Raw genomic sequence first — 71,421 nt, 5'->3', positions numbered from 1 at the left:
AAGCAATCCTGTACAGCCACAGTTGACCATAAGCCGTGTTCCCTGTAAGCTGAATTAGGTAGCTCACAGTTTTTTAGCCTCTGGCTCACACATTTTTATCTTAGCTCAGGAAGGATGGTCCCAGAGCACAATAATTTATGCAGCAGCCAAATTGCTCGCTCACAATTTTAATGCCAGTAGCTCAGGAAGCAGAATTTTTGCTCCCAGGACTCCACAGCTTAGAGGGAGTATTGACTGTAAGCCTCACTGAATTAAGAATAGGGTTGTCACCCCCAGGAGCCTAATGCTGCTTGATGGGAGCAAAATGAAGGAAAGACCATGTCACCCGACGCTCTAGGAATTTCCCAAGCATCTATGGCAAAACCCTCAAGATCGAGGAAATTCTTAAGAACTTCATACAATGCCCATTTCTGCAATGATCCCAGGCACTGCCACTCGGCTGGCCATCCAGACGCAGAAGCGCTTACTCCTGAGTAAACATGTACAGATTCTGACTGTACAAGTGTATGTGCTCGCGCGGCGCTTTCTCCTCTCTAGGCAAGTAGTTGAACATCAAAAATTAGTCTGGGAGACATTACAATAATGATCTCACCGCGAGTATCTCTGACGAGAGCTGTGTATGAACTGCAGAGGAAATCAGGGAGGGTGCGATGACTCCAAAATAGGGTTGCCAATCCCCAGTTGGGGGCAGGGGATCCCCCGGTTTGAAGGCCCTCCCCCCGCGTCAGGGTTATCAGAAAGTGGGGGGGGAGGGAGGGAAATGTCTGCTGTGCTGAGCACTCCATTATTCCCCATGGAGATTGATTCCCATAGGGTATAATGGAAAAATGATCTGTGAGCATCTGGGCCCCACAGGGGCTGTTTTTTGAGGTAGAGGTACCAAATTTTCAGCATAGAATCCAGTGCCTCGCCTCAAAATCCCCCCCCCCCCAATTTAAAAAAAGATTGGGCTGGGGGGTCCAATTCCATGAGCCTCCAAAGAAGGTACCACCTATCCTTCATTATTACCAATGGAGGGAAGGCATTTAAAAGATGTGCAGGCCCTTTAAATATGATGGCCAGAACTCCCTTTGAAGTTCAATTATGCTTGCCACACCCTTGCTCCCGGCTCCACCCGCAATGTCTCCTGGCTCCACCCCCAAAGTCTTCTGTCTCTGCCCCCAAAGTCCCCAGATATTTCTTGAATTGGACTTGGCAGCCCTAGTCTTGTGAGCAAAGATTCCACTTCGTGAGCTACTGGCATTAAAGCTGTGAGCAAGTGGTTTGGCTACTGCATTCGTTATTTTCCTCTGGGGCCATCCTTCCTGAGCTAAGACAAAAATGTGTGATCTGGAGACTAGAAAACTGTGAGCTAGCACACACTAATTCAGCTTGGAGGGAACACTGCCCGTAACTATCCTGAAACGCTGGTTTCCCCCCCACCCCCAACCTCCGTAGCATCCCCAGGCTGTTAACTCAAAAGTAAGGCCCATCCAGTTTCAAGAGAGGTTTAGTATGGCAGCCTCCACTAAGTACTGACTTCCCTGTTTAGGTTGTTCAAAGCAGCGCTTCCTTTGTCCAACTGCTGGCCCTTTAAGAATACATTTCCTGTACTAGAGCTCTCCTGGCCTAGTTTAGGGAGCAACTAATTAACTTTCAGGGAGAGGCCGGAAGCTCTTGAGATGGCCCTTATTGAAATTTGCCTTTAATTACCTGTTTCCTGAACTAATGGTTATCTGCATTGTTAAAAAATTGACCCTAATTTTCTATTAGCACAACTACTGGTTAGTGAGAAAGCAGAATTAAATGTTTTCAGAATGCACTCATACTTAAGAGAGAGCCGGTTGGGATAACCGGGTTTGATTCCCCACTCCTCCACTTGAAGCTGCTGGAATGGCCTTGGGTCAGCCATAGCTCTCACAGAGCTATCCTTGAAAGGGCAGCTTCTGGGAGAGCTCCCTCAGCCCCACCTACTTCACAGGCTGTCTGTTGTGGGGTGGGGGGAGGTAAAGGAGATTGTGACTGCTCTGAGACTCAGAGTATAGGGTGGGATATAAATCCAATATCTCCTTCTTAACAACAACAATGAAAGGAAAACAGGCAAAACTCTGTCATGGAGAAAAGAATCCCACAGAAGAACATGGTTTTTATTATTTGTTAATTTATTTCATTAATATCCTACCCAGGGCTTTTTTCTTTTTTTGAGCAGGAAAGCACAGGAACACCGTTCCAATTGGCTTGGTGTCAGGGGTGTGGCCTAATATGCAAATGTGATCATGCTGGGCTGCTTCTACCAAAAAAGTCCTGATCCTACCATTGCCATTTATGAAGAAGTGGTGTACTATGTAGTCTGTAGCTAGCATTGCCAACTCCAGGTTGGGAAATTCCTGGGAATTTTGAGGGAAACCTCTCAGGAGAAAGGGGTTTGGAGAGCGGAGAGTTGTCAGTGGGGTATAATCAGGGCTTTTTATGTAGCAGGAACTCCTTTGCATGTTAGGCCACACACCTCTGATGTAGCCAATCTTCCAAGAGCTATACAATCTACCTTCCAAAGTAACCATCCCCCCCCCCCACCGGAACTAATCTCTGTTGTCAAAATAAATGGTAACCCCAGGAGATCTGCAGGGCTCACCTGAGGGCTGGAAACCTTATGACCTTCTAAGATGGACTGAACCCAAGTGACCTTCTAAAGGCAGTGATTGTATAAACTCTCAAATTAACCTACCTCACAAGGTTGTGGTGAGAATAAAATGGAGGCGAGGAGAACAGTGTCTGACCCTGCCACTTGGCAAACTAGGTGATTGCCTAGGGCGCCGGCCTTCTGGAGGTACCAAATTGGGTGCCCCTCCATTAGGGCTGCCAAGTCAAGAAATATCTGGGGACTTTGGAGGTGGAGTCAGGAGACTTTGGGGTGGAGCCAAGAGACATTGGGCGTGGAGCCAGAAGCAAGGTTGGGACAAGCATCATTGACCAAAGGGAGTTCTGGCTATCACATTTAAAGGGACTGCACATCTTTTACATGCCTTCCCTCCATTGGATATAATGAATAGGAGCACCTTATTTGGGGGCTCATAGAATTGATCATTTTGAAACTTGGTGAGTCTTTTGAGGAGAGACATTGGATGCTATGCTGAAAATGTGGTGCCTCTACCTCAAATAACAGCTCCCCCAGATACCCACAGATCAATTCTACATTATTCCCTATGGGAATTGGTCTCCATAGGGAATAATGAGTGCCCAGCAGACATTTCCCTCCCCCCACTTTCAGATGACCCTGAGGCAGGGGGGGGGCCCTTCAAACCGGATGATCCCCTGCCCCCACCTGGGAATTGGCAACCCTACCCCCATGTGACTCAGTAACGTTATCAGTGCAGGGGGAGGGGGGGGGCTTGCCTAGGGTGCCAGACAGTCTAGGGCTGGCCCTGCATACAGGGGATTGGTGATTGGCAGAAAGAGGCAGGACCTTTGGCTGTCCATCACACTGGCCCAGAGTGGCCCAGAAAGCTTCCATGGCACAGTGGGGATTTGAAGCTGGGTTTCCCAGTTCCTAGTCCAGCACTCCAGCCCCAGCACCTCCCCACATGGGTAATTTGCAGGGCAGCTAGAAAATGCATAGCAAACAAGGGATTGCCAGTCGCATCACCAACCGCCTCATGGCTCTTCCCTCCCCTCCAGGGGCATCTACAGCCTTTGGCCAAGTCCTCTGTTACTGCTGGATCCAGAGCCGGAATGATCACCCTCACTGGCTATGATTTCACTCAGCTTCTCCATAATACCTGAATGAGTGAAGAGAGAAGAAGGAAGCATATTGGCCCTAGTGCTTTATGATGCTAGCGCTTTATGATCCAGAGACGTGAATAAAGGAGAAGGCAAAGCACAAGGATTGATCCAGAAGCTGCTGATGTCACAAGCGCCCCCAATGCTAATACAGGAGAAGGCAGAGGACAGGTCTGGATCAATGCTCCCGCTAAGCTGCAGAGTCTTGTGAGCAAAAAATATACGTACTTTGTGATCTACTGGCATTAAAGTTGGGTGGTACTGCATACATTGATGTGCTCTGGGTCATCCTTCCTGAGCTAAGACAAAAAATCTGTGAGCTGGAGGCTAAAAATCTGTGAGCTAGCTCACACTAACTCAGCTTAGAGGGAACACTGGTCTGGACCAGCGATTCCCAGCCCTTTTTGGCACAGTGACGCACAAGTCCAAGTTTAGTTGGTACAGTCACCTCTCCTATGCAAACGAAAACCTAAGTTGGCACCCATTCAATGAAGCATTCTCTTTTCAACAGCGACTAACCAGACGGTTTTGACTCGTGAAACCAACAAACATGGCTCAATGGGGCGCACTATAAACCTCAAGCGAGTGGCATTACAACATACACAGCCTTGAAGTTACATTCCAGTCTGACCACCCTCTCTTTGTCAGTTACTTTTGCTAAACTTCCCTAAGATTATAAGGAACTCCCTCTAGTAACCATCCGGATACATTTTACTTGATCAACGTGAATATGCAGTGAAGAAAAAAATACCAAGAAGATATTGAAGAAGAAGAAGATATTGGATTTATATCCCGCCCTCCACTCCGAAGAGTCTCAGAGCGGCTCACAATCTCCTTTACCTTCCTCCCCCACAACAGACACCCTGTGAGGTGGGTGGGGCTGGAGAGGGCTCTCACAGCAGCTGCCCTTTCAAGGACAACCTCTGCCAGAGCTATGGCTGACCCACGGCCATGCCAGCAGGTGCAAGTGGAGGAGTGGGGAATCAAACCTGGTTCTCCCAGATAAGAGTCTGCACACTTAACCACTACACCAAACCGGCTCTCCAATGTATGACATGGAAGATACTGTTTCCAGGGTCAGATCTTGGTTCCCAAGATACAAAGAGAACAATGAAAAGGGCAGGGATGGCCATTAGGGGGTACTGGCCCATGACCCTCTTTCAGAGGCTTTGCCATCCACTTTTGGGTCTCGACCCATAGGTTGGAAAACCCTGGTCTAGATTGTAGCGAATGAAGATATCCAAGGCTTTTTTGTAGCAGGAACTCATTTGCATATTAGGCCACTCCCCTGATGTAGCCCATCCTCCAAGAGCTTACAGAAGGCCCCATATTAAGAGCCCTGTAAGCTCTTGGAGGATTGGCTACATCAGGGGTGTGTGGCCTGATATGCAAAGGAGTTCCTGCTGCAAAAAAAAAAAAGCCCTGAAGTTACCAGTATGACCTAAATATATACGAATAAGGAAGGAGGGAGAATATTAGCCCAGAGGTTGCTGCAGCTGTGTCAATAGGGTTACCAAGTTTTCATGTGACCCGCTGCACTGTGTCTTTACCAACAGAAGCAAACAGCTACTGATTCAACTCACATCAAGGCCTATTCTTTGAAAGGACTATGATTGGCATTTCACATATGTGTGTTCTCACACAGCCCGACTGCACCCAACTCCTCCCATCCACTGGGAGGACACTTGTTTAAACAGTCACAAATCACAGGCATGTCCAGGGCCGGCCCAGCAAACTAGGTGATTGTCTAGGGTGCCGGCCTTCTGGGGGTGCCAAATTGGGTGCCCCCCCCCATGTGACTCAGTGATGTTATCCGTGCAGGGTGTGTGTGCCAGAAATTAGCCTTGCCTAGGGTGCCAGACAGTCTCGGGCCAGCCCTGTGCATGTCATAAATCAATGTTGCTGTTTTTAAATCCTACTGTTCAGGGTTCATCCTTAGTTATTTGAAAGGCAACTTTTCAGATGGGTTGCTGTGTTAGTCTGTAGGAGAACAAAACTTGAGTCCAGTAGCACTTTAGAGATTAAGAAAATTTCCCACTGTATGAGCGTTCATGAGTTAAAGCTAGGGTTGCCATCCTCCACGTGCAGCCCAGAGATGATCAGCTATTAACTGATCTCCAGATGGCAGAGACCGGTTCCCCTAGAGAAAATGGCTGCTTTGGAGAGTGGACTCTGTGGCACTGTGCCCTGCTGAAGTCCCTTCCCTTCCCAAACCTTACCCTCCACACCAGGGGTGGCCAAACTTGTTTAATGTAAGAGCCACATAGAATAAATGTCAGATGTTGGAGCCGCAAGACATGAACATCAGATGTTTGAGAGTTGCAGGGAAGGGAGGGAGCAAGGGGTGAAAAGAAAGTAACTTTAAATGCATTCTCTATGCCACTGGCTGACTTGGAGAAGTGATTTAAAGAGAGAAATGCCTTCTCCAAGCTGGCCCATGGGGTGGTGGAGGCTTCGAGAGCCACACAATGTGTGTGAAACAGCCACATGTGGCTCTCGAGCCACAGTTTGGCCACCCCTGTTCCACACACTCAACCCCCAAAATCTCCAGGTATTTTCCCAAGCAAAGCTGGCAACCCTAGTCAAAGCTCACTTTGTTGTGTCTCCAGGACTTTTTTCCCTGGGGGAACGTGGCTGAACAGAGTTCCAGACCCTCTTTGTGAAAACAAAATTCTCAAAAAATGTTTAAAAGTTCATGAGGGGCTCCTGTGTGTCTCTCTTCTCTATTTCACCCTTGAGAGCTCCAGCACCTCTATTTCCAGAAAAAAAAGGCCTTGTGTATCTCACAAAGTGAACTTTGACTCCTGAAAGTGTGTATTTTGTGAAATGTTGGTCTCTAAGGAGCTACTATAATCAATGAAGGCTAAGGATTGGTTTGAGTTGGCTGCATTTTTGCGCATGCATAGTTTGGAGTGTGTGTGTGTGGTATGTCTACTTGGCAAGTGTTCAAAGTCACTTGGCGCCCAACTGAGCAGACCTGGTGATCAGTTCATATCTGATCGTCAGAGTCACACACAGTAAGTTCAGTCGGCAAACACGTTCACCACAAACTCTTGCAGCACCCCTGCAGGTGACAATGACATCAATCACCCCGCCCTCCTCTGAAATGCTTCACTGGTTAATTATGGTCTATCACAGGCAGAGGCCTGTCGAAAAGGTGGCCAACCCCTGTGTACCAATGCACAAGAGACTGCAGAAGGAAAACACATTATTTATTTAAAACATTTATTCACTGCCCTTCTACCTTGCAGAACTTAAGGCAGCTTACAATGTGAACGTAAAACGTACATAAAAACACATAAAAGGCCATACATTAAAACCACAGTTTTAAAATTACTGATAGATGGGGTGGGGAAACACTGTCATCCTGGATAAAATGGTTTTTGGCTGCCTCCTAAGGATTTAGAGTGAGGTATCCAGGAGCACCTCCCTGGGGAAAGTGTTCCATCATTGTGGGGCTACCACCAAACAGGCCCTCTCTTCTGTATCCATCATATGAGCTTCCTTGGTCAATGGGACAGTCAAGAGGGCCTCTCTTGTGATTTTAATTTCCAGGCAGAAGCGTATGACAGAATTTTGGCTAAAATGCTAACCTGAATCTTAATCCTATTCAGTCAGTAGAACTTACTTCTGTGTAAGCATGCAGAAGATCAGGCTACAAAAATAATCATGGACAGCATACACCAGAGTGGCCATAATACCCTGATTTGGGGAAAAAGCAGGATAAAATGCAAATAAATGAGGATACCCTGGCTTACTACTCGTTTACAAACTGCGCTCTAGGGAAATGGTGTTCCTTTGATGTTGATTGGGGATTTCTCAATCAGTATCTGTGAAGAAGTTTTCCTGAATGACATCTTGCTTCCCATGATAGAATTTTCCATGCCAAGAACACCTTGCAAAGGAATTTTATGGGCCATTGTCAGTTGCCAGGTCCCTCCTGGCAACAGGTGGTAGGTAGGGGAAATTTACCAGGAGTGGGAGGGAGGCCCAGACAATGTCACTAGTGATGTCACTTCTGGGATGTAATGGAAGTGCCATCCTCACATTTATGATGTTGCAGTGGCGCTCTGGTATTTGGGCAAAAACTCCATGGTAAAGATGCTTCCCACCCTTGAGTTTGTGCCACAATAACTGAACATTGCTAAGACGTCACTAACGTGATTATGTCACTTCCTGTACACACCAGAAATGATGTCACCACATTGCCTGTGATGTAACCCAGGCATCCCATTTGCTTCTGGTAAGTCTCCTTGCTGGTCAGCTGATTGTTGGTGGGGTGTGTGCAGGGCATGGGGCCCAGGATGGGGGATCCCCCACTTCCAGTGGGGAGCTGGCAAACCTACTGTTAGTACACAAAGGGCAACAACGATGCCCAACAGAGCTTGCCAGCGCCCTGCAAGAAGCGTAGGTTGTACTTTGCAAGAGCTTCCAAGGGCCTAGGACTCAGTGATAGAGCATCTGGTTTGTGTGTGGAAAGTCTTAGGCTCAATCGCCAGCATCTGCAGTTTTGAAAATAAAACTGACCACAAGGTTGGGAAACACCGATGTTAAAGACCTTTGCCCATGACCCTGGAGAGCCACTGCCAGTCAGAGCAGACAAGACTACTCTTGATAGATAGACCAATAGCCACACTCTGTATTTGGAAACTTCCTGTGTTCCAGCCAGATGCTGGACAGAGAAGTGAGCAAGCAAAGGTCTCCTTCCTTGGGTTTTTTTTAAACAAGAGGCTAGATGGCCATCTGATAGCAATGAAGATCCTGTGAATTTAGGGGGAGGTATTTGTGAGTTTCTTGCGTTATGCAGGGGATTAGACTAGATGGCCCTGGAGGTCCCTTCCAACTCTATGGTTCTAAGGTTGCCTGGACAGAGGATGCAACAAACAATTGGGTAGAAGTGTCACCAATTCATCTTATAGAGGCAAAATGTGTTCAAGATCATGGAAGCTGGGTCTGTAAAACAGGATATTTAAGGACCCCATCACCTGTGCCTTCAGTCCTGAAGTTACTTCCTGAACATTCCACAGGGAACAGTTGCCTCGGGATGCAATCCTCACTGTTGTGTTTTTCTCTGTTGTGTTTGCCTCCTATGTTTGTCTCCCACACAAAGTTCACCCGAGAGACGGAAGTCTCTTCAAGTAGCCGTCATGTTTATCTAACCTGATAGCTGAATCTTGCATCACAGCCGAGAATAAAGTTGGCAGAGACTTGGCGCATTCTACTGGTTCCACATTAGAAGTCTGTAGTACATTTTGGTTTGTTATTTACTGCATACAGTTCACACAACCTGAGAGGCCATTTCAGATGTCATGGTAAGAGATTCTCACTACAAGCTTTGAATGCCTCTTATATCTAGCATCTGGGGCTCTACTGTATGTCCTCTTGCCACTGAGGTATGGTCAGCGGGTCTGCGTAACGGCCTTTCTCATAGTGGCACCAGGCTTCGTATCATCATCATCATCACCACCATTTTCAGCAATCATCCCTCTCAACACCACAGCTTTCAAAGACAGGCCCACAGATTACACACTTACTGTATATGGATGACTTGAAAATGTATGGAAAGTCATTATCAGATATTGATTCTTTACTACAAACAGTTTGAATATTCAGCAAAGAAATAGCAATGGCATTTGGCCTGGACAAGAGCACAGCATTAGCACTGAAGGGAGGAAAGCTTGTTGAATTGCAAGAAATCAAGTTGTCAAGCAACAACAACTTCAAAACACTACCAATATCTTGGCATTTTGGAAGGTGACAACATCAGTCATACCCCTGTTAAGAAAAAGGCAACCAAGCAGTATTACCACAGAGTTAAAAAGATTTTGTGAACAAAATTAAATTGAGGCAACACAGTAGGGGTATTTAATATGTTGGCAGTTCCAGGTCTAAGAGATCCAGCCGGCATTATCGATTGGAACCAAGCAGAATTAGAAGCAATGGATCGCAAAACTCGCAAGGGAATGATGCTGCATCACTCACTGCATCCTAGAGGTGATGTTGATCGTCTCTCCGTACCAAGAAAATGAGGCAGAAGAGATCTCTTGAAAGTTAAGCAACTAAAGAAGAAAAACCAGCACTGAATGACTACACCAAGAAAAGCAAAGTGAAGCTTCTAGTTGAAGCGCACAAGGCAGGCTTATTTAAGGTTGCAGAAACCAAAGACGTTTACAAAAAGGCTGAAATCAAAACTCACTTTGACAACTGGAAACAGAAGCATGGACAATATTGGACAATATTCGCATGGACAATATTTGAAAGACACAGAGAATAAAGTTGATAACAAAAACACCTGGCAGTGTGTATTGGCCCGGGTGACTCCAACTATGCTAGTTGCCCTGAGTCCCTTGGAAGAGGCATGAGCAGCTCTCAGGGGAACATTCTCACTCTCATGCTTGTTAGCAGTAGTTTTCAAAGCCTGGGTTGTTTCTCCCTCCTGTCCCTACCCCGGAAGCCAGGTGCAAAATAGCCGGCTCATCCAAGTGTTTGGGATAGCTCAATTCATCATTCTTTGGGCTTGCATCCAGCATTTATGGCAAGGGTGTCAAACATGCGGCCCAGGGACCGAATCAAGCCCCCAGAGGGCTCCTATCAGCCCCTCGAGCAACTGGCTGTTGTCTGCTTCCTTCTCCATCTCTCTTACTTCTTTCTGCATCACAGCTTGCTTTGCAAGGCTTGCTCAATCGCACAGGAACTACAGAGCAAAGCCTGTATTTCTCCATTAGCTGAGGCTCCTTCCTTGGGAAAGAAGTGGGGGAGGGAGAGCTTGCTTTGCCAGGCTCTTTCAATCGCACAGGACAGCTAATGAGCCAAGCCTCTCTCCGTTCCATTGGCTGAGGCTTCTCCCCTTCCTGGTCCCCTGGGGAAGAAAGGAAAGAGCCCAAGCTTCCTTTGCCCAGTTCCCTGGATCCCAATGGAGAGTTATAAAGAAAGCACATTTAAGACCAATGAGTGCTATTGTTTTAAGTTTTTTTTTTTTTAAAAATATTTAATTGTGTTTTTCTGTGCCCTTTATAAAATTTATATCTCCGCTGCCACATGGCCTAGCCCAACAAGGTCTCATTTATGTCAGCTCTGATCCTCATAAGAAATGAGTTCAACACCCCTGATTTAGGGAATGCCTAGTTCTAGTTATGCTCTCAAGGGTTTGGCTAAGTTCCATTGCATGTGTGTGCATTTCTTGAGGTCAGCTGATTGGCGCTCTGCCCTGCATCTGCATTGATAACTGCAACAGATTATTTAAGCTCTCCTTATAAGTAAACCCAATTGCTCAAACGGACTATAAAGACCGTCATGATAGAGTAGCAGCTATGTTGCACCAGAATCCAAACCAGCATTCTTCTTGAAACGTCTTTTCCTAACATTCTAATGACAATATTTTGGACCTGGGAAAAAGCATTGCTTCCCCTGGCCACTGAGTTCTTCATTTTTAAACATTCCGATAGTTCTATACAAAGTAAGTAGGTGTCATGGGTCACCTACTGGAGATGGCTTGTGACATCTGTCTATCTATCCATCTAGTTAGTACATTCTATTGCACCCTCCTCTCAAGGGTGTTGGTGACAAGGCGGATAATAATCAGCACAACTCCCCGGCGTAGGCCACCAGGGGCACCTGGTAGGGAGGACAAGATAAAAGCCAAACAGATAACACCTGAATAGAAAAGATATCCCACTGCCCACACATGTAGGAATTCATGGATAGCTAAACCTTGCAAGGTTGAAATATTGAATAAAGACTAAGATGTAGCCAGGATGCAACCTAAATCTTAGAGGTTTAGTGAGGCCATGCTGGAGATATAAAGCTGGCGAGAGGTGGAGTGGGGGGGGGGGCGGGATCCTGTCTGTTTAACAGGGGTTTAATAGGCAGAAATGTGCAGCTGAAGCTTCTTACAACCTTCAGTTAAGTAACATCTTCTTAAAAGTGGGGTGTGCATGCCATCAAGCCACAGTTGAGTTGGTAGTTGGCCATTGCCTGTCTCTGAATCACAACACTTTGGTCTCCTTCCCAAATACTGACCAAGGCCAGTCCTGGATAGCATCTGAGATCTGATGAGACTGTGCTAGCCTGGGCTATCCAGGTCACGGCGTCTTGTGATTACTGCAGAACAGACTGATACAAAAGAAACAGCTGGAGGGCCCCATTGAAAAGTTTTCAAACTGACCGAGTTGGAATTTGAACTAGTGTTGCAAATGGGCGTGGAGAAAATGTCGTGTCTCTTTTATAGGGGCTCGGTGGGATGTTATTCCCTCTGTGTCGCAAAAAGCTTTCCACATGTTAAGATGGGTCATTTTTTTTATCCAAGGCAGGCAGAATTCCCTGACAGAATTCCCTTGCCTTTAAAACAGGCGGGCGTGTGTTAAATGCCATCCGATGATGACGATGATGAAGCCAACGAATAGAAGAACTTTCACACTTTCAGTTCCTTCATCATCAGCCTCGTGTGCATGTGCAGTGCCGGATTAAACCCTGTGGAGGCCCTTAGGCAGTTGAAATCTTGGGCCCCTTGCAATATCTCAGAGTCTCAGCATCCACCCCACCATCCACAACCCCTGCTGCAGCCTGCAGGCCCCTCTTAAAAGCCCCTTTTACTAAGCTGTGTGGGAGAGGCAGAGAGAGGCAAACCTGGGACAACGCCAGCAGCAACCACACCAGGCAAGTCGGGTAAAGAGCAGCTCAGCTGCTGGCTGCATGTGCAGGCTGGGAGGGCTGCAAGCAGGGGGGAAAGACAGCCTGGGCCCCTAAAGTCATGGGGGCCCATAGGCCAGTGCCTACTTGGCCTAATTGTTAATCCGGCTCTGTGCATGTGTTAAGTACCATAAAGTCACTTCTCACTTATGGCGATCCTATGAATGAATGTCCTCTAAAATGGCCTATCGTTAACAGTCTTGCTTGAATCTTGCAAACTGAGGGGCGGGGCTTCCTTGATGGAGTCAATCCATCTCATGTCGAGTCTTCCTCTTTTCTTGCGACCAATACTCCCTCTAAGCTGTGAAGTCTTGTGAGCAAAAATTCAACTTTGTGAGCTACTGGCATTAAAGCTGTGAGCCACTGCCTAAATTAGTTGGGGGAGGGAAGGTGGCTCAGTGGTAGAGCAGAAGGTCCCAGGTTCAATCCCCAGCATCTCCAACTAAAAAGGGTCCAGGCAAGGAGGTGAGAAAAACCTGCGCTTGAGACCCTGGAGAGCCGCTGCCAGTCTGAGTAGACAATACTGACTTTGATGGACCAAGATTCTGATTCGGTATAAGGCAGCTTCATATGTTCTTATGTAGTTTGCTCTGGGGCCATTTTTCCTGAGCTAAGACAAAAATGTGTGAGCCAGAGGCTAAAAAACTGTGAGCTAGGGAACACTGCTTGCTACTTTCAACTTTTCCTAGAACGATTGTCTTTTCCAGTGAAGCTTCTCTTCTCATCATGTGAACAAAAAAAGGTCTCAGTTGGGTCATTTTAGCTTCTACGGAGAGTTAAGACTTGATTTGATTTTTTGGATTTATATCCCGCCTTCCACTTGTCTTTTTGGCAGTGATTTGTCTTTTTGGCAGTGTAAAATAAAAACAAACAAAAGGAAAAAAAAATCGGAACTACCGCCCATTAAAGTTTGCCTTCCACAATTAATTAACTAAGCCTTTAGTTGATCCATCTACTTATTAAGCCGATTAAAACTTGCAGCCCTCCTGGGAATCCAATCAGAAGGACCAGACAAATAAGCTAGTTGTTAGCAGGGGATTCTGTGTGACGTTTACTATGTCTGGAATTCCAGCCAGCTTTTTCACTCAACCTTGTCCAACTTGCCTCCTTATTACAGCCCCCATTCCACATAGCCTTTTCTCCATGTGTGTGCGTGGGTTCCTGTACCAGGGCTATTTTTGTAGGAAAAGCTCAGCAGGAGCTCATTTGCATACTAGGCCACAACCCCTGATGGCAAGCCAGCCAGAATTTCATTCCTGTGCATTCCTGCTAAAAAATAAAAGCCCTGATGGTGACCCTATGACCTCCAAAACATCCTTTTGTTAACAGCCTTGCTCAGGTCTTGCCAACTGAGGCAAGCCCATCTCATGTTGGGTCTTCCTTCCTCTTTTCCCGCTGCCTTCAACTTTTTCTAGCATGATTGTCTTTTCCAGTGATTCTTGTCTTGTAATGTGACCAAAATACTGTTGGGTTTTGGCAATTTCACTTCCTGCAGTCGTGAGTTAATTAATTGTTTATGTATGGTGGTACTTAGCTAGTCAGTGGTTGGACCTATCAGTTAGCTTGCATGTATCTCCTCCCAGAAGCTAGGTGTCAATATGCATATTAACCTCTAAGGGAAAGCCCTAATTGGGTAATCGATAGATTTGGGGATGGTCTGGGGGAAAGCATCAGGTTACAGTTTATGACCCTTTGTTTAAGTCCCCAGATCTCCATGCAGTTGCTGCTTAGACCTTAGAGAGTCAACCTGTAAGTCAGAGGAGTCAGATAGGATGTTAAAACCTTTTCTTGTTTTGTAGAACTCCAGTTTACCCTTTCCCTCACTAGACAAGTAAAGATTACTTTGTTAAAGCTAAATGTGGGTATGCCTGGCTATTTTTGCAGTCTACTCTGCTTTACCTAGCTTGCTGGGGGGAAAGTGTAGAAGACTGGGGAAGCAAACCACTCCGTAAAAAGTCTGCCATGAAAACATTGTGAAAGCAACGTCACCCCAGAGTCAGAAACGACTGGTGCTTGCACAGGGGACCTTTCCTTTCCTTTCCTGCTTTACTCTGCTAACGACATCCTGACAAATACAAGATCCTCAGTTTAATCAAATCCCAGTAGGCAGTCGTGTTGGTCTGAAGCAATAGAACAAAGCAGTAAACAAGTTCTCCTTTAAGACCAACTAAGTTTTATTCAAAATGTAAGCTTTCGTATGCTCTTAAGCAGACTTCAGTTTAATCATTTTAGCTTCTAGGGAGAGTTCAGGCTTGATTTGATCTCGAACCCAATGATTTGTCTTTTTGGCGGCCCAGGGTATCTGTAAAACTCTTCCAGCACCACATTTCACATGAATCAACCTTCTCCCTTTCAGTTTTCTTCATTGCCAACTTTCACACCCATACATACGAATGAGGAATACTTTGATATGAATACATCTTGATCTTGGTTGCCAGTGACACATCCTAACACTTGAGTATCTTTTCTAGCTCCTTCAAGGCTCAGTCTCCTGATTTCTTGGTTTAAGTCTCCCTTTTGCTTGGTGATGGAACCTAGGAATAGAAAGTCTTAATTTAAATTTTTTTATCATCAAACTTTTAAGTTGTAGAACAAAGTTGGAGTCCAGTAGCACCTCTAAGACCAACGAAGTTTTATTCAGAATGTCAGCTTTCATGTGAGAACTTCATATGAGAGCCAGTTTGGTGTAGTGCTTAAGTGTGCAGACTCTTATTTGGGAGAACCGAGTTTGATTCCCCACTCCTCCATATGCACCTGCTGGAATGGCCTTGGGCCAGCCATAGCTCTGGCAGAGGTTGTCCTTGAAAGGGCAGTTGCTGTGAGAGCCCTCTCAGTCCCATCTACCTCACGGGGTGTCTGTTGTGGGGGAGGAAGATAAAAGAGACTGTGAGCCACTCTGAGATTCGGAGTGGAGGATGGGATATAAATCCAATATCTTCTTCTTCAGACAATGAAATGGGGTACAGTGAGCAGAGTTACATATAGCTGGTGGGCAATGGTTAAGCATGCAAAATAGTGCCAAGTTAGAATCTATGGCAAAATTAGTACAAAACTGTACAAAAATAGCACAATTGTTAATTGTACTATTTTGCCATAGATTCTTATTTGGTACTATTTTGCATTGCCCACCAGCTATATGTAACTCTGCTCACTGTATTTCATTGTCTGATGAAGTTGTACTTTTAGCACATGAAAGCTTACACTGTGAATAAAACTTTGTTGGTCTTAAAGGTGCTACTGGACTCCTACTTTGTTCTATTGCTTCAAACCAACACGCTCCCCAGTAGTCATTCCTTTTGTCACCTTGATGTTCTGTTGTAATTCTGCTTTTGGAACTTTCTGCTTAAACCTTCATCAGTAATTGTTTCAAGTCTTCACAATTTTCTGCCAGTAATGTGGTGTTATCTGCATATCTCAAATGGTTAATGTCCCTTCTATCAGTTTTCACTACACTTTCATTGAAATTTAATCTAATTCTTTACGATACGTTCTACGTATAGATTTAAAAGATAGGGAGATAAAATACATCCTTGTATCACACCTTTGCCAGTTGGAAACCATTCTGTTTCCCCATATTCTGTCCTAACAGTAGCGTCTTGTTCAGATTACAGGTTGCACATCAAAACAAATCAGATACAGCGGCACACCTATTTCTGTTCAAACCAACCATAGCTTTTCATGATCCACAGAGTCAAAAGCTTTGCTGTAATCTACGAAACATAAGCTGATTTACTTCTGAAATTTTCTGATCTGCTCCAGTTGCCAATGACAATTTACAATATGATCTCTAACAACACTTCCCTTTCTGAACATCTGGCATTCCTCGTTCCACAAAAAACAGGTATACGGCCATTCAAATTTAGCAGGGAAAACCTTTCCTATCGTTTTATCTCTGTGCCATTAAAAAGTTAATTGGCAGTTACTATATGTGTATCTGTGGAGGTGTGCAAAAGGGAAGGAAGCTGGAGAGAAAGAAATATATGGACAGTTGTAAACCCAAGTATCTTTCTACTCGATCACACATGAATCTGAAATAAGTTATAGCTCTCAGGTTTCATCTTTGCAATCTCTAACCATCAAAAGATTTTAAAAGAGTGTAAAAGGGTTGGGAAAGGGCTGTATCTCAGGGTCTGTTTTGTATACGGAAGGTCTGATATTCAGTCCCCAGTACCTGCAGTTTTAAAAAAGATGAGGTCATGTCATCTGAAGAATTTGGATTATTAGACACATGGCCATTAGAGCCTGTAGTGTGTGTTCTACTTTTACTATTGACACTGCCCCTCTGATTGAAACACCAAGATACTTTCTTCTGCTGACAATACCTAGGTATAGAAGGGCATCTCTGTCAGCAAGTTTGAATGCACTGCTGTCTGCTGTTTTAACTGAACAAAGTTTGAGACCAGTGGCACCTTCAAGACCAACAAAGGTTAATTAGCACGTAAGCTTTAGTGTGCATGCACACTTCTTCAGATCTGAAGGTGTACCTGAAGAGGTGTGCATGCACATGAAAGTGTATAGGCAGAATTGAACTTCATTGGTCTTGAAGGCGCCACTGGGTTCAAATTTTGTTTTATTGCTTCAGACCAACACAGCTACCCACCTGAATGCAGTTTTAATGGGAAAATACCAACGTATACCATTTTCTGATAGATTATGTACCAGCCAGCCCTGCCAGGCTAGCCAGTTATCCCAGGCTAGCCTGATCTCATGAGATCTAATTATCAGAAGCTAAGCAGGGGTAGCTCTGGCAAGCAGGGCTTTTTTTGAGCAGGAACGCAGTTGGCACAAGGGGTGTGTGGCCTAATATGCAAATGAGTTCCTGCTGGGCTTTGTCTACAAAAAAAGTCCTGCTGGCAAGTATTTGGATGGGAGACCTCCAAGGAATACTAGGATCAAGACACAGAGGCAGGCAATGGCAAACCACCTCTGATAATCTCTTGCCTTGAAAAACCCATAGGATGGCCATAAGCAGGGGTGGAATTCTAGCAGGAGCTCCTTTGTAAGCTCTTGGAGGATTGGCTACATCAGGGGTGCCTGGCCTAATATGCAAAGAGGCTCCTGCTAGAATTCCATCCCTGGCCATAAGTTAGTTGTGACTTGATGGCACTTTCTACCACCATGTACCTGAGATTCAGATCAGAGACTCCACTGACTGTATAGGTTTAGAACGGGGGTGTCAAGCATGCAGTTTGGGGGCCAAATCAGGCCCCCGGATGGCTCCTATTAGACCCCTGAGCAACTGGCTGTCATCTTCCTTCTCCCTCTTTCTTGGTTCCTTCTGCATAACAATTGTACAGGAGCTACAGAGCAAAACCTCTATTTTCTCCATTGGCTGAGGCTCCTCCCTTGAGAAGAGGGGGGAGAGCTTGCTTTGCCAGGCTCTCTCATTCACAGCAGAGTTACTGAGCCAAGCTTCTCTTCCTTCTATTGGTTGAGGCTCCCCTCCCCCTCAGTCCCCTGGGGAAGGAAGGAAAGAGCCAGAGCTTCCTTTCCCACTTCCCTGCATCCCATGGGAGAAATACAAAGAAAGCATCTTTAAGACCAACAAGTGCTAACATTTTAAGCATGTTTTAAGTTTTTTTAAAAAATACATATATTTATGTTTGTCTGTGTTCTTCATAAAATTTATACCTCTGCTACCTAATCTTAAATAGGTACACACATGGCCCGGCCCAACAAAGTCTCATTTATGTCAGATCTGGCCCTCATAAAAAATGAGTTCGACACCCCTGGTTTAGAATGTCTCTTAGTTAAAATGATCTGATAGTAGGCAATGATCTAATTGTAGGAAATGGTGGGCAAAACCAAAGTCAATGGACCAAGGGTTTGACTCAGTATAGAGTACCTTGGTGCATTCATGTAGGTGGGGAATCCATTTGCTCCCCACCATCTGGCTTCCATGTCCAACGGAGCGATTAAATGCTATGCATATGCTTGGGCCCCAAGGCTTACCGTACTTCTGAGGAAGCATCAGGTCCATGCAGTGGGGACTCACAGTAAAGCTATGTTTTTAAAATAATCCTGATTTACGGGTAGAGTTTGGAGAGCACAGGGTTTATGGAAGAGAGGGACCTCAGCAGGGTATAATGCCAAAGAGTCCACCTTCCAGAGCAGCCATTTTCTCCAGAGCAGCTGATCTCTGTCACCAAGGAATCAACTGTAATTCTGAGATCGCCAGGTCCCACCTGGAGGTTGGCAACCATTGTCTGATGTAGCAAAACCCATCGGAATTTGACTCCTTGTATGATTCATAACTTTGTAACCCAACGACTATAACATACCATTACTGCAAAAGAATATATTTTATTGCCATTGTTACTCATTAGTAATTTTTAAATGTACTTTTCTATAATGTAGACGCACCATTATTTAATATTAGCTTTTCTGTGCTATTTATTCTTTGTGTCTTTCCTCCCTTGGGTTATGAAGCAATAACTCAACTGTTATTACAGCAATTGCTGTAACTTGATTTGTTTATATCAATAAAATCGGGGGGGGGGGGGAGTTAAAAAGTATTGAGCATCTAAGTATTGAGCACCGTCCTGCCTCACCTTACCCCTCCTTCTGGGCTTGCTCTCTGTGGGATTGAATAATACATTGCTTCGAGAGAATGTTCCTACACTGTATAGTTGCCAACCTCCAGGCGACAGCTGGAGATCTCCTGGCATTACAACAGCTCCCCAGGCAGCAGAGAGCAGCTCCCCAGCAGAAAACTGTGACTTTGCAAGGTGACTTCTAGGGTCTGGAATCCCACTGAAGTCCCTCCCCTCTCCAGACTCCACCCCCTCCAAATCTCCAGGAATCTCCCAACCGGGAGCTGGCTACCTAGTCCGCTGGCAAGATCAAAGTCTCCCCTCAGCTTCCCTCCCTCCTCTCCGCTTCTTTGCTCACAATACAGCCGCGACCGAATAATAGCAGAGGCGGGCCTTGGGCGCCTCCTGGCCAATGCGCGTCGCCGGGGCGGAGTCGTGGTGGTGGGCGCCTGGAGAGCTTCGGAGGGAGCTCCGGGCCAGGGGCTAGGAGATCCAGTTTCCCGGCTCCCGCTTCCAGCCGCGGAAAGAGTTAAGTAGGTGGAGCTGCGAGCGAGAAAGCAGCCGGGGAGAAAGGAGGCGGATTCCGTAGCCAGCACCGGATTGCGCTTGCCGCCAGCCAGCCAGCTCCCAGGGCTCTCCGCCCGCCTTGGCCCCGTCGCTGCTGGGGGAGCCGGGGGAAGGCGTCATGGAGGACCTCTTGGCCGTCCTCCTGGCGCTGCTGAGCCTCTGGTTCACGGGGGCCTTCTTGATGATCGTCCTGCCTTCCCTCTTCGGCTTGTCCTTGGGCATCTCGGAGCTCTACATCAAGATCTTGGTGAAGACCTTAGAGGTGGGTGAGTGAGTGGGTGGGCAGGGCGGACCACCCCAGGCCGGGGGCCAAAGGAGCGCGGCTACCCTCTCCTAAATCTCCCCTCTCGCCTGCTCTTCGTGTGACCATCACCAGCCTGCTTAGCATGAGCTGGCAGCTTTAAGAGCCTTTTTTTTTTTAAACCACTGTAAAAAAATAAAATCCCCCAAACAAACCTTGACCTTTCTCGCATGATTCAGCGATCTAATCCCTGGAGGAGGGCGGGAGCCGCTCTCTTTCCTTGCATCCGGAGGTGGGGGGGGAACTAGAGAGACCCGCCGGGAAAGACGAGGAGGCGAACAATGGCAGTTTTCTAGGAATCTCCCCCCCCTCCCCGCTCGCTGCCCCCTGAAATCCAAGAATCCGCCTTGCATCTGAGTGCAACTAGGGCAAATCCAGCGTCCATTCGCTGCAGCGCCTGCCATTCAATTCCCCCGTTCCCCACCCAATATTTAGGTTGCTTTGGAAGCAGCCAGTGCAGTGGCTAAGCAAGACTGCAGAACTGAAAGGACTTCGCTTGTGGTGGCGGCTGTTGTTGGGTGTGTGTATTCTTTTAAAAAAGGTAAAGGTAGTCCCCTGTGCAAGCATTCTTTTAAAAGCAAACCGGAATTCAGTTCTCTCTACTGTAATCTGTGGGGTGGCAGTGTTAAATACGATCCCAAACCAAGTTACACCTTTAGGTTTAGAACAGAGAAACGCAGTTTTAACTTACGCTGTTAGTTCTTGAAGGTTTTTGACTTAGTGCATTTTCTGCTTTGTGGTTTCCATTTCATTTAAACCCCATTTTTCTCGCTATTCAGAACCAAATTGGCTGACATCTACCTCCTCTTCTCCATTTTAGCCTCAAAACAACCCTGTGAGGTAGGTTAGGCTGTGAACCTTTCACCGACTCAAGGTCACCCACCAAGCTTCTATAGCAGAGTGGGAATTTATTTATTTAGTTATTTATTCTATAATTTATATATTTGAACCTGGGTCTCCTAGATCCTGGTCTAACCAGTGCACCATGCTGCCTCTCTAAGTACTGTGATGCATACCTTGGTTAAATACTTGCAGATTGCTATTTTGATGGGATATCAGTTAATACAAATGGTCTTTGTTCTTTGGAATTCTGTAGAGGCAGGTGTATTTCAGTGCAGTCCTTTGCACAGCTGTTGTAGCCTTAGCCCATTAATTTCCAATGAGTTTGGACTGCAGCGGATTGCATTGTTTCTCTGTTTGAAAGCTGCCTTCTGGGATGCCTCTGGGCAAGTCTGTTGTGGCATAAAATGTTGTAGGCCTCAGTGGATTTTGGCTTGTGTGTGTGTGTGCCACAATAAACGTGTTAGCCTTTTAAAGATGATAACAAGATTCGCCAGTGTGGGGAGGAAAATGGTGCAATGTCTTAGCTCACCCTACTCTCTCTAAGCTCAGTTTAGTGCAATATATTTATTTACTTTCTCCCCCAAATGGGGAATCAGTTGGTATGCATTGTTTTCCTGTATTTTATCCTCACAACAACCTCGGGAGGTAATTTAGGCTGAGATTCTGGCCTGCCTCACAGTCACTCAGCAAGCTTCCATGACATTAGGGATTTGAACCTTTTCCTAGTCCAGTGGTTCACTGCCTGATACTGGCTGTGAAGCAAACTGGCTTTGCTTGTTATTTAAAGGCTGTGGCTATAGGTTTTACGCTGCTTCTCTCTCCAAATCTCTCTCAGCAATCAAGGCTGGAGTACCTGTTGAAGAGGAAGAATGTCAACAATAACAGTAATGTGGAGTAGCAGTTAAAGTAGAACATAAGAGAAGCCATACTGGATCAGGTCAGTGGCCCATCCAGTTCAATACTCTATGTCACACAGTGGCCAAAACCTGGGAGCCATCAGGAGGCTCACCAGAGGGGCCAAAACTCCATTATCTCTCCCACTGTTGCCCCCAAAGGCCTAGGACCCAGAGATCCAGATTTTGAATTCCCTCTCTTCCATGGAAGCTTGCTGAGTGATCTTGGCCAGTCACACAGTCTCAGTAACCTACCTCAGAGGGTTGTTGTGAGGATAAAATGGAGGAGAGGAGAATGAAGTCAGCTGCTTTGTGTCCCCATTGGGGAAAAGGGCCGAGTATAAATAAAGTAAATGAATAAATAAACGTGGAGGTTTTGAAAGAAAATTAACTAATTTCAAGTTAATCAAGTGCAGAGTTGTCTATGACCTTGTAAGAAAATATGATTGTAGCGTTAATACAAATGGAAATGGGTCTGGACAAGTGTTGGGAGTGGTGAAGCCCCCAACTGTGAAATGGAAGTTCTATATTCAAAGTCTTATCTATTTTTACTTATTTATTTAAAAGATATGTTAGCTTCTTTTTTTCCTTATGGAGTTCAAGGCACCTTACAATACGGATAAAATACATAAAATAGAATATATAGATATTAAAAGAAACCTCCCCAGAATTTAAAACCATAATTTAGGACTGCTAATCAAATCAAACACAGTCTTAAATCAAACCATCTTCAACAGCAATGAGTTCATCCCCTCTTAACCACCTCTCCCCCCGGGCAGGTATCCAACAACAGACATGTTTCTGTTTGTGGAAGAGGGAGTGGCTATTTCCCATGATTCTCTCCTCCCATTTTGAACCCCATGTTGTTCTTTGAGGTCCCCTGCCCTCTGAACAAAATTTCAGGATTAATTTAGGGAAGTGCGAAAGTCTCTCTCTGTAAATCTGCAGATGGCTGGATATGTGGCAATATTTCTTTCCTTATGTGCCCCATCCCCCATCTATCTGCAGCTAAATAGATTATGTCTGTGAGAGAACAGATTATTTCCGGGAGTGCGAGCATGGTGTTGTGGTTAAAGTGTTGAACCAGGATCTGGGAAATCCACAGCTTCAAATCCCTACTCTCCCTTGGAAGCTTTCTGGGATTCTTTGGACCAGTCACACACCCGTAGCTTAACCTATCTCACGGGGTTATTATGAGGATAAAAATGGAGGAGAGGAGAGCAATATAAGCTGCTTTGGGTCTCCACTAGTGTTTCCTCTAAGCTGAGTTAGTGTGAGCTAGCTCAATTTTTTTTTAGCCTCTGGCTCACACATTTTTATCTTAGCTCAGGAAGGATGGCCCCGGAGCAAACTAATTGATGCAGTAGCTCACAGCTTTAATGCTGGTAGCTCACAAAGCAGAAGTTTTGCTTACAAGACTCCACAGCTTAGAGAGAACATTACTGAGAAAGGTGTGATATAAGTAATTTCTCATGTTCATAGCAGGCAAAAGTATGTACGAAAACAGTTTCATCCTTTCGGAGATATCATAACTTGTCGCCACTTCATAACTTGTCATATCAGGTTTGGTAAGAATGTTAAGTACCTCGAAAGAAGCATCGAGGCCAAGAAAGAGCTACACATTGTTTTTACATTTCCCTTCGGCAAAGTGAGGCAGAGGTGCCTTTTCTATATCCCACTGAGGGGCGATGGTGAAACTGATTTGTTCAAATCTCTTCGCCGATCTCTTAAAAAGAAAATCTCAGTGAAACTCCAGTGAGATACACGCAGGCAGCCAGCCCTGTCAAAACAGAAAGGGTTGCTTCTCAATTTAAATATCAGTAAGGGTGCTGATTTTGGAGCCTAGGGAAGGCAACAGTTTGACTCATGCAGTTCTCAGCCCCTCCCCAGCCTCTGCTACACGGGGTGAGCATTCTCTAGCTTTACAGAGTTCCTGATTGGATCGCTCCAATATGTTATGTAGAGTGCTGCACCCTGAAATCCCTGTATAAATATAATGAGGAACATGAGCTGGAGAACAAAGCTAACAAGGGAGAGCACATTTATTAAGAGGCCTGCGTTTATGGAACAGCTAATGACAGGCCTCCTGATTAAAAGGGTAGGAATTAAATAGAAATCTAGGTTGTTTCGTTGGAACGATAGCAGAGCTGTAGGCCAGTTAATTCTGTTGTGATAAAATAATTAGCAGATGTTTTGTGACATGTTGAAGACTAGCAAAGCTGTGTTCTGGCATAAGCCTACTTGCTTGGATGGTGTTTGGGTTTTCATTATATAGCTATTTTATGAAGGAGGATTGGGAGGGAAAACTAGGGTGAAAGGGCCACAAAACTCAGGATGTCCAAGCTGAAATGTGGTTAGCTGGCATTCAGACCTAATTGAGAAAAATGCAGAGATTGTGCACTAGTTGTGATAAGCTAGTTAACCCCAGGACGGAGCTGGATGTCACGGTTTTGCTAAAATAGATGGTGCATGCATATTTGGATATGCTTTATAAAATGGAAAGTGCTGAATTTTTAAAAAACTAATTTATAAAAAGAAAAAAGTAGCTATATTTCTATCTGAAGCCAAATTCTTTATCCATGTTGGGGATATAGATGTCCTGCAGATATTTGTTTTTGATGGAGGAAGTTTCATTGTTTCACAGTACTAAAACATACTGCGCTTGAAGGCACACTTTGACATGGGGGCGTAATGTTTCTTTTGCATAGATTAGCCCTCCCCTTTTGCATATGAAATAATTCACAACAGTACGGTTCTTTAAAAAGCTGCAATGTCTTAACAAACAACAAAAAGAACGTCTGAACCTGCAATCTTGGGAAACTAACCAAGTTTCATGAATTGTAAAGCAACACATGTAAAACTAATAATTTCCAGCATTTTTTGTGTCTTGGGATATTTTTCTGTCTCATGAACGACATCCCTCTATGTCAGGAGTGGCCAAACTTGCTTAATGTAAGAGCCACCTAGAATAAATGTCAGATGATTGAGAGCCACAAGACATGGAAATCAGATGTTTGAGAATTGCATGGCAAGCAGGCAGGCAGAAAAATAGATGGGGAAGGGAGGGAGAGGTAGAAAGAAAGCAACTTTTACTTTAAAAGCATTCTCCAAGCTGAGAAATGGGGACTTCAAGAGCCACATGATATGTGTGTGAAAGAGCCACCCCTGCTCTGTGAGTATATGTATGGTGCTATCAGGTCACACCTAAAACCTCACCTGGCCCTTCCCACATAAAACCACCCACATGGTAGGGAACATGTTGGCAGACACCATGCTTCTATACACCACGCATTTCCATGCTGATGGAGACCTTCCATGAGTGGAATGTCAGCCGTCTCTATTGCCCTTCAAATCAGAACCTTGCATGTGACTATGCAGGGATGAATTGGTGTCTTCTTCGACCATTCTGCTTACTTTTCATCACAGGGCAAGTAGTTATGGCATCTAGTTATGGCATCTAAGTTTATTTTGGGCTTGCATCTGGCTATTAATAAATCTTGTGTGCGTAGAACAAAAGAGCATGTGGAAAGACGTTCTTGAAAGATGACTCCAGCAGGATAGAGCTAGATTTGAGTCCAGGAACACCTCAGAGACCAACAAGATTTTCAAGAGTCAGCACTCCCTTCAGCTATCAGAAACGAATATCCCAAAAATCTGGTTGGTCTTGAAGAAGAAGAAGAGTTGGTCTTTATACCCCACTCTTCACTACCTTTTTAAGGAGTCTTAAATTGGTTTACTGTCCTGTTCTCTTCCTCTCCCCACAGCAGGCACCTTGTGAGGTACAAGGGGCTGAGAGAATTCGGAAAGAACTGTGACTGGCCCAAAGTCACCCAGCTGACTTCACGTGGAGGAGGAACGGGGAATCAAACCCAGTTCTCCAGATTAGAGTCCACCTCTCTTTAACCATGACACCACAGCTAGCTCTCTTAGGTGGTGCTATGAAGATCTAGCTCTTCTACCGCAGACCAACATGTCTACTCTTTGAAACTGGGTGGATGCCACAGTGAGACTGGAGGAAATTTTGGAAAGAATTGCCTTTTGGTCTCCAGTGACTTCTTTCAGGCTGCACAGAACTGCTAAATGCTGTGGTATCTCTTCTGCTTGGAAGCACGTTGTGATTTCACAGTGCTAGAAATGCGAATGGCCAGTTTGGTGTAGTGGTTAAGTGCATGCACTCTTGTCCGGGAGAACCAGGGTTGATTCCCTACTCTCCCACTTGAAGCAGCTGGAATGGCCTTGGGTCAGCCATAGCTCTCGCAGCTTCTGGGCAGCTTCTGTGAGAGTTCTCTCAGCCCCACCCACCTCAGAGGGTGTCTGTTGTGGGGGAAGAAGATAAAGGAGATTATGAGCCGCTCTGAGATCCGGAGTGGAGGACGGGATATAAATCCAATATATCTTCTTCATCTTCTCCATTTTCTGGCCATCTCTAGAAAGCCAGTGTTTCATTGTCCTGGCTTCAGAATCACATTTTGCCTCTTGCAGTGGCAGAATCTTAATTGACTACGTAAGTGCTTAACTTTTATTTTGCTGGGAAGGTTCTTAGGACCATATCTGTGGATGGGTGCATAAGACTTGCAGGTTGTGGCACTGAAGAACCAATTTTATTCCAGTAGATGGTACACAAAGGCAGAGCAGAGGGTGCCCCCGTGTGACTTTGGTTTACATCAGCTGTGGGATGTCTGAACAACCTTCAAGGGGTAGTCTTGCAGACCCCACGCTATAGTAGTCAGTACTCCTCCTCACACGTTAACACTGAACTTCTTTCATCTATGTGCATATATTTGTATGAAAAAGCCAATGAACTACAAATGAAACCAGGAACCCATACCAGAACGGAGAGCCAGTGTAGTGGGTGGAGTGTTTGGTTCAGACCTGGGAGAATCTTTACTCTGCCATGGAAGCTTGCTGGGGAAGCTTGGGCCAGACACTCTGTCTCAGCCTAACCTACCTCACAGGGTTGTAAGGATAAGACGTAGAAGAAGGGAATTCTGTAAGCCACCTTCGGTCTCCGTTGGTGAGAAAGGTAGAGTATAAATGAAGTAAAAAAATAAGTACCGGGGCAAATGTGGGCTTTAAATTACACGTTCAGCTATACCTGTGTTGCATGTAACATGAAAATTACTCATCACACAAATAAAGAAAAACCAAGTGTACGCAGATTGTAAGTGTATTCACTGTAATTTGTGAAGAGGGATAGTCTTATAACAAGTGTGGGCCCCATGTGACTTCTGGGGAGAATCCAATCTTCCTCCCCACTTTCTTGCTAGTTCTATTGCAGCTCCAAGGAGCCAGGCAGTGACTGTGCAAGAATAGGTGTGTCTTTGTGCTTGTGCAGGGAGTGATCTTTTATTGGGGTGGGTGGGTTTTAAGACCGCCCCCCCCCCCGCAATGTATCTTTTTAAGGTTTTAGATTTTTCTGCAACCCTGGGGTTGTCACTAGGCTTGCAGAACTGTTTTGGGTAAATGTGGCCCCAGTCTGTGGATTCAGGTATCCACAGACAGGCCACATTTTTGCTGTTTGATATATAAGTGCAGGATCAAGCCTGAATTCTCTCTAGATCAGGGGTAACGAACTAATTTGTTATGAGGGCCGGGTCTGACATAAATCAGACTTTGTTGGGCTGGCCCATGTGTGTTATAAAATGTAATGCCAGGTAGCGGAGATATAAACTTTATAAAGGACACAAGCACAAAGATTTAAAAAAACCCTTAAGATAAAACCTGCTTAAAATATGCTTAAAACATTAGCACTTGTTGGTCTTAATGGTGCCTTCTTTGTATCTCTCTCATGAGATCCAGGGAAGTGGGCAAAGGAAGCTGAGGCTCTTTCCTTCCTTCCCCAGGGGACCAGGAAGGGGGGGGGGGGATCCTCAGTCCATAGAAGGAAGAAAGGCTTGGCTCAGTAGCTCTGCTGTGCAATCGAGTAAGCCTTGCAAAGAGAGCTGTTATGCAGAAGGAAGCAGAGAGGGAGAAGGAAGCAGATGACAGCCAGTTGCTCGGGGGCCTGATAGGACACCCCTGCTCTAGTTGCTAAAATGACTCCACTGAGGTTATTGTCCTTTACTCACATCCTGGAGAAGACGAGACTCACTGGAAAAGACAATAATGCTAAGGAAAGCTGAAGGCAGCAGGACGAGAGAAGACCCAACGTGAGATGGATTGACTCGATCGAGGAAGCCAGCGTCCTCCGTTTGCAAGATTGTCAATGATAAGATGTTTTGGGGGTGATTAATGAAGAACGTCGCCATAAACAGAAACAGTTTGTTGGTGCAAAACACAGAGAACCTAAAGGCTGTGCCTTGAGATACGGATGTTGTAAAATATTCTCTGCTGATGTTATAGTCTGGTTTCCCCACCCCATGATACAGCGAAGGGCCCAGGAGAACCTCAACATTGTGTGCCGCAGATTGGAAACGTGAGCATGCTTCAAAGGAAGGAGCCTGGAGTGGCTTTCTTTTGTGAAAAGGATGTTTTAATATGAGGATGTAAACAGTTAAGCACATTTGTGAGCTACTGGCATGCAAGTTGTGAGCTACTGCATAAATTAGCTTGGCTCTGGGGCCATTTTTCCTGAGCGAAGATGAAAAAGTATGAGCCAGACGCTAAAAAAACTGAGAACTAGCTCCCACTAGCTCAGCGGGAATACCACTTACATCAGTCTCCACCCCTCTGTCTTATCCCTGCAACAACCATGCAAGGTAGCTTAAGCTAGGGGCATGCACCTGGCCCAAGGTCACCCAACAAGCTTCCATGGCAGGGCGAGGATTCGAATCTGGGTCTCCCAGATCCTAATCTGACGCTTTATCCTCTATGAAAAAGAAGAAGAAATTGGATTTATATTCCGCCCTATTCACTGAATCTCTGAGTGGTCACAATCTCCTTTACCTTCTCCCCCCCCCCCCAACAGATACCCTGTGAGGTGCACGGGGCTGAAAAGTTCTCCCAGAATCCGACCTTTCAAGGACAACTCCTGTGAGAGTTATGGCTGACCCAAGGCCATTCCAGCAGCTGCAAGCGGAGGAGTGGGGAATCAAACCTGGTTCTCCCAGATAAGAGTCCGCGCACTTAACCGCTACACCAAACTGGCTCTCTCTCATCTCTATGCCATGCCAGCTGTCCAGGGGCAGCTTGTGTGGTGACTCAGAGGGCAGTCCTTGGGAGAGTCGCACCCTTCTCAGCCTATGGAAGTCAGTGAACTTAGAAAGGTTTAACTCTGTTTAGAATCTTTTGCTAGCGGGATGGTTGCTGCTGAGCACAGCTGAAAGAAGAGCTGGTTTCCTTCCCAGAGGTTATCTGCTCCCGAGCAGACAGGAGTGTCTAGTGTGGATGCAAATGTGTTCTGGTGCCGCTGCTGTGTTGATGCCCTCTGGGTAACGTTCCCAGGTTTCCCTTCCCAGCCATCAGTGCTCAGTGGCAGACATTCTTCAGTCCATTGCTGTATAAAGCATTGTTGGTAGAAGGAATAGGCAGCCATGGACTGTATTCATTCTACCCGGCAGCAAAATTGCTGTGAACCAGCAGGGAAGGCTCTTTGTCTGCGGCAGTGATGCTCTGTATTCTTGGTGCTGGGGGGGGGGGCACAGTGGAAGGACTTCTGATGTCCTGGCCCCACTGATGGACCTCCTGAAGGAACCTGGTTTTCTTGGCCACTGTGTGACACACAGTGTTGGACTGGATGGGCCACTGGCCTGATCCAACATGGCTTCTCTTATGTTCTTATGTTAAGGCTCTCTGTGTGTTTGTGTGCGGAGGGGAAAGCCTGGATTATTAAACAAAAAGAGACTGGAACTCCCGCGATGAATGGAGTCCCTTCTAGGTTGCCAAGGAATACTAGATTGGGGAGGGACGGTGGCTCAGTGGTAGAGCATCTGCTTGGTAAGCAGAAGGTCCCAGGTTCAATCCCTGGCATCTCCAACTAAAAAGGGTCCAGGCAAAATAGGTGTGAAAAACCTCATCTTGAGACTCTGAAGAGCCACTGCCAGTCTGAGTAGACAATACTGACTTTGATGGACCGAGGGTCTGATTCAGTAGAAGGCAGCTTCATATGTTCATGTGTACTAGATGTCCCCAGGCCCTGAAATGACTGACATGCAAGTAAGGTTTCTGATAGGCGGTCTCTGCTTGTTATCATAGCTCCCTGGAAGTGGACAAGGAGGCAGGTACAATTAGGAGTCCACAACGGGGTGGACATCACCACTGTTTTATTCTTGGCCCTTTTCCATCAATGCATCTCTTGACTGGCCCCAAATATGAAATCAATGAATCCCTTTCTTGTGCGACAACCTGTGTGCATGAAGAACTTCTGCCTGATTTTTTTTTTTTTTATGAAAGGGGACTGCACATTCCTGTTGTTTTATAACTAGGGTAATTGAAGTCCTCCTTTATTGCAGTGCCCTTTCCATGCTTGGCCATAGAAGGCAGCCTGTGACCTGGAGAGCTGTAGGCGTGCAACTTGCTCCTTCAGTCTAGGGAAGGAAAAGTCTTGGAGGTGCAGCAGATTGCAGCCTCTTTCTGTTGAAGGCAGGGGCTGTGGCTCAGTGGGAAAACCTCTGCCTGGCATGCAGGAGGCCCTGGATTCAATCCCCAACCTCTCCAGTTAAAAGGATCAGGTTATAGGTCAGGGGTGGTCAAACTGTGGCTCGGGAGCTACATGTGGCTCTTTAACACACATTAGATGGCTCTCAGAGCCCTCACCGCCCCATTGGCCAGCTTAGAGAAGGCATTTCTCTCTTGAAATCACTTCTCCAAACCAAGCCAGTCAACAGCGTGGGGGATTCATTTAAAGTTAACGTTGTTTTCCTTCCACCTCTCTTTCCCCCCCAATCTGTTTGCCTTCTTTCCATCCTTCCTGTCCTGTGGCTCTCAAACATCTGACGCTCATGTCTTGCGGCTCTCAAACATCTGACATTTATTCTTTGTGGCTCTTACGTTAAGCAAGTTTGGCCACCCCTGTTATAGGTGATGTGAAAGACCTCTATCTAAGACCCTAGAGAACTGTTGCCAGTTTGAATAGACAATCCTGGCTTTGATGGACCAAGGGTCCGATTCAGTGGAGGGCAGCTTCATGTGTTCCCGTGAGAAGGTTCGTCCCTGTTGTAGGCAGACTGCTCATGTCACAAATGATGTGTCTTCAACCTTGATTTCCTGCCTGTAGCTCCAGCTGGTTTCCTCCTCTAAATCTGGGTGGCCAACTTTGTTTCCTTGGGGCTACTGCAGGTACCCAGTGATGCAGCTGGGCTCCATCGTGGGTAGTCTGTCTGTCTGTGTAACCGTGTTGACTTTGCTCAATACAGGCGTGGTTGGTGCACAGGCTTCCTGGAACGAGACTCTTTTGTTTTGGTGATCGAGGGATAAAACTGCTTCTTGGAAATCTTTTCCAAAGGCGAACTGACAGTGGCCCTTTGTCTTCCTGAGAAGCGCATGCAACATTCTGTGTCCTTATAGAGCAGGGGTGGCCAAACTGTGGCTCGGGAGCCACACATGGCTCTTTCACATCTATTATGTGGCTCTTGAAGCCCCCGTCATCCTATTGGCTGACTTCTTCTATAAGCCAAGCCAGGCAGTGGCTTGGAGAATGCATTTAAAATAAAAATTGCTCTCTCTCCCTTCCTTCCTTCCTTCCTTCCTTCCTTCCTTCCTTCCTTCCTTCCTTCCTTCCTTCCTTCCTTCCTTCCTTCCTTCCTTCCTTCCTTCCTTCCTTCCTTCCTTCCTTCCTTCCTTCCTTCCTTCCTTCCTTCCTTCCTTCCTTCCTTCCTTCCTTCCTTCCTTCCCTCCCTCCCTCCCTCCCTCCCTCCCTCCCTCCCTCCCTCCCTCATCTGATGTCCATGGCTTGCGGCTCTCAAACATCTGACATTTATTTGATGTGGCTCTTACATCAAGCAAGTTTGGCCACCCCTGTTATAGAGATATATTTTTGAGCTGACTCTTTAACACCAGGCTGTGAGCCATCTTGCTGTCTTTAAAAAGAAACCCCTCAGAAAAGACAATAAAACAATTCATGATCAGATTCATTAAGATTGCTAACAGCTGTTAAAGGCACCAATAAGACAGCAAACAACAGTTAAAAGAGCTGTGTAGTAAAATCATAGGAAGGTGGAAGAAAGCCTACATTCGCCTCTTACTGTGGCTCAGTGGCAGAGCATCTGCTTGGTATGCAGAAGGTCCCTGGTTCAGTCCCCGCCACCTCCAGTTAGAAGGACCAGCTGGTAGATGATGTGAAAGGCCTGGAGAGTGGCTGCCTGTCGGTGTAGGCAATGCTGATCTTGCTGGACCAAGGGTCTGATTCAGTAGAAAGCAGCATCATGTGTTTCAGTACATGGGAGAAAACATCTGGGGTCTAAAGTTCTAAAGTTAAAGCTTCAGGTAAGCTGGGGCAGGAAGGCACTTTCCCAGATGGGGTGCCACCACCACAAAGACCTAGTCCTTGTTAGTTTGTTCTCTCTTTCAGAAAGTGACAACACGTACTGCAAAACTTCTTCTGGACATCTTGATGTTGGGGCAAGGTTGTATGGAAGCAGGTGGTCCTTCAGATATTCAGGGGGGCTTGCTGCTCCCTGTTCTTGCACGTGAACTGAGGGAACCTTACTGTGCCACGGTTTAACATTTGGTACGCACAGGGGTGGAATTCTAGCAGGAGCTCTTTTGCATATTAGGCCACACACCCCTGATGCAGCCAGTCCTCCAAGAGCTTACAAAAAAGAGCCTTGTAAATTCTTGGAGGATTGGCTACATCAGGGGTGTGTGGCCTAATATTCAAAGGAGCTCCTGCTAGCATTCCACCCATGTAGGAGCCTGAATAGCCCAGACTAGCTCATGCTCGGTAGAACTTGGAAACTGAGAAGGGTCAACCATGATTGGATGGGAGACCACCAAGGAAGGCAAGGGTTGCTATGCAGAGGCAGGCAGTGGCAAACCACCTTTGCTCGTCTCTGGCCTTGAAAATCCCATGAGAGGTCACCCTGAGTCAGTTGCAGTGTAATGGCTCTTAATTACAGAAGAATGCATGAAGCTGCCTTGTACTGAATCATACCATTGATCATCAAGGTCAGTACTGGGCCCTCGGCCTGGCAGAGACTCTCTAGTAGATGGAATTCTTTCACGTCTTCTGTCACCTTAGCGATACTTGGCAGGGATTGAACTTGGACTTTCTGCATGTCAAGCAGGTGCTCTGTGACTGAGCCACAGTGCTTCCCCAGTAGAAAGGGGCACTGAGAACTAGGGGAAGTTTCTTCAACTGACGTGGGGGACAGAGCCATTCTGGTATAGTAGGCTTGAATCCCTGTTCCACTATGGAGGCTTGGAAGCCCTAGGTGACCTTTGGCTAGCCACAGATTCTCAGCCTAACCTACCTCATGGGATTGTTATGAGGTTTGAGAGCCAATCTGGTGTAGTGGTTAACTGCGCAGACTCTAATCTAGGAGAACCGGCTTTGATTCCCCACTCCTCCACAGGCACTTGCTTTCTCAGAGCTATTCTCTTGAAAGAGCTCTCTCAGCCCCACCTACCTCACAGGGTGTCTGTTGTGGGGAGGGGAAGGGAAAGGAGATTGAAAGCCGCTCTGAGTGAAGGGCAAGGTATAAATTCAGACTCCTCCTCCTCCTGATGGAGAGGAGAAAAGAGGTGTGTGAATGAAGCAGAGTATAAATCCACCCACAGGCTGCAAGCTGATTATTTCTGCTATTTAAAAAAAAGTTTAACTTTTCTAGGCACTTGCTGGAGTAGAGTCTTCATCAGATGCCTAGCTACCAGTCTAGCAAACAGCAGCCTAGACATTTAATAGTCTTGGGCATTTTTTTTTAAATTTTACACTAACAAACATACAAATACAAACATATGGCAAGCTGTTTGTAATTTAGAATATTTCTTAGCTGCCTTCTTCCTACGGAACATGTGGCAGTTTACTGTATTAATAAAATACATAAAACCAACATTTTATATCACAATTTAGGACTTCTTTAATAAAATGTAGTCCTAACTAAATGGTCTTCAGCTGCTGCTTAAAGAGCCAAAGTGAGGGGACCAGACACACCTCCCTGGGGAAATTGTTCCACAACTGCGGGGCTGCCACTGAAAAGGCCCTGTCTCCTGTACCCACCAAATTAGCTTATTTGATTGGTGGGACAGCCAAGAGGGCCTCTCACTGTGACCTTAGTACCTGGGCAGGAATGTGTGGGAGAAGATGGTTCTTCAGATCCCCCGGTATCAAGCCATGGAGCTTTAAATGTCAAAACCAACACTTTGAACTGGATTTGGAGTGAATGGGTAGTGTAATTGCTGTAATATTGGGGTGACATGCCACCATAGGTAGCCCTGACCGGCATTCTGTTTTATATTCTTGGCAGTATTGTGTGGACAAAATTCACCCCCCTGACCGTACAGCTACAGTGTGTGTGGGGGGATTGTACACCTTTCTGCCCCCCCCAACCATCTAAGAAAACTCACCATGCACTGAAACCTACTGTTTATGGGAAAGGGTTCTGCTTAACCTTCTCTCTCCCTGAAGGGCTGCAGGGCTTAGTTAATCAGGCAGTCCCCCACCCTGTCTGCAGCCTCAAGGGGTATTGATCATGTGATTTCTGTGAATTTTCGGGGTTGGTGCACGCATGTTTCTCAGCTTCTTCAATTGCATTCCGGAATTAATACCTGCTGAACTGTGCGGCTGCTTCTGCATCGCTAGAGGCAGTTCCAGGGGTGAGATGGGTTGGGTGTCTTTCCGGGGCGTCGTTTTTTGTTGGAGTTGGGTGGTTCGGCTTGTCAGGTTGCTGCTCTTTTTTCCTTCGGCTCGCTAAGCATCTGCTGCGGCTTTGGTGGCTCCGTGTCTTGGCAACCCCTAATTCCCCAGCTGACAGCCGACAACAATGGCGTAAGGTCTCTGCCTGTTTTTAAAAAACAAAACCCAGGTCGCTCTGCGGGAGGGATCTGGCTGTGCTTTGAGTGCACGCGCTTGAACCCAGAGGGCATTCGATGGGCTGCGAATTTTGCATCAGATGCAAAGCTGGATTTATGCACAACTGAAGTAAGCGGCAATTTAGGGCCCGTTGCACTGAATCATGCTATCTGGAAGGAGGGAAAGTGACAGATGGGTCAACAGTTAGGCTAGCGGCCTGTCAAAAAATTGTCTCCCTGTTTGTGAGTGGTAGACAGGATATGAGCTGAACTGGTGGTGGTGGGTGTTGAGCATCCCTAGAAAGCACCACGTTTTGCTGCCTTGTGTTTGTGCCCGTTTGTAAGGTTTAGGAATACTTTTGGGCCTCTGGACTTGTGTTTAGAGGAACCCTGAGAAACGGAGAAGCTCCCCTTCCCTAGATTGTATGTGGAACGTGAGAACTATAGTGGCTTTGAACATATATGAACATATGAAGCTGCCTTCTACTGAATCAGACCCTGGGCCAATCAAAGTCAGTATTGTCTACTCAGACTGGCAGCAGCTCTCCAGGGTCTCAAGCTGAGGCTTTTCATGCCTACTTGCCTGGGCCCTTTTTAGTTGGCGATGCTGGGGATTGAACCTGGGACCTTCTGCTTACCAAGCAGATGCTCTACCAATGAGCCACCATCCCTCCCCAATTAGATTTATACTCCATTCTTCACTCTGAATCTCCAAGTGGCTCACAACCTCCTTTATCTCACAACCTCCTTGTACTCCGCTCTGAGCCCCCAAATGGGGGAATGGGCGGAATATAAACAAATAATAATAATAATATCTTCTTCCCCCACAACAGACACCCAGTGAGGTGGGTGGGGCTGAAAGTGCTCTCACGGAAGCTGCCCTTTCAAGGACAACTCTGCAAGAGCTGTGGCTGAGCCAAGGCCATTCCAGCAGCTGTAAGTGGAGGAGTGGGGAATCAAACCTGGTTCTCCCAGATAAAAGTCTGTGCACTTAACCACTGCACCAAACTGGTTTTGTGAGAGTTATTGAACTCTGACCTGGATGGCCCCAGCTAGCCCAAACTCACCATATCTTAGAAGCTAAGCAGGGGTTGGCCCTGGTTAGTATTTGGATGGGAGACTACCGGGAAGGTCCAGGGCCATGATGCAGAGGCAGGCACTGACAAAACCCGCCTCGGTTAGGGTGCTTTCTTTTTTTTCCAGTTTCAAAACAAGTTTATTACAAATAACAACATGGTGATACAAAAAAAGACAAAATAAAACATAACAATCACAAGATAACATAAATAACATGAACAACGAGCAAAAACACCCACCACCATCCCACCTAATAACAATCACACTACAAACTCCTCACTCATACGAGGAGTGTTCGGGGTCCGTCAATTTACAAGTCTATTACTCCAACTCTAGACCTTTACCTTTCACCCAGAGATAAACTGGATTCCATGTCTCATTACATTTTTGCATATTACCCTCTTGTAATCTTGTGGTCAACGTGTCCATCTCTGCGGCTTCCAATAGTTTTGCAATAAATTCTTCCCTATTTGGTATTTGGGGTGTCTTCCAATATTTAGCATAAAGGATTCTTGCTATGGTGACAATATACAATAATACTTTATTGGTGGCCTTAGGCAGATTGTTTCTACAGATACCCAAAAGGTACAGTTCTGGAGTATGCAATAAGTTTATTTTAAGATTTTTTTGAATCCATATACTAACCAACGCCCAGTATTTTTTGGCATGATCGCATTGCCACCAAATGTGGTACATAGAACCTTTGCTTTTTTTACACTTCCAGCATTGGTTGGTATAGTCTGGATAAATCTTTGCTAGCCGTACCGGGGTAAGGTACCAACGATATACCATCTTATATAAGTTCTCTTTATAGGCTGCAGATCTTGTCAGTTTAAGATTTTTTTTCCATATTTTATCCCATTCTTCTAGTTCTATATTATAGCCAAAGTCTTTTAGCCAATTTATCCAAGCTTCTTGGTTAGGGTGCTTTCATATGACACTAAATAACACCCTTTCAATGCACTTTGCAACTGGATTTTGCTGTGTGAAAGGGCAAAATTCACTTGTAAACAGTTGCTGAAGTGAATTGAAACTGCATTATTTAGCATGTGTGAAAGTGCTTAAGTCTCTTGTCTTGAAAACTCTACATGGTCGCCATCAAGTCTTCAGCCCAAAAATAACATGTGGAATATACTGCCACAGGAGATGGTGGTGGCTACAAGCATAGACAGCTTCAAGAGGGGATTAGATAAACATATGGCGCAGAGGTCCATCAGTGGCTATTAGCTGTAAGGTATAGATGGAACACTGTGTCTGGGGCAGTGATGCACAATATTCTTTGCATTTGGGGGGCAACCTTGGGAGGGCTTCTGGAGTTCAGGCCCTGCTGGTGGGCCTCCTGATGACACCTGGGTTTTGGCCACTATGTAACACTGGGTGTTGGACTGGATGGACCATTGGCCTGATCCAACACGGCTTCTCTTATGTTCTTCAGTTAGTTGTGACTTGACGGCACTTTTCAGCACCAATAGCAGTTGAGCAGACCATTATTTTGGAAAGGAAAACACAACACCTGTTTTAAGCAGGGGGTGAGGACAGTGAGTGACCATACTATATCACATTTGTGGACGTCCTTTTGCCAGTGTGTGTCAAACGGCGTCTTTGACTGTTGTAGCAGGATGGATCAAACCATCCTTCAAGTTGCCTTCCTTCCTCTAATTTAAGTAACTCTTCCTTCAATGGAAAATTTGGGCAAAGTCTACTTAGACTGAAAGAAGGCTTCACACTAGAGTCCGAAGGAAGTGGAGCTTAGATTGCTTAGTGAAGCAATAGATTAGGGGGAGCGGGGAAGTCTACCCCAAATGTTGCAATAGGTTTTCTTTCCTATGAACGGGTGGGTTTCAAGTTCCTACCATGGATGCAGAGAGGAGATGCTTTTAATAGTTGCTGTTAGATGCTTCCGGACTGGATGGAGGGGGAAAGTTGTAAAATCAGTTGCTGTAGTAAACTTTTTTCTCCTTTTGTAACAAAAAAAGGATGAGATCAATACAACTGTAGCAATAAAAAAGCAATATTTGTGTCTAGTAGCAAGTTACAGACCTAGCAAAGAGACCTTTGACTCCTCCCCCCCCCAAAAAAAGTTCATATCCTGGAAATCTTGTCTGTCTGTCTGTCTCATTTGTGTGCACGTGTGTGCCCATGCCTGGAAGTCACGGCAACCTCTGGCGACTCTTGCCTCTGCCTCCCGGCCCTGGTATTCTCTGGAGATCTCCCATCCAAGTACTTGCCAGGATCAGCTCAGCTTAGCTTCTGAGATCTGACGAGATCTGACCAGCCTGGGCTGTCCAGGTCAGGGTGATCTTGTTGGTCTTTAAGGTGTTCCTGGACTTGAATCTTGGTCTTCTGCAGGCCAAGGTGTCTGACATTGGAAAGTACTAGCAAGTTGCAGCTGACTTACGGTTGCTTGGACTTGTGGTTGGGGGCAGCGATGGGCTCCTTTCTGATGGGCTCCCTTGTCCTCCCTCTCCTCTCTCCCCTTCCTCTTCTTATCAGATGGTTATATATTTCCCTTTCATAGGATTTTATGCCATCTTTAGCTGTATAGTGGGTGTATTTATGGATCTTGCTGTATTTAATGTATTTTCTGTGTTTTAGAATGCTATAGGATTTACAAATTGATGTTACCCATTCTGAGGCAATTCTGGGGAGAGCTGGGTTATAAATCTAATCGAACAAATAAATATATTAAACTCCACTGGAAGTTTTGACCCCGTAGGGTTTTCAAGGCAAGAGACATTCAGAAGTGATTTGCTGTTGCCAGCCTCTGTGTTGTGTTGCTGCTCTGAACTTCCTTGGTGGTCTCCCATCCAAATACTAACCAGGCTGACCCTGCTTCGCTCTTGAGATTGGGAGGAGTGGGGAATCAAACACAGTTCTCTCAGATAAAAGTTTGTGCACTTTAACTACTACACCAAACTAGCTTTGTGTAGTGAGGGTGGCTGTGTTAGTCTGTACAAGCAAAATGAAATGGGAGAACCATGGCACTTAAAAGACAAACAAAATTTATTCCCATGTAAGCTTTTGTGGCAGCTCTGGGTCGAGAAATACCTGGAGATTTTGGGGGTGGAGCCTGGGAAGGACAAGTTTGGGGAGGGAAGAGAACTCAGCAGGCTATAATGCCATATAGTCTGCTCTCCAAAGCAGCTGTTTTCTCCAGGAGAACTGACCTTGGTTGTCTGCAGTTCTCAGGCAATAGTAGGTACAGTCTGTTGGTAACATCTTCCCCCTCTCCCTCAGGCTTCATGCCTTCCTGTTGTTAATATAAACCAGTCTAGTGGGTTCATACCCCACACATCTAATGAAGTGAACTCTGACTCATGAAAGTTTATATTGGAATAAATTACCTCTAGAGTGCCACAGGACTCCTCTTTTATTAGTATAATACTTTATTTATTTTTATTTTAGTTATTTATTTTTCATATTTATATCCCCCCCCCCCCCGAAGCAGGTTCAGGGCGGCTAACAGCATCATGTCATCAACAATAAAATATAAAACAATCACCATCATATATCAATTAAAAATTAAGACAGGTTACAATTTAAAATTTTGTACAGTACAGTCATAAAACAATAGTTTAGTGCTAAATCATGCCATTCTTCAATGATATTGGGCATCTACACGCTTTGGTTGAAAGCCATTCGAAACAACGTTGTTTTGCAGGCCTTGCGGAACTGGGCAAGGTCCCGTAAGGCTCTAACATCGTCTGGGAGTTGGTTCCACGAGTGCGGGGCCGCAATAGAGAAGGCTCTTTCTCTAGTAGCCTTCAATCTCGCCTCCCTCGGCCCAGGGATTACTAGTAGGTTTTGCGATCCGGATTTAAGTACCCTCTAGGGAATATATGGGGAGAGATGGTCCGTAAGGTACGCAGGTCCTTGGCCATATAGGGCTTTAAAGGTGATAACCAGCATCTTGTAGCGAATCCAGAATACTATCGGCAGCCAGTGCAGTCCCCGCAGCCCCGGCTGTATATGGTCCTGAATAGGGAGACCCAATAACAGCTTGGCCGCCACATTCTGCACCAGCTGCAGCTTCTGAATTCGAGACATGGGCAGCCCCATGTAGAGGGCATTACAGTAGTCTAGTCTTGAGGTGACCGTCGCATGAATCACTGTTGCTAAATCGCTGTGTTCTAGGAAGGGGACCAACTGTCATGCCTGCCTAAGGTGGAAAAAGGCGGATCTCGCAATGGCTGCTATCTGGGCCTCCATAGCCAATGTGGGCTCCAGTAGCACCCCCAAGCTTTTGACTTTGGGCGCCGGTATCAGTGGCGCCCCATCAAAGGCTGGTAGAGGGATTTCCCTTCCCAGACCACCGTGGCTCAGACAAAGGACTTCTGTTTTCATTGGATTCAGCTTCAGACGACTCAGCCTGAGCCACCTGGCCATGGCTTGTAACACCAGGGCCAGATTTTCTGGAGCAGAGGCAGGTTGGCCATCCATCAGCAGATAGAGCTGGGTGTCATCAGAGTACTGATGGCAACACAGTCCAAATCTCCAGACAATCTGGGCAAGGGGGCGCATATAGATATTAAACAACATCGGGGAAAGCACCGCCCCCTGAGGCACCCCACACTTAAGTGGATGCCTCTGGGATGATCGTCCCCCGATTGCCACCCTTTGTCCCCGACCACAGAGGAAAGAGGAAAGCCATTGCAAGGCTAACCCCTGAATCTCCACATTGGCGAGGTGATGAACCAGCAACTGGTGATCGACCATGTCGAACGCCACCGACAGGTCCAACAACAACAATACCACTGACCCGCTTCGATCCAGTTGTCGCTGGAGATCATCCACTAAGGCGACCAGCACTGTCTCCGTCCCATGGCCTGGGCGAAAACCGGACTGGTGTGCGTCTAGAATGGAAGTGTCCTCCAGAAAGCTCTGCAACTGCAACGCCACTGCCCTCTCAATTTTACCCCAAAAGGGTAAATTTGATACCGGCCGATAGTGTGCCAATTTGGCCGGATCTAGAGTTGTTTTTTTCAAGAGGTGATGGACTACTGATTTAAGGAATAGTAGCATAGTGTATATCGATGTGAGTTTTATGTATTTTTAGGTTTTTATGTATTTTATTGTATAATTTTAATCGTATTTAAATCGACCTCTGTTAGCTTTTATTGTTGTAAGCCGCCCTGAGCCCACCTCGGTGGGGTAGGGCGGGATATAAATCGAATAAAGTAAGTAAGTATCTCCTCTTTAAAAGGCTCTGGAAAGAGCCCATCCGAGAAGGACCTATTTACAATATCCCGTATAGGATATTGAAGCTCCATCCTTCATGCTTTAATCAGCCAGGATGGGCAAGGGTCCAAATCGCATGTTGTTGGGCATGCAGTTGCAAGGATGCTGTCAACTTCCTTCAAGCTGAGTGCTGTAAAACTGTCTAAAGTCGATCCCGAAAACAGGCACGGTGCCTCGAGTTCACTTACTGTTTCAATTGCGGCAGAGAGGTCGCAGCGGAGCAACGAGACTTTATCCGTGAAAAATGTTGCAAAAGCCTCACAGCCAATCTTCACTTCCCTATGATTTGGTCTGCCTTGTGGCAGAGTTGTAAGGGTCCGAATAATACTAAATAATTATGCCGGGCGTGAATTTGCGGATTCGATCTTGGCTGCAAAGTAAACTTTCTTTGTGGCTTTGATTGCCATCTCATAGGATCTCATATACTCTATATAAGATGTTCTGGTTGCTTTGTCATGAGTCCATCGCCATTGCCTCTCCAGTCGTCTGAGCCCCTGCTTCATCAACCGCAAATCTGTGGTATACCATGGTGCCGTCCCTGAGTGGGGGCGCAGAGGGCGCCGAGGAGCGATCTCGTCAATGGCCATGGTGAGCTGATTTTGCCATAGCTCAACCATGTCATTGAGCGAGTCGCCAGGGATCCCGCAGTTCCCTCTAGAACCATATTGGGTCCATCAGGTTCCTTGGGCGAGCTAAAATACACTTGTTGCCTAAACAGGATTGGGGTGGAACATCCATATGGGCCTTCAGGACATAGTGGTCCGACCATGGCACTGCATCAGCAGTAATTCGGGTCACTGTAACCCCCGATGCAAAGATCAGATCCAGCATGTGCCCAGCCTGATGTGTGGGTGTAGTTACAAATTGAGAGGGTCCTAGTGTAGCCATGGATGACACTAGGTCCGTCGCCCGATTGGAGTTCGCCTCATCGGCATGGACATTGAAATCACCCAGGATTAAAAACCTTGGGTGTTCCAATGCCCAGCCTGTTACAGCCTCCATCAGGGACGATAAGGTGCTGGCTGGTGCGTTAGGCGATCGGTACACGAGCCAGATCGCCAAACCCTCTCCTACATCCCACTTCAGACCCGCACATTCAATGCCATCGATCTCTGGCGTCAGGAATTTATTATTCTCTGGGAGCTGTCAGGAAGTGGGAAATCCTTCCTTCCTTCGCTGAAAGACAATGAGTGACTGCATGAATACAGTTGGCCCATGAGTTACTTGTGTTTGATCCTGGAAAGTCCTGTACTCTTAGTGCTTAGAGGCATGCATAGTTTGCTTCTTATTCTTCTGTTCTCATAGATGTGTGTTGTGTGGTCTCCTGGGCCCAGCAAATCCTCAGTGTAGTTGTCAGCCAACTTGCTTGGATGGCAGTTTCAGTTACACCTGAATTTAGGAAACACCTGAAGTATAAATGGAGAGACGTGATTTAAATCAGGGCTGCTGTCTTGGTGAAATGGATGATTTTTAATTACAGAAATGATACTTCCAAATGAAGTCAGACAGGCAAAATAAGATGAGCATGCAATCAAGTGCAGTCGGAAACAAAATAAGCTGATACGAGGCAGTTGTATGCAGAGGTATAGGTGACGTGCTTAACACCTATTAAAGTTTGAGTTATGCAAGATATCATCCATAGTGAGAAATTCTAGATTTTTAAGAAGAGGAAAGAGGAGGGAATAGTTTTGTACTTTTTAATAAACTCCGCAATTTCACATTGGATTCTCCTTTTGAAGTCCCCCCCCCTTTTTGTATGCAAACAATGCCTTTAAGAGCAGCAACTTTTTCTTGTGATCGTGCATAGATGGCTTCGAGAGGGGATTGAGCAGAGGTCCATCAGTTGCTATTAGCCACAGGGTATAGATGGGAATTCTTTCTGGGGCAGTGATGCTCTGTATTCTTGGTGCTGGGGGGGGGGGCAACAGTGGGAGGGCTTCTAGTGTCCTGGCCCTACTGGTAGACCTTCTGATGGCTCCTGGGTTTTTTGGCCACTGTGTGACACAGCGTGTTGGACTGGATGGGCCATTGGCCTGATCCAACTTGGCTTCTCGTATGTTCTTATCATCGACATTGTTATGATATGAGGACATGCAATATTATGCACATACCTTCTTAAAGGATGCCCTCATTTGCTCCCCCCCCTTCTTTTCAAACAGTGGGCCACACGTCGAATTCAGAGAGGAATAAAAGAGCAGCGGATAGAAGTTCAGAAAATTCCCAGTTCAAATGGTAAGTTGGTTTCTTACAAACTCAGAATTTGTTCCCAACATTGTAGGGCAGTAGGAAGAGAAGTTTGAGGACCAAAAGGAGAGCCATAGTTGACACAAGATCCATCCTCTTTATTCACAGATGCCCCAGGTTATTAATTTGTTGGGTCATCTTAAGTCTGAAGTGAATTGACAATCTTAACACACATGCATGCACATGGACAAAAGGCCATGTGGAATGGAGGCTGTAATAAGGAGGTGAGTCGGACAATATTGATTGAAAAAGCTGGCTAGGTCCAGCCAGGGGAATTCCAGGAATGGTCAGCATCACATAGACTCCCCTGCTAGCAACTAGGGCTGCGATCATATACACTAAATAATGCACTTTCAAGCCTCGTTCAGTGCACTTTTCTAACTGGATTTTGCCAGTTCACACATTAAAATCCAGTTGGAAAGTGAACTGAAAGTGCATTATTTAGTGTGTGTAATCATAGCCTAGTTAGTTTGTCTGCTTTTTCTGATTGGATTCAGGAAGGCTGCAAGCTTTGATTGGCTTAATAAGTCAATGGATCAACTGAAGACTTAGTTAATTAATCGCGGAAGGCACTTTAATGGGTAGTAATTCAGATATTTTTTTTCTTTCTCACTTGTTTATATTTTACCCATTCACCTACTTTGGTTGAAATGCATTCCTGTGATTAGAGATTTGTGGGGGCGGAAGATGACTATTAAATATGCATGCTTTTGGTTAAGTGCAAATTTATTCCATCAGTCCAACTAATTATTGATTATTATTATTTTTTGGTGATGTCCTTAGTTGCAACATTCTTTTCTCTCTGGACTCTTGGGACTTTGTTGCCTCCTCTTGTGAGGAACGGCAGTTGCTTAATGTGATTTCCTTTTTACCCTGATTGCAAAACAGTGATTTCAACTTGCTGTGGTTGGGATATTTGCGATAGGATGTGGCTGTCGGACATAGTTGACTGGGGTCTGGAGTGGAGAGAGGGAGAGGGAAAGAGGGAAAGGGAGAGAGAATAAGAATGTAATTCTCGATTTGTTCTTGTTCGGGACTTTGTTGTTTCCTCTTGTGAGGAAGGACAGTTGCTTAATGTGATTTCCTTTTTACCCTGATTACAAAATGGTGATTTCACCTTGCTGTGGTTGGGATATTTGCAATAGGATGTGGCTGTCGGACATAGTTGACTGGAATCTGGAGTGGAGAGAGAGAGAGAGAGAGAGAATGAGAATGAGAGAGAATTAGAATCATAGAATAGAATCATAGAGTTGGAAGGGACCTCCAGGGTCATCTATTCCAACCTCCTGCACAATGCAGGAAACTCACAAATACCTACCCCAAATTCACAGGATCTTCATTGCTGTCAGATGGCCATCTGGCCTCTGTTTAAAAACCTCCAAGGAAGGAGAGCCCAACACCTCCAGAAGAAGCCTGTTCCACTGAGGAACCGCTCTAACGGTCAGAAAGTTCTTCCTAATGTTGAGCTGGAAACTCTTATTTAATTTCTACCCATTGATTCTGGTCCTACCTCCTGGGGCCACAGAAAACAATTCCACACCATCCTCTAGATGACAGCCCTTCAAGTACTTGAAGATGGTGATCATATCATCTCTCAGCTGCCTCCTCTCCAGGCTAAACATCCCATTTTCTTCAACCTTTCCTCATAGGACTTGGTCTCCAGACCCTCTCACCATCTTTGTCGCCCTCCTCTTGACCCGTTCCAGCTTGTCTATATCCTTCTTAAAATGTGGTGCCCAAAACTGAACACAGTACTCCAGTTGAGGTCTTACCAGAGCAGAGTAAAGCAATACCATCACATCACGTGATCTTCCTATACTTCTGTTGATGCAGCCCAAAATTGCATTAGAATGAGAATGTAATTCTCGATTTGTTCCTTGTTTGTGTGTAAAGAGGCATTCTGCCCTTGGATCTCCTCCTGCAAGGGCTTAATGAAGAAAGGGAGGCAATTGTCCCAAAGTTTCTCTACCCCCCTACTGCCTAGGATTTTCACCCCCCCCCCCCCCGGGCATGCTGTGGCTGTGAATGTGACCCAGAGCTACAACTGCACAGCACTGCCTCATTATGCACTGTGTCATCGCATTAAATGCCAGCCTGTGCTTGCATAATTCATTGGGGCCAGGTTCTGTGACGTGGCTCTCTTTCTCAGCCAGCTTGTGGCTTGAAGGATTGTGTTGTTCTCTGAAGCCACTGGACTGGCGTCACTGGGGGAGGGAGGCTTACGTTACATCGGGGAACCTCGAGCGTCCTCTAGGATTGCTTTGGCTCCTTTCTGGCAGGATTTGAGTTTCTCAGTATCTGAGGGGCAGACTAGAATCCAATTTGCACGGCTCTCCCATGCAGGGAGAAGAGGGTGGGCCTCTGTAATAATTGAGCTGCATACGATCCCATTAATAGAACAAGAAAGAGAATAGTGGAATTTCCAGTGTGGCAGGTGAAGGGATAGACAGGTTGGTGCCATTCCAGCTGGCTGCTTCCCCAGGGTCAGTGACGTCGGCTGCTTTAATCTAGCAATGGTATGCTTATCTAACAGATCTGTGTATCTCGGTGGCTCCATTGCCTCCAGGGTGTACAAGAATAATGTTGGGCAATGTGATTTGGTAATGAACAATTCCACACTTTCGTCTGGGCTTTCCTGAACAAAGTTCAGAAGTTGACTGCTCTGTTTTTAAGCGTTCTGTGGAAATCCAGATTTGACTCATCAGCTCAGGGCACTAGATCATGAGGTGAATGTTCGGCCTAGTGGGCCTCAGCTTTCTCCAAAGTGGACCCCTGTTAGTTGGCGGTGAGAAGTGAGGTAACTAAGGCAGGGGGGAGTCAGAGGCTGAGGAGGAAGAAGCAGTGTGTTGTCTTCTAGGGCAGGGGTGACCGTGAGAAGGTTTCCTCAGAACTGGAGGTCAGGCCCTGTGGCCTTCTTGAATGATTCTTGCTAACTTCTCAAGGCCTAGAATAAAGTTAGAGTTCAGTAGCACTTTTAAGACCAACACAGTTTTATTCAAGGTATAAACTTTTGTGTGTACACACATACTTCTTCAGATGCAGTGAAATGGGAGAAGACCATTCAAACTTATAGATAGGGTTGAAAAAAACAAATTAGCATATAACATGACACAGACATTTTTAGACAAAGGAGGGACAACAAGCCAAGTGTGCAGAGTCGACAGTGGCTTTGTCTCAAAATGTCTACATCATGCTATATGCTGATTTGTTTTTTTCAACCCTGTCTATAAGTTTGAATGGTTTTCTTCCATTTCATTCTATCTGAAGAAGTGTGTGAGCAGCCACATGAAAGCTTATACCTTGAATAAAAGTTTGTTGGTCTTAAAGGTACTGCTGGACTCTATTCTGTTGCTTCAGACCAAGACAGCTACCCACCTGAATCTATTTTTAAGGCCTAGTTCTGACTGAAATGGCAAATCAAGGTGTGGGCTTCCCCATATTGGGTCTGCAGATCAATCATATGCTCTTCCCCATGTGGGTATATGCTCTCCCCCCCCCCCTCCAAACATGTGTAGAAAACAAGATATTGGGATCAAGTCTGGGCTACGTTGCCTTGCTCTCAGTCGGGTCTGCGAGCTCTCCTGCTTGCGGCCCCCCTGAATCAGGCAGGGGAAGGGGTGTCACAGATGTGACACCCCCAAAGAGGCCCTGGGGGGTGTCTCTTTTTGTCATGGGGCTTTTACAGCAAGACAGGGGCGTGATGGCAGTTGCTCCTGTTCTTTCTGTATGCCCTGAAGCTCTCCCCATCATGATCGCCATTACAGCAGCAAGAGGAGAACGCCCAATCGCTTGCCTTTCTTCTCTTCAATAAGCTTTTGATCTATCACCCCTCTATCTCAAGCATGACAACTCTTCAATGCAAGTAAGTCAGCTTTCAATTGCCAATGACTAATGGGTCATTTTTACATTTCAATAAACTGGCAGTTCAAAGGAAGGGAAAGAGGTTGATACCTCTAATTTCCCTGTGACTGAGGCTGTGAAAAGTTAAAGAGACTATTATTCGTCTGCAATACGGTCTGAACAAAATGAGATACTTGTTAGAGGGACGTCTCCTTGTCGTCTGATTTGAAATTCATACGCTAACATCTAAAACTCCAGTTGGAGGACACTGGGAAGGACGGGCTATCAGGGACTCTGAGCTGCTGTTCAACCTGGAGTAATGGACTAAGTTTGCTGACAGAGAAAAATGGCTTTGCTAAGCGAAATTTTTCACAAAAAAGATATTTTAAGCAGTTTGAAGTCTCTGAGGCAAGATCTTGGTTTATTGACAGACTTGGTTAAGGAGCAAATGGGAGCTTTTGTGCTGAAAGCTAGCGAAATCTCAAATCTTCATGAGCAGAGTGCTAAAGAGAACCCGGTGACGTCTGTGGAATTGAAATGGGAGAGCGACCTGTTTGGAAACGAACAAAAGAAAATTAAAATGGAATCCTATGGCGTAGTTTAAAAAGACCGGAAATGGAGACTGATTCAAGTTAGGTCGAGAGGATCAAAGGCTGTGGAATTTTTCTCACTTCCTTCGAAAAGGATGACTGCATTAAGATGTAAGAAGATGCATTTTAACCAGAAAATCATGATGTGGAAATCTTTCAGAAAGAAGAGCCTCCTGAATTAGATTTTTCTCAGTGGATAATTGGACATGGACTTTGTAAGAAAATCTGATATGTGATATTAGAAAGCTAAGTGAGATTTCCTTTTCCTTTTTTGTTGTTTTTTTTGGGCTACAATAAGTTGTCTTGTTTAAAACAACATGGATATAAAACTTAAAGGACTAAAAAGCCTTTGAAAAGAATTTTATGTAAAAATAGTTAACTTAGATTAACTTTTAAGAAGGCAGATAGCGTAATTACTTGATGAATTGGTGAACTTGTTTTTAACAGATGATATTAGTTTTTTATGTTTGTTATTGACATGGATAATCCTACAAGTTAATCTATAATTGTTAAGAAGGTAGATATTGTAATTATTTTGTTAATTAGTAGATCTCCTTAGAATATGTTTGAAGAAATGTCTATAATAAGATAGATAAATTATTGTGCTCAATTTCTAATTTGTCAAGGATAAAGATATTGGTCATAGACTGTGTTAAGGAGAGAGAATCAAATCAAATCAAATTTTATTCTTATATCCCGCCCTCCCCCACCAGAAGGCGGGCTCAGGGCGGCTCACAGACATGACACGTCATGATTCAATTAAAACAAATAAGCAACATTTTAAATATAATACAGTTACATAAATAGATTAAAATAGATAAAAATAGGTGCTATAAATTCTGTCGTCCCAATTACATACTATCAAACATCAGTTACAATTGCACATAAGATGGCTAAAGTTACGATGATTTAATCAGTTTAGTCTGGTCCTAATTCAAATGCGAGCTGGAAAAGAGAGGTTTTGCAAGCCCTGCGGAACTGGTTCAGGTCCCGCAGGGCTCGCACCCCCTCTGGGAGTTGGTTCCACCAGCGAGGGGCCGTTAATGAAAAGGCTTGCTCCCGAGTTATCTTCATTCTGGCCTCTCTTGACCCAGGGATTTGTAGGAGGTTTTGGGAGCTAGATCTTAACGCTCTCCTGGGGATATATGGGGAGAGGCGGTCCCTAAGGTAGGCAGGTCCTCGGCCATATAGGGCTTTAAAGGTAATAACCAGCACCTTATAACGAACACGGTAGACGACCGGTAGCCCATGCAGATCCCGCAGCACAGGCCGCACATGTTCCCACCTTGGTAGTCCCATCAACAGCCTGGCCGCTGCATTCTGCACTACCTGAAGTCTCCGCGTTCGACACAAGGGCAGCCCCATGTAGAGGGCATTGCAGTAGTCTAATCTTGAGGTGACCGTTGCGTGGATCACAGTTGCTAGGTCGTCGCGTTCCAAGAAGGGAGCCAACTGCCTCGCCCTCTTGAGGTGGAAGAAGGCGGATCTTGCGGTGGTGGCTATCTGGGCCTCCATTGATAGCGAGGATTCCAGTAGCACCCCCAGGCTCTTGACCCTGCGCACTGGTATCAGTGGCGCACCGTCAAAAGCCGGCAGAATAATCTCCCCTCCTGGTCCGTCCCGACCCACGCAAAGGACCTCAGTCTTCGTTGGGTTCAACTTCAACCCGCTCAGCCTGAGCCAGCCAGCCACGGCTTGTAACACCCGGTCCAAATTTGTAGGGACATCACGGGTCCGGCCTTCCATCAGTAGATAGAGCTGGGTATCATCAGCGTACTGATGACAGCCAAGCCCATACCTCCGGGCAAGCTGGGCAAGGGGGCGCATAAAGATATTGAACAATGTCGGGGAGAGAACTGCCCCCTGAGGCACCCCACAATGAAGGTGCATATTGGCTACAAATTAGGAGATAGATTTCTTTTTAGTAAGAAGAGTTTCTTGAAATGTTCTTATCTTGGTGGGTAGTTGGTTATGGAACTCTCAATAAGAACAGGCATGTGATTTTTATTTTTGGGTCATGATAAGCTGTTTTTTCTAGCTCAATAGGGATATAAGAGTTGGATTAATTGTTAAAAAGGCAGACAGCACAGTTATGTAAACTGGCAGATTTGTCTTTAGTATGTCTCCCAGGAGAAACTGTTTATATTGAGATAGACAAAATACTATGTTGTATTTTTCTTTTAGCTTCTTAAGGATAAAGATGGGAATTTTTGTGTCTATGTTAATGAGGATAGTGTTAAACTAACAAACTAGTCTGTGTTTTTAACATGGTTAAGCCAAAGCAGCTAGTTCCGTGTTGAGACTGCTCTGACTTATTTATACTTATATGTGTTGAAGAAGAACTGTTTAGACTTGTATTGCAAATAATAGTTTAGTAAAAATGTTTTATAATGAAAGATAAAGATAGTAAAATATATGGAGAACTCTATACTTGCAGGTAGAATGAATTGGATATTTTATTTGGAGGTAGATTTAAAACTGATATATTTGTATTTTTCTTTTTTTTTTTCTGCTTTTCCCATTCTGTATATGCCCTCCCCTCCCTTTTTTGTATCTATGCTTATGCGTCTTTCTTTTGTAGTTAAAACCAATAAAAATTATAAAATCTCGAAAACAAGATATTAAGAAGACCAGTCGGAGCTCTTCTTCCTCACAGCTAGTTTTCTGTTTAGGGAATTTTGTTTTGTACACTGGAGCATTTAGCTGTTTGAGCCTCACCTGAAAACTTGAAGGTGAGGTCCAAATGTGCTGTGTGTGAGAACTTAATTAGAATATTGGGCTTGCCACTCGGATGGATCTTAATCTACTGGATTTGGATCAGGGAGATCTGGATTCAGATCCCCACCCCATCACAATTTCACTAAGCAATCTTGGTCCTAATTTTGGCTCTGAGGATTGTTGCAATAATAAAATGTGATAAAATCTTTTCTGTGATGGAGAGATACAAAGCAAATGATAGCCAAACGGGCTGTATTCTGTTCTGAAGAGAATGAGATTCAATACATTTATAGAGATTAGCTAGCCGTGATGGAAGGAGAGGAGAGCATTCATTGGTGGGGGGAGCGATTGTTTCCCTCCCTGTGGATGGATGCTGTTTGGTAGGGATCCCCCCCCGTAGCAGGGTGGGGAGTTTCCAGACCTTGGAATATTAGCATCACACCTATTAGGTGCTATCAAACCTCAAGGGGTTACTTCTGGTAACCCCTCATGTGGTTTTCAAGGCAAGAGATGAGCAGAGGTAGTTTGTCATTGCCTTTCTCTGCATATCAACCTTGGTCTCCCGTGCAAGTATTAAACCTACTTAGCTTCTGAGATCTGATGCAATTGAGCTAGTCTGAGCCATCAAGGTCAGGGCTTACAATTTTTTTGTTTGTTTGCTGTCAAGTTGTTACTGACTTATGGCAAACCCAGAGGGTTTTCTAGTAGGGATGTGTATTTGGTTTGACTGAACTGAATACAACCCCGAATAACAGCTGATTTGGCTATATTTGGCTCCGTATACAGCTGAATCAGATTCTCTGATCTGATTCGGCTGCCAAATCTGATATTCGGCCCCCTGAATATTTTGCCCCTGAATAACCTGAATCTGAATTTTACTGATTTTTTTCTTTGCACATCCTTATTTTCTAGGTAAGAAACGTTCAGAGGTGATTTGCTTCTGTGTAGCAATCCTGGTATTCCTTGGTTGTTTCCTATACAAATAGGTTGTTTTCTATCCAAATCCTGACCAGGGCCAACCCTGCTTAGCTTCTGACAAAAGCCTGGGCTTATCCAGGTCAAGGCATTAACCAATGTCAAAAATACAGGGGATGTATTAGGGGTCAATTCACAGGGCTATTGACCAGGAGCCCTTGAGAGCTCTGTGCTCATCTCAACAGGGGTCACTTGCAGTCCCTTTGAGGAGGTCTCTGTCCATAGTTTTCCACTTGTAGCCTCAGTCCTTTGGAATGCACTTCCTAGACAAGAGCGGGGAGCACCACTGAACTTCAGGAAAGAAAAATGTAAGAGGGAATTGTTCCAAAGGCCATTTGGGAGGATCTGACCTGCTCTTGTGTTGCTTAAACTTTTTTTTGCTGTTGGGTTGTGTGTTTTAATGTTCAGAAAAGTGACATGTGAATGCTTTTAAATGGCTGCTTTCACACATGTTGAATAATGCACTTTCAGTGCACTTTAGCAGTCATTTGCAACTGGATCTTCCTGTGTGAAACAGGAAAAAAATCCAGTTGCAAATTATTGTCGAAGTGCATTGTCCAATGTGGGTGAAAGCAGCCAAATGCAAGGGAAAGGAGCCCTTATGTGCCATGAAGCCAGTATCCTACATAGCAACCTTGTAAGACAGTGCCGTGCCCTGCAGCCCATCTCCCAGGGATGTGGACGCCTTTGCAGCCACCTTTTAAAAAATTATTTTTGGAAGGGTTTGTTGCTAGTGCACATGCCATGTCTCCTCTATCTCTTTGCATGCCCATGGAGTGGAGCAAACCTGCACAAGAGCATTCAGTGGCAGAAAGGCTCTGACCTTTATTTTGTTCCTGCGGGGCGGGGGGGGGGGGGGGCGGGAATCTCCATTTGGCCTTGGTGTTTGCAGTGCCCAGCCTGTTGGTCTGCTGTCCATGGTCCTGACCTTGACAGCAGAGAGGTCATCATAAGTCTTGCTCCTTTCTCTTGTCATGTGGCTTTTTGCCATTGGCTTGTAGCTCCTTGGGGCTGAAAAGGCTGAAGGCCACTGAGTGACTGAGCAGACCTGCTACCATACCTGGTAAACTTCCAGTAGAAGAAGAGATCACCCCCACAAGCTCTGCCCTACTGGAGTTGGCAACTGGTTAACGGGTAGCAAGTGTGTTTCATGAAATTGTCCTTGCAGGACAAACATCTCCCATTAATTCATGATAATGAGTTGATCCATGTGTGAATCGTCAGTTTCCCCTCCCTCAAAAAGAATTCTGACAATGAACACACATGAAGCTGCTTATAGTGAATCAGGCCCTCAGTCCATCGCAGTCAGTTTTTGTCTACTTCAGGAGTGGTCAGACTTGCCTAATGTAAGAGCCACATAGAATAAACGTCATAGGTTTGAGAGAAGGAAGGAAGATGGGGGAGGGAGAGGAATAGAAATAAAGCAACTTTGACTTTAAATGTATTAAATGTAACAGATGGGGGAAGGAGAGGTAGAAAAAAAGCAACTTTAACTTTAAGCTGCTGGCTGGCTTGGCTTGGAGAAGTGATTTAAACAGACAAATGCCGATGGGGTGGTGGAGGCTTCAAGAGCCACATGTATATGTGAAAGAGCCACATTTGGCTCCTGAGCCGCGCTTTGGCCACCCCTTGTCTACTTAGACTTCAGTGGCTTTCTGGGGTCTCAGGCAGAAGGCCTTTTTTATCACCTATTAACTGGAGATGCCAGAGGCTGAAGAGGAGGGGCTTCTGCCTCCAAAGCAGAGGCCCTGCCACTGAGCCACAGCTCCTCCCTGAGCCATTTGAATGAATCATGTGACTTCCAAAGACAAATGATTCCAAATTGCTTATTTGTCATCCATTAGGGCTGCCTTGTTTTGTGCAACATTTAATTAACCAAGAGAGTGGATAAGCTGGCAGGCTCTCCAGATTTGTTCCTGACCTGAAGACTGGTTGAATTTGCATTAGAATTCTGTTACATAAGAGAAGCCGTGTTGGATCAGGCCAATGGCCCATCCAGTCCAGCACTCTGTGTCACACAGTGGCCAAAAACACATCAGGAGGTCCATCAGTGGGGCCAGGACACTGGAAGTCCTCACACAATTGTCCCTCCCAAGCACCATTGTCCTAATTTCATTGTCCTCATTTGTATCTATAGGTTTTATCACCTATTCAGGTTTTCATGCTATATTTGTAAACTGCCCCAAGTCTTCTGTTGAGAAGGGTGTGGGTTGTCAATTGAATAAATACAAGAAATAATTTTTTCCAAGGAGAGAATGTTACTAACTGTCTTTCTTTAATGTGGAGCATAAATTAAACATGAAAATGGTGCTAGGCGTTCCTTTGAAGCCACACAAGGGACAGCTAGTTGCTCTACTTCTTTCTGACTTAAATATCTTCTTGCGGCTTTATGTGGATTCTCCCCCCCCCCCCCCCTCCGCTTGCTTTGCAGTTATTATCCAGAGAGATCACACTACAATGGAGGAGGCGATTGCAGGCCTGCGCCCAGGGGACTTTGAACTCTCCGATGCTTTCTATTACTGCAAAAAAGGCGTTGAGGCCATTGTGGAAGACGAGGTCACCCAAAGGTTCACGTCGGAGGAGCTGGTCTCCTGGAACCTCCTCACCAGGACCAACATCAACTTCCACTACATCAGCTTACGGCTGACTGTGGTGTGGGTTATTGGGGTCTTTGTGAGGTATTGCCTCCTGCTCCCTCTTCGGTGAGTCTCGCTCGAAACTGCATGGATGTATATAATGGAGAGGCTGGCTGCTGGGGTGGTTCGGTTGCTGGAAGCCCAGAAACAGGTGCCGGGGTGTGATCCGAAGGCCTCTCGATTGAGTGCATGCATCGGCGCAAGATAAAGCACGGGTAGACATGTATGTGTGACTTGCCAGGTTCCTGCGATCCCTTCCTTGCCCCCAAATGTTGCTTGAGGTGCTGAAATTGGATCGTGGGCATAGATCAGGGGTGTCAAACTCATTTGTTATGAGGGCGGGATCTGACATAAATGAGACCTTGTCAGGCCAGGCCATGTTGGGCCTGGCCAGGTGTGTACCTATTTAAGATTAGATAGCAGATATATCAACTTTTTAAAGGACACAGACAAGCACGATTAAAGACTTAAAAAAAACAAACCAACCTTAAAACATGCTTAAAACATTAGCACTTGTTGGTCTTAAAGGTGCTTTCTTTGTATTTCTCCCATGGGATCCAGGGAACTGGGCAAAGGAAGCTCTGGCTCTTTCCTTCCTTCCCCAGGGGACCAGGAGGTGGAGGAGCCTCAGTCAATGGAGAAAATAGAGGTTTTGCTCTGTAGCTTCTGTGTGATCGAGCAAGCCTTGCAAAGCAATCTGAGATGCAGAAGGAAGCAAGAGAGAGGGAGAAGGAAGCAGACAAGAGGCAGTTGCTTGGGGGCCTTGAGGATAGAGAAAAGTGGGATTTAAAAACCTACTGTTCTCCTTCTGTCAGCAGGAATTTTCGTTGGGATCTAAGCCAGAGTGTGTACTTTTTAGGACGACTTTAAGGTTGAAAACATGTCTGCAGTGTCATGATTTCTAAAGCATTGGTCATGGCTTGTGAGTCACTGACTTGAGGATGAGCTCATTCCTAATTAGTAGTTCATTGCAGAATAATCTTTAGGCATCAGACAGGCAGACGGGAAGCCGGTGGCAATGCTGCTGTTGACTTGAACAGAGCAGGGCCAGTTTTGAAGGTAAGATACAGTCAGCGGCACCTCCTTTAAAACTGGTGATGGGCCAAAAGGTTGCCTCTTGTAAACTGATGAAGCACCTTTGTGCCATGTGAGCAGAGCATGGCCAAGCCAAGCTAAATGACAACATTGCTTAAGGTTTTGTAGCAGGAACTCATTTGCCTATTAGGTCACCCCCCACCCCGATGTAGCCAATCCTCCGGGAGCTTACAGTAGGCCCTGTAAGCTCTTGGAGGATTGGCTACATAAGAGGGGGGTGGCCTAATATGCAAAGGAGTTCCTGCTGCAAAAAAAGCCCTGCTTAAGGCCAAATTTGGCATCTTTCCTTCAGCGCAGCTCAATATAAGCTTACTTGAGGCTACGGTGGACACCAAAGCTATTATTCCCCAAGAGGGCTGTTCCTTCTGAGCAAGAACTAGCAGAATGGCTTCTCAAACTGCAAACCTACTAGAAGATGCTCCAAATAGGACCCTGACCTTTGTCTTTCATTTCTTTTCCAGTGTCACCTTGGCAACCATTGGGATCCTATCCATGATTGTGGCCACCACCTTTGTGGGGAAGCTGCCAAACAGCGAGTAAGTAGCTCTCCTTGCACCAGTTGGCTGTTTCTGAGGAAAGAAGAGATTCCCAAGTTTGCCTTGAGCAAACCTCTTGGGTCAATGATGGTCTCTCAGACGTCTGCTGTACTTCAGGAAGGCTCATTGCAGCCATATCCACCGGGCCGCTTTTTCTAGAATGCTGTCATATGCAATGGAACACACAGCCTCATGGCACATAAGTGCATCTGTCAGTGAGCTGGAGAACCAGCGTGGTGTAGTGGTTAGAGTGTTGGACTAGGATCTGAGAAACCCCAGTTCAAATCCCCACTGTGCCATGGGAGCTAGTTGGCCTTTCCGCTCTCAGTCTCACCAACCTCATGGGGAACTTGTGAGGATAAAATGGAAGAGACCACAGTTTAGACCCTTTGGCCCCCACAAGGAAGAAAAGAAGGATATAGATAAATAGGAAGTGATGAAACCAAACTTCCAGGCAGGGGTGGAATTCTGGCAGGAGCTCTTTTGCATATTAGGCCATACCCCCTGATGTAGCCAATCCTCCCAAGAGCTTACAAGGCTCTTTTTTGTAAGCTCTTGAAGAATTGGCTACATCAGGTATGTGTGACCTAATATGCAAAGGAGCTCTTGCTAGAATTCCACCCCTGCTTGCAGGAGAGGGGAAGTTACCTTTCCTCCATCTCTACATCCCTCGCTTCCTTCTGTGCCCTCCATTTTTCTCTCCCACTGGCTTCTGTTCCTCAGCCTCCCATGTCTCCTCATGGTGGCCCCTGCTGCAGTTAGGCACAATTTGGGATAGTCGGAGGTCATATGTGCAAGCAGGTGATATTTGAGGTTGTAAATAAACTCTTTTTAAAGAACTTTTTGTCCAGATGTGGCTACATCCCCACATAATTGGATACTGTGCTGTAATTGTGTTCCAGCAGCTCCTTCACAACTGGATTGTCCAATGTGGAAAGAGCATTCCAGGAAGGGATTCCCAGTACTGAACAATGATTGAGTGCATCCTAGGAAAGCGTAGCCATTTCTTACAGACCTGTTAAGATCTTACAGGCTGTTACAAAGTCACCCATGTTAGTTTCTCAGGATGTAGTTTATTTCATGGGTCATAAAATGCATAGCAGCTGTCTTGTGGTCCACAGGTCTCTGTGTCTCTGTCTGTCTGTCTGTCTCTCTGTCAGACACACACACACACTCACACTGTCCAACAGCAACTGTTTGCCTGAGGTAACCTTGTTGATACATGCACACTCAGTGGCTTGCATTTCAAATTTGGCACTCCTAGATTCTTTCCCAACAGCCATCACTAAACTGCAGTCAGTGTACAGGCTCACTCCAAAAAAGCGTGCTGGTATTGCCACAGATCCCTAATTGACTGATGAAACGTTCATTTTGACAGCCTCTAAATTGAGTTGAGAGAAAGCTGATGGCGAACTGGAGCAAGCATAGCTGCAGGGCTGATGTTTGTGCGTGCGCGAGAGAAGATGTGTGTTGATAGTCCTTTATAGTGTCAAGAAGGAGATTGGAAGCTCCCATGGTGTTCTAGATGAACAAAAATCAGCCACATCTCTGCTGCATTTGATCATCATCTAGGGCAGCGTTTCCCATTTGCAGGGTCACGACCCGGTACCAGGTCACGGGAGCCTCAATACTGGGTCACAAGAAAAGCCAAAGCTAGCTCCGCCCCCAGCAAAGCATGAGCTCTGCTCTGCTCTGCTTCCTTCCTTTCCTGTCCCTCTGTTGTGCAGAGAAAAGCTAGGCTTGAAGACTGACACAGGCCGCAAAGCCTGAGCTCCGTTTTCCTTCCTTCCATCCCCCAACATCTCTGTTGTGCAGATAAAAGCTGGGCTTGAAGACTGACACAGGCTGCAAAGCCTGGGCTCTGTTTTCCTTTCCCTATAGAAGAAAGAGACAGGCTTTCCTGTCTCCCGGCTCCACCCCCAAAGTCTCCTGGCTCCACCCCCGAATTTTAGTAGGCTATGAAGGAGAAATGTAAAAATAACCGGTCCACGGGGTGGGGGGAGTTTGGGAAACCCTGAACTAGGGCCTCTAGAAATGCTCAGAATCATGTCAGCTTGTGTATAGTCTTGCACGGACTGACATTTCTATCCATGTACATTATTATCCCACCTGTCTTCCAAGGAAGAAGATAGATATTGGATTTATATTCTGCCCTGCGATCTGAATCTCAGAGCCACTTCTTTACTCCCCCCCCCCACCCAATAACAGACACCCTGTGAGGTGGGTAGGGCTGAGAGAGCTCTCCCAGAAACTGCCCTTTCAAGGACAGCTCTGTGAGAGCTATGGTTGACCCAAGGCCATTCCAGCAGCTGCAAGTGGAGGAAGGGGGAATCAAACCCGGTTCTCCCAGAAAAGAGTCCGTGTGCTTAACCACCAAACTGGCTCTGAAGGTGACATATGTGGTTCTCCCTTCTCTCAGCCTGTCATGAGAACACATGGAGCCTGCCTTATATTGAATCAGACTCTTGGTCCACTAAGACAGTATTGCCCACTCAGACTGGCATAAGCCCTTCCGAGTCTCAGGTGAAAGTCCTTCATGTCCCCTGAGCCTTTTAACTGGAGGTGCCGGAGATGGAACCTGGGAACCTCTGCATGCCAAACAGATGCTCTGCCAATGAGCCATCCCCTCTGTTACCAGTTTGGGATTCCATTTCTGTTTTTTCAAAAATTTTGGAATTTTTGGCCCACCTTCCCAAGGCAGCAGGAGTGGGAAGGGAGGGAGAGAAGAAGTGGGCCTTGGCCAGAAGCTGCGAGGGGGCATCTCTCCCTTGAACACATGAAGCTGTCTTGTACTAAATCAGAACTTTGGTCCATCAAGTATTGTCTACTCAGACTGGCAGCTGCTCTCCAGGGTCTCAGGCTGAGGTCTTTCACATCACCTGCTGCGTGGTCCTTTTCACTGGAGATGCTGGGGATTGAACCTGGGGCCTTCTGCACAGCCCCTCCCCCATCTCTTTTCCCTTTAACATTTAAAGGGTCATTATATGATGTGGAAAGACCCGGCGCCTGGAGTTAAGCAGGTCTGTGCAGAAGTAAGTCTCATTTTATTCAATGGGGCTTACTCCCTGGAAAATCTCCTTGGGATTGAAGCCTTGGGGGGTTGCATTACGTAATAACCGGTGGTTGCAGACTTTGGTGGGGAGGTCATCTTGTACTATTCTAACCAACTTCCCGAGCCCTTCTCACATTCCCGGACACTGCTCTCTTGCAGAACCAAAAACTGGCTGAGTGACCTGGCCCACCTCACATGCTCCCGGATCCTTGTGAGGGCTTTATCCGGCACCATCTATTACCATAACAAGTAAGTGAGAGAGCATGGATCCCTTCCCAGTTCAGTTTCACAGTGCATTTCTGGGTGGCTGTTACAGCCGGTTTGGTGTAGTGGTTAAGTGTGCGGACTCTTATCTGGGAGAACCGGGTTTGATTCCCCACTCCTCCACTGGCACCTGCTAGCATGTCCTTGGGTCAGCCATAGCTCTGGCAGAGGTTGTCCTTGAAAGGGCAGCTGCTGTGAGAGCCCTCTCCAGCTCCACCCACCTCACAGGGTGTCTGTTGTGGGGGAGGAAGGTAAAGGAGATTGTGAGCCGCTCTGAGACTCTTTGGAGTGGAGGATGGGACATAAATCCAATATCTTCTTCTTCTTCTTCTTCTTACATCTCGTTCTTAAGCAGCTAAGCAGAGCTGCCCTCCTTTTTTTTGCTTGTAGAACATAGCCTTTGCTGTGATTTCTAGAGTAGGTAACTTTCAGCCCACCCATCTTTGTATGTTGATTGAGAGCAGTGAAGAATTGCATTTTACACATGCCGGGTGGGTGGGGGGAGGAATGCAGGGGCTTACATTTGTTGTAATGCTAAAGTTTAAAATTTTGTTGTAATGTTAACATTTTAAGAACAAGAATAGCTCTAACGGAGCCGATCAGTGGTCCATCTAGTCCAACGTCCTGTCTTAGACAGTGGCTGACCAGTTCCACTGGAGGACCAACAACAGGGCATTGGGGCTGAAGCCTTCCCCTGATGTTGCCTCCTGGCTCTGAATGTAGAGGTCCCCCTAAGTCACCATGGCTAGTAGCCCTTCATAGACATCTTCTCCATGAATCTATCCAATCCCTTGTAAAGCTGTCTATGCCAGTGGCCCTTGCTGCATCCTCTGGCGGCAAATTCCACATTTTAATCACTCTCTGTGCAAAGAAGTATTTCCTTTTGTCTGTCCCGAATCTGCTGCTCCTCAGCTTCGTTGAATGCCCCGAAGTTCTAGCGTTTTGGGAGAGGGAGGGAAGTTTTGTGTCGGCAGCTGCAGAAATCAGAGGACGGCTGTAAAGATGCGACTAACTTTTGTGTCCTGGATTTGCAGGGAGAACAAACCCCAGAAAGGAGGCATTTGTGTCGCCAACCACACGTCTCCGATAGATGTTGTAATACTGACAAACGATGGCTGTTACGCAATGGTAAGTCGTATTTAGTTGATTCCTAAGCCTTTTCCGCTGCAAGTAGTGGAGAAGTCGCTGGGGTCACATTCAGTCTCCTTAGCGGCAGCCTAGAAGCGAAGCCCTGAAAAAGCAGACTCTTGAACGAGTTACACTGAAGCTGCAACTCTGTTTGCAATAACACACAAGTTCTGTGGTTAATCTTTTTAAAAAGTTGTGTCACTGAAGTCTGACTGTTCCAGTAAGTACCTTTTTATGCATAGGTTAGGTTATTTTTTTAGCAGTTCCCCGGAAAATCATATGTGGTTCCCAATAAGTATTCTGAGACCCGCCCCCCTTGGTTTTTTCCCATTCTTTTTAAAATTAAACTTTTAAAATTTATTTATTTATTTATTTGGTTGATTTATATTCCGCCCTATCCCAAACGGGCTCAGGGCGGATCACATACAGGTAAAATCAAACAGATGCAGTACAATGGAACCAATAAAACCTATAAAATCAATAAATACAGTTAAAATGACGACATAGCCCTGTACAGTATGACATCGGCGGTGGGCTCATAGTACAGGTTAGGGTATAGTTAGCGGCCCAGATACCATAGTTCCGATCACTGTGGGGGAGGATAGCTGATGGTATAGGCAATAGGGCAAAGGGCATCCGCCCGCCTCAGCCGAACGCCAGATGGAACAGCTCTTTCTTACAGGCCCTCCGGAAAGGTAACCGATCCGGTAGGGCCCGTATCTCCACCAGGAGCTGATTCCACCAGGGCCCTGGCCCTGGTCGAGGCAAGACAGACGTCCCTTGGGCCAGGGATGGTCAGAAGATGTTGGTTGGCAGATCGGGGCTCATATGGGGAGAGGCGGTCCCTCAGGTATGTCGGTTCCAGGCCACGTAAGGCTTTGAATGTCAATACTAGAACCCTGAACTTAAAAAAACAAACAAAAACAAAACTATACAAGAAGTGCAGTCAAATATTCACAGAATCTTAACCATTTAAATTCCCCCTCCCCCCCATACAAAAACCTATAATAACACATCTATGCCATTATCCTAGGATCAGATTCAGACAGGCCAAGTTCAAGAAGTAGATGCAATATGATCAACATAAAGCTGCAAAATAAGCTCCGTGCATAGAGAATACATACTAACATGTTCAAAAGAGGCTCAGCTTATAGAATGCATGGAATGCACAGGGTGAACTAACTTCCCAGAAAAGGAGGGTGAAGCGGAAAGGGGAAAAAACAAACAGGGTTGATGGAAAACAGCATTAATGACCGGGTTTCCCAGCCTCCAGGTGGGGCCTGGAGGTCTTCCTGGAATTACAGCTGCTCTCCAGACAATGAAGACCAGTTTTCCCCTGGTGAAAATGGCTAGTTTGGAGGGTGGACTGTAGGGCATTATAACCTGCTGAGGTTACTTCTCTCCCCAAGCTCCACCTCCAGACCTTTAGGAATTTCCCAGTCTCAAGGTGGCAACTCGACCCAACCCCAGTTGCATGACCCCATTTCCCAGACCCCCCCCCCCCCCGAGGTCTTGAAGAGGCAGGGCTTTTTTGGTAGCAGGGCTTTTTTGACCACACACCCCTGATGCAGCCAATCCTCCTGGAGCTTACAGTAGGCCTTGTACTAAGAGCCCTGTAAGCTGTAGGAGGATTGGCTACATCAGGGGTGTGTGGAGTGGACTAATATGCAAAGAAGTTCCTGCTACAAAAAAAGCCCTGGATAGAGGAGTTCCTTCCAGGCGTTTCCCCCTCTTTACATTACTAGGGTCTTTGTGGCTGTGGAAGAGGATTGGGGGACAGCTAGAGTGACGGTGCTGAGAGTCTTGTGTTGAATCTGACGTGGAGCTCATTTGAAGGCCCCCGTGGTGGCAGCAAGAGCAGCCAAGAAATCTTTCTTCCCCGTTCCCATTCCCTCCTCTGACTCATGTTCAGCTGACTCACATTTAGCTGAGTTATTTAAAATCACTTGGAATGTGTTGAGTCTTATGGCTGAGTCTGTAAATGAAGGTAATTTAGCTGCTGCTGCTGATTTTGCAAGTTTCAGTGCTGGTGAAATCTCCCTGACTTGGACTCCAGTTGAACTTTTGCCTGGAAGGAGATGAGTTGGGTGGACTGTCCGGTCAAACATGGTGCAGATAGATTGATTCCCTGACCGATGCTGACAGTATCCTAGGGATTGTGAGGTCAACCATCTGTAGCCTGGCTCCCTGTCCCACTTGCTTAGTTAAATCTTGCAGCGACAAGCGGGTGATCCTTTTGGCCAGTGTTGTGAACTCTTCCCTTTGAGAAAGGGGATTTTTCAAAGCCTCGGAAAAGAGCTGCTATTTTATTGAAACAGCAGAAATTCAGGCCCAGTTATAGGGTTATGTCACATTTGCCATTTCTACGAAGTAGATTGAAACGGTACTGGGACTCAGACTGACTCCAGGGACCCTGCGCCACACACCTGGCCTTGAACCATTTGGATTTGGTCTTAGACTGCGTCACTAGCTCTGGTGGATGATTCTAGCAGGAGCGCCTTTGCATATTAGGCCACACCCCCTGATGTAGCCAATCCTCCTGGAGCTTACAAGGCTCTTTTTTGTAAGCTCTTGAAGGATTGGCTACATCGGGGGTGTGTGGCCTAATATGCAAAGGAGTTCCTGTTAGAATTCCACCCCTGCCCAGGTCTCATGAGAGAAGGGAACTTATTTTGATAGTGCTTATTTTTATTTGTCTTTTGGGGGCTACTCACAGGTTGGCCAAGCTCACGGGGGACTCATGGGTGTCATTCAAAGAGCCACCGTCAAGGCTTGCCCACACGTCTGGTTTGAACGTTCTGAAATGAAGGATCGCCACCTAGTGACCAAAAGGTAAAGTGCGCTTGTGAACATGGAATGCATTCCCTGGTGTTGGGCGACCAAACTCTTTGCCTTCTACATGTGCTGATACTAATATATTGATTGGACAGAAGTGTTTGTTTATGTTTGTATTAGCTACTTATGCAGCCTTAAGAGACGGTGATTGGGCCAGGGATGTCTGAGTAGGTTCATGGCTGCATACAGAATTCATTCTGAGTATTTCCCTTTAAGAGTGGCGCAGAGTGGTAAAGCTGCAGTACTGCAGTCCAAGCTCTGCTCATGACCCGAGTTCAATCCCGGCGGAAGCTGGGTTCAGGTAGCCGGCTCCAGGTTGTCTCAGCCTTCCATCCTTCCAAGGTCAGTAAAATGAGTACCCAGCTTGCTGGGGGTAAAGTGTAAATGATTGGGGAAGGCAATGGCAAGCAACGCTGTAAAAAGTCTGCCATGAAAACATGAAAGCAACGTCACCCCAGAGTCGGAAACGACTGGTGCTTGCACAGGGGATTACCTTTACCTTTACTTTTTATTTCCCTTTAATTGGGCACTTCAGACTATTGTAATAAGCATTGCTTTCCGCAGTTACCTGGCTCTGCTCTGAGCAGCAGAATTTTTTCTTTTAAAAGCCAGTGGTCTCTGAGCTGGTACATTACTTCTGAGTAGCTCTAGGAGTTGCCAGAAGCATTTTGGTTTTACCATAGAGCTTCTGGCAATTCCTAGAGGGCCTCTTTGCCATTTCTGGGTTGGACCTAGAATTGACGTGGCGGTATCAGTGATGTCACATCCCTCTTCACATTCTTGCTCCCAGCACTCCTGTTGGACTGCGGTTCTGTCCCTGAGGGAGCTTTCAGGGCATCCGTTAGCCTGAAAGTGCCGTTGGAGGCTTCTGGTTTGCATTTGATATATTTGTGTTTGTCATAAGCAATGGGACAGGGAGAGAGAAGAAATCATGAGAGAGGGAGGGGATATTGCTGCATTATGTGTGTTTTGGAAAAGTATGGCATTCTCTCTTTCACTCAGAGGTACTGTTTAGGTAAGGGGAGGAACTACTGACTGCTTTGCTTTTGCACATTGATAGTCTTGCTGGGTGGTTATGATAAGTTTTAGAAAAGAAAGCATGGGAATTGTTCTTAAAAGGGCTTAAAATTTCCTGGAAAAGTCTTGTATGAAATCTTTGGCCTTTTTCCTCCTGTCAAAATCTTTTGGTAATACAGATTTCAATAGAGTGACCATGAGAACCCACAGAAGGACACAGATCTTTCTGGGCAACCCTAGGAATTGCAAGCTGTGCATCTTACACACTGAGAAACTCTGCTGTTGGCTCGAATGATATAATCTGGGAATGCTCTGGATTTTGAAAGTCTGATATTAGTCCAGCAGCAATGGCTTGAAAGAGCTCTTTTTATCTTTTAGGCTGAGGGAACATGTAGCCGATGGGAACAAACTGCCAATTCTCATTTTCCCAGAAGGTAAGAGAAGGAGCTTCTCCGCTCCACTTTTAAAGTCCTCTTATTCCCATCCTTCCTTTGTGAGAGTTGGGTTAAGAGCTCTACTGGATCAGACCAGTGGTCCAATCAGACCAGCATCCTATCTCACCCAGGGACCCAAAAGTTACCTGGAGGGTCAACAAAGGGGGCACAGAGACTGAGGCCTCTCCCTAATGTTGCCTTCTGCCACCGTTTTATTCCAAAGTTTACTGCCTCTGAATGTGGAGGTTCTCTTGCCGGAAACTCTACTGGAATTTTTTTAAAAGAATAAAACTGAATTTGATTTGTCTGCCAAACATCTGGCACAAGAATCCTGCAAACTATCAGAGAAGACTTTGACAGTACATAATATTATGTGTTCAAGAGTCTTAAGGAATTAGATTTGTTCAATGTTTGTTCTAACCATTTTTCTTTTAAATATTGAAGGGGGGGGAGGCTTCTGAGATACACATTCTCAGATTTTTTTTTTCCTGAACGTCTTTGCACATGTGTGTTTTACACATTTATTAGATTTCCTTAGAGATTTTTTTTTAAATCCTAGTTCGGGATGGCTAACAATATACAGAAAAATTACATTTACATGGCAAGTCAGTACAGTGTTATTGTAGAGCGAAGAAGTATCGCTGACTGCTTAGTTTTACTCACTAGTAAGATTTCAGGGAAAAGGTACCACAATTCTCCCTGAAGTCTGGTTTTCTATTTGAAAGAAAGAAACAAGTATATATATTCATGGGGAAGCATTCAATCGTGCGAGCCTTCACTTGCATTCTGAAGTGGTAAAACTGACACTTTAAGCTTGGGATCCCTGAATGTCACTGAGCCTGTGGGTGTTTTTGGAACTCTGAGAAAGAATAGTAGGTGCCGCCACCACAAAATGGCTGCCATGGGGACAGTTAAAAAACGAGGGAATAGAATGGGCTGTACCACTTCAGACTCCTGCGGGGCAGTTTTTATGTCTCCCTCCCTACCATGTACTTTTAATTTATTGCACCTTTAATTTATTGTAGTTTTTTAAAAAAAATTATATACTGTTTTTTAAATGTATTTATTAACTGTATTTTATAATTGACTTGTATAATAATCATGGTACACACCATGTCCTGTTAGCCGCCCTGAGCCTGCTTCGGCGGGGAGGGCGGGATATAAATAAAATTTATTATTATTATTATTATTATTATTATTATTATGTAAAATCTTCCTGCAGATAAATCAGCACATGAGGATGAAAGGCTCTTGGCATCGTCTTTGAGTTTTCCTCTTACAAATAATATTTTATAGAGGAAAATTTTAATCTCTCCCCTCCCCATCCCCGCAGTTGGAAGTGGTGCAGTCTGTCTTACAGTCTCAGCACTGCCACTTCATTACAGCCTGATTCTGCTGTGTGTTTAGCTCAGGCCTTAGGAGGGCAAAGAGGTAGGAGGTCCCTGAAGTCATGGCTGACTTGGAGCAGTGCTCGAACCAGTGGCAGCTGGTTGAGGATTTTTGGGCATATTAGACCTGTATCAGGATTGTTTCTTTTGGAGTGACAACTTGATCTTTCTTACTAGGCACGTGTATAAACAACACCTCTGTAATGATGTTTAAAAAGGGAAGTTTTGAAATTGGTGGAACCATCTACCCAGTGGCCATCAAGGTAAGATGCGACTGAAGCAATTCCCTCGGTTCTGGGATTGACAGCCATGTGTGTCCGTGGGGGCAGGTATAGGCAATTGTCTCGGGCACCAGGGGTGCCAAAAGATGCTTACCAGGGCAGGCAGCTGCCATCTGGATTACTGTGCCCTTTGCACCTTCCTCCACGAAGCAGAGAGGAAGGTCTGGCAGCTGCCGGATCCAGTGTGCCATTCTCCAGTCCCTCCCACCTGCTTCGGGACGGAGTGGCTCACCTGGTCTGGCTCCCCGTCCCTATGAAGGAGGGGGAGATGAAGAGCAGGTGGCCCATCGGCCTTGTTGGGTCTCCTCCAAATCTGTGGTAGCTTTGGGACTTGGAATGTGCTCAGGCTGTGGTGGGCCCACTCATGCTGTGGGAGGGGGGGGCAGGTTAGTGCTGGCATCTGGTTTTGGGTGCCAAAAGGCCTTGGGGCTGGCCCTGTGGGTCAACATGTCAAGTGAGGCCCTCATGGCCTGGCTGACCTGCCCTCCCCTTCAGACACTGCTCAGTAGATCAGAACGGAAGTGAGGGGAGATTGTTCCTCTGCAATGGCCTGAAGCAGTTTCTTGAATCTGAGGAGTGGCTTGCAGTTCCATGTGTGTAACCCTGTTGTTCTGGCGTAGGCTGTTTCCCTCGCAAATTTTGTATCAGTGAAGGCCACTGCCTCAAACAAATAATCGTGTGGATCCCTAGAGGCTGAGGACCCATAAGCAAGGAGACCAATTGCTTGCTTACAATATGTCCTCATCATAAGAACATAAGAAAAAGCCTACTGGATCAGACCAGTGGTCTGTCCTGTCCAACATCCTGTCTCACAAAGTGGCCAGTCAGTTTCTCTGGAGGGCCAACAACAGGGCAGAGAGGCCAAGGCCTTCGCCTGATGTGGCCTCCTGGCTCTGGGATTCAGAGGTATAGTGCCCCTGAATGTGGAGGTTCCCCTCAGTCACCCTGGCTGGTAGCCACTGATAGGCCTCTCCTCCATGAATCTCTCTAATCCCCTTTTAAAGCTGTCTGTGCCTGTGGCCCTCGCTGCATTCCACATTTTAATCACTCGCTGTGTAAGTGGTTGCTTCAAAAAAGGCAGTGTGGCCTTGCCCTGGATAGGCCAGGCATGCCCGATCTTGGCAGGTCTCGGAAGCGAAGCAGGATCGACTCTGGCAAGTACTTGGATGGGAGATCTCCTTGGAATACCAGCAGTCAGGCGGACAGGGGCAGGCTTTCTCCAGCCACCTCTCTGAATAGCCTCCTGGCCCCCAGTAAGGGTCAGTTACCAGAAGTTGCCGTGTACACACACGCACACAAATACCAGTGAGAGGGACTGTGGTCTTTCGTTTCAGTTTCACACTGAAGCAGGCTGTGGGTCAACCCATGGCCAACAGATGTACTGTGAAGAAGAGTGTTCTTTGACCCAGTGCATACGTAGTTGGCCTGTGGAATTCATTGCCACATGATGAAAATGGTCTGGCTCGTGGCATGGTTGGCTCTGCAGAGAGAATTGGATTAAACTGAGTTGGCCTGTAACACTTGGCTGGCGGGAGAGATGAATCGATTGTTAAAAGGTGCCCAGTTAATGGGATTTTTTTTTTTTTTAAAAAGGTTGATTCTTAATGAAAAGATTTACATCAGCCATACAATGCCAAACTTCCCGCTCCCTGGTTGTCCCATCTCACGAAATGCCTCTTCTCCACAAGGTCCTGCCCCTGCTTTTCATCTTCCTTCACGATGCTGGTTTGATTGGCCTGGTTGTCCCTCAGAGGCCGACTTTGGTTGCTTGGCTGAGGTCTGGCTTAGATGCAGAGGGCAACGCTTTGGTCTGCCTCTTTTCATCGCCCTGCCCCCCCCCGCTCTCCTTCTGTATTCTGATAGCCCAGAGACTCCCTTTCCCTTTTCCACCTCTAGAATAGTTATATCATGCACAAAAAAAGAAAACTACACCTCTTGCTGTTCTGAGTGTGCATACTGAAAACAGTGACTCATGCAGAGATGCAATGGGAAGCCTCCTCTGGGGACAGTTGTGCTGTGTTCTGCATTGGGAGTGATCTAGTCATATCTGGTGGAGAGACACAGATTAATGACCTGTCTGGGAATGGGGGCGGAGGACAGAGCAGTGACTCATGCAGAGCTACAGGAGGCAGCCTCTTCTCTGCAGGATTGCTCCTGAAGCCTTTAACGCACTGTCCTCTTGTTTGCAGTACGACCCCCAGTTTGGTGACGCCTTCTGGAACAGCAGCAAGTACGGAATAGTGAGCTACCTCCTGCGAATAATGACCAGCTGGGCCATCGTGTGCAACGTGTGGTACCTGCCGCCCATGATGAGAGAGGTAGGCAGGGCTGGTTTCTCCACTACAGCATGAAGATGGGCCACCTGGGCTTTTGCTGGGGCGCGTTAGATCCTCCCCTTTGTCTCTCCTAGTGGTGCTGCTAGTCTGTGGAGGGTAGCCAGTCCCAGCCCCCTTTCTGCTCCCTAAACCACTTCTGGTTTCTAAAAAACCCCAACAAAAACCAACTGGGACTTCCTCCTTGTAGTCCTGAGGGTGGAGGCAATTGAATTTTGATTGTTTTTCAGGAAGGAGAAGATGCCGTTCACTTTGCCAACAGGGTGAAGTCTGCCATCGCGCGCCAAGGAGGACTCACCGAATTACCCTGGTGAGGAAACTGAGTTGCTGTCCAGATTGAGAGACTGCAGTAACTGGTGGTGGGGATCTAGAGATCTCCATCTTTGGCTGGCACTACTAAGGTGCTCAGGAAAAAAAAAAAAAACCTTTGACGAACTGTGACCGTGGGTGTTAGGAATACCTCAAGCAATGTTCCCTCTAAGCTGCAGAGTCTTGTGAGCAAAAATTCTACTTTGTGAGCTACTGGTATTAAAGTTGTGAGCTACTGGCAATAAAGTTGTGAGCTGCTGCATAAATTATTGTGCTCTGGGGCCATTTTTCCTGAGCTAAGAGAAAAATGTGTGAGCTGGAGGCTAAAAATCTGAGCTAGTTTACGCTCACTCAGCTTAGAGGGAACACTGACCCCAAGCCAGATACAAAAACATCCCACAAAAACAAACAACAACCCTTGGCCAGATCTCGGAAACTAAGTAAGGTCGGCCCTGGTGAGTTCTTGGCTCGGAGACCGACAAGGAAGTCCAGGGTTGCTATGCAGAGTCAGGCAATGGCAAAAATCACCTCTGTTCCTCTTTTGCCTTATGGCCAGTGGCTGGGGCTGATGGGAGTTGTAGGCAAAAAACATCTGGAGAGCTACCGTTGGCCACCCCTGCCTTATTGGGTTGCCTTAAGTTGGCGGTGACTTAAAAGCACTGTCCACTACCAAAGCTCTCAAAACTGCATCTGTGTTGTGCTGGGTTCTGGGGAATACCGTTCCTTCTGAGTCAGATGATCCGATGGGGTACCAAACCATCAGCTAAATGTGCTTTCAAGGCAGTCGAAAAGAGGGCTACCGTTTTGCTCTGTGCTTTTCGCTCGGCGTTAGCCGGTGCCGTGGGTTGTAATCATTGAATAACTAAGGAGCCCCATCCTTATAATATTTCATACATTTCCGTGTCTTCCTGTTCTTGAAGGGACGGCGGCTTGAAAAGAGCCAAAGTGAAGGATACTTACAAGCAAGAAGAGCAGAAAAACTACAGCAAGATGATCATTGGGAACGGGTCGTCTGCACGTGGATCGCTAGCAGCGGACTGATTTTTTTCCTCCCTCCCCTGAGATATCTCATGCTTCAATGTAGGAAGTTTGGATTCCCCCCTCCCCCAGTAGAAACAGAATACAACGCTGAGTTCAGGGAGTGAAGGACGTGGCTTTTGTTTGCTTAAAACTCTTTTTTTGGGAAGGCGTACTGCTAGTCACTGGCAAATTCCAGCTTTTGACATCCGGACGGGAGAATTGGACTGAAGCTTGGAGGAGGACAGAAAACTCCCGGTGTTTAAAGAGGGGCTATAACTTTTTGAACATTTGCCCGAGAGGATGTACATAATACTAATAAAAAATCAAGTTGTTTTGTTGTGTCGCGTCATTCTGGAACGTCTGAATGACTCCTCCTCCCCGGTCACGTGGATTGTTTGTCGATTGTTAGTGTGTTTTGATTGATGGTCTTACATTTCTGAGGTTGCGTTGGGGGATGTATCCTTGGGGGGTTGTGTGTTTTGAAATAACTTGGTTTTGAGGAAGCGAGCAAAAACCCTGACGTTCACAGGTGGAGTGGGTAGGGTCAATCGCCTTGAAAATGGGCACTAGGAAATTGAAGGGTCTACAGATTTATGTGTGTATGTCTTGTAGAAACTTAATCTCATCTGTTAAAAGAAGCGTCTGGAGTAATGAGCTTTTCCACATTGTCATTTTCTTCACTTGTAGATTCCTGTTTCTTCTGGATGGAGTGGTCTGTTCTACATGTGCTTTGCTCACTCTAGTGACAAATTTGTTATTGCATTGATTTATTGCACTGATTTAAACTGCAGGTTTTTATGCTGGACATAAACTAGTGTAGTATTGAATCGACCTCTAAAGGGAACAAAACAAATGTGGAACAGAGAAACCCCTTCCTCAAGAAACAGGAACTTATAAACAAGGAAAATGTGAATATGGAAAAGCCCGATGTTTGAAACAGATCTGAGATTTTGGGGTTTTTTTCTGCACAAGGGAAGATGGCAAAGAAAAGCTTTAAACACTCCAGACTTTCAAATCAGTCTGCCTTCTTTAAGAATAAAATCCCTAAACATCAAAGGGGGGAGGGAAAGGAAACAAATGCTTACGAAAATGCACTTCTCTCATGAACTGTGTTGGCAACGGTTTATCTGTATATCTGTCATTTGTTGTATGAGGAAATATGTTGCCTTATTGTAAATTGAAATAAATTCTATATTTCTAACAAGTTGTCTTTCTCTCCTTTACCCAACAGTGTGGCAGATTATACAAGGAAAGTGGATATTAGCATCCATTCTGATAAATCACTAACCCTCCCCCCCCCCGCATTGTTTACTTTGCATGATTTGTTTTACTTCCACTAGTTGTGGGGAAGGACAAGAAACTATCTATGGCTGAGACAGTGCTCGCTTGCCATCAAGAATATTTCAGTAAACGTTAAGGACTAGAAACTTGATTTCAGAAAATAAAAATGGATCCTTGAGAAGTAGAACTTTGTAGCTGGCATAGAATTATATGTCTTTGCTGGGCTCCCTCCCTTCCCCACCTTTTTTTGGTGTAGGATTTCTACAAGCGCAAAGAGCTCCAGCCCCTCATATGCAGGATTCTGCTTCTTGTCTTTCCCTCCCAAGCAGCCCTTCATGCATGATGTGAATATTGGTCTAGATACAGCCCCAGTGCAAACTCACACACTCTACTCCTAAGGAGCATGTGCCATGGCACTGAGCACTTGTCTGCTGCTCTTCCAGGGGGACAGCATATGCAACAGAGGAGGTGGGTCTCTCAGAGGCTGTGTTGGTTTCTGTGTAAGTTTGCAGAGTAAATAAGCAAAGGCTTACACCACGTGTGTTTGAGATTTCAGGGAAACTACTAGTAAGAAGGGAGGGGAGTTACATAGGAAAAAACAAGAAAAGATCCTAACTGAATTGCTACATCTTCTCTAGATGGTCTTTACACCATGTTGGCTGCT

The 71,421-nt window shown here is 45.9% G+C and overlaps 1 protein-coding gene across 1 annotated transcript; it reads left to right on the top strand.

Annotated features, from left to right (window-relative positions):
• The first annotated feature begins 19,382 nt into the window (after positions 1-19,382).
• On the top strand, positions 19,383-70,677 carry LOC132577358 (glycerol-3-phosphate acyltransferase 3-like). The gene is made up of 12 exons (XM_060247105.1): positions 19,383-19,806; positions 42,941-43,013; positions 53,580-53,850; positions 55,341-55,415; positions 58,627-58,716; positions 59,766-59,859; positions 62,576-62,691; positions 64,090-64,145; positions 65,711-65,796; positions 68,004-68,132; positions 68,378-68,457; positions 69,377-70,677. Exons 1-12 carry the CDS (start codon positions 19,663-19,665, stop codon positions 69,495-69,497), a joined length of 1,335 nt encoding a protein of 444 aa, XP_060103088.1. The 5' UTR covers positions 19,383-19,662; the 3' UTR covers positions 69,498-70,677.
• The last annotated feature ends 744 nt before the right edge of the window (positions 70,678-71,421 follow it).

The sequence above is a fragment of the Heteronotia binoei genome, chromosome 9, assembly GCF_032191835.1.
Source record: "Heteronotia binoei isolate CCM8104 ecotype False Entrance Well chromosome 9, APGP_CSIRO_Hbin_v1, whole genome shotgun sequence".
In the NCBI taxonomy this organism is placed as follows: domain Eukaryota; kingdom Metazoa; phylum Chordata; class Lepidosauria; order Squamata; family Gekkonidae; genus Heteronotia; species Heteronotia binoei.
Note: the sequence above shows the minus strand (reverse complement) of the source record. Positions and strands in the feature narration are given on the sequence as shown.

What these genes read in the sequence shown, in the direction of transcription:
- LOC132577358 (XM_060247105.1), top strand. Translation starts at nt 19,663, where the DNA reads ATGGAGGACCTCTTGGCCGTCCTCCTGGCGCTGCTGAGCCTCTGGTTC. An exon ending in TGCCTCCTGCTCCCTCTTCG is followed by an intron (nt 53,851 to 55,340) that starts GTGAGTCTCGCT and finishes TTTCTTTTCCAG; the next exon opens with TGTCACCTTGGCAACCATTG. An exon ending in GGGAAGCTGCCAAACAGCGA is followed by an intron (nt 55,416 to 58,626) that starts GTAAGTAGCTCT and finishes GCTCTCTTGCAG; the next exon opens with AACCAAAAACTGGCTGAGTG.